The following is a 72,089-nucleotide window of genomic DNA, read 5'->3' as shown; positions in this document are numbered from 1 at the left end:
AATTTGGAAAAAAGAGGAAGGTTAAATCAAAAGAAAAAGAAATAAATTACATTTTTGCATTAACTTCAGAAAAAGAATGAAAATTTAAAGAGATTGAAAGAGCTGAAAAAAGGTTAAAGCAGAAAGTATGACAAATAGAAAAATAATACTTAAAAAGATTTAAAAAAAAGCTTCAAAAAATATGGGTAAAAGAGTAAACAAAAAAATAAACATTCATAATATAGAATAGACTATTAAACAGAGCGAAAAAAAAAGAAAAAAAAATTCTTTTAAATTATGTATTAAAACATATTTTACTTCCCATTCCATAACTGAAAAAAAGTAAAATTTTTCACGTTAATTGTGGTTATATGTTTTAATTTCAAGTAAAATCTTGTTTTTAGACACTTGTGTGGCCTATGGATTCCTAACGAGCATCAAACATTCTCAAAATTAAGTGTTCATTCACTGGAAAATTTAGTTTTTATTCACTGGTAAGAGCTGTTCCTTCATTTCGTTATCTTACTACTTATTATTTAAACCACCAAAAACTTAAAACAATATTATGCAATTTATCTATTTTTTTGTGCATAATTCTCATTTAATAACAAATATAGCGACACCATCTTTTAGCTAAAATTAAAAATTTTGAAATGTTTATGATTTTTTTTAAAGGCAAGCTAATTTTAAATGTTCCTTCATTGGTTAGTTTACCCTATAAGATGTTGAGAAATTTGTGATGTGAGAGATGCTTAAAAATGTTAACTACGTATTTTTATTAGTATTTATGAAATATATATTCAAGAAATTGGTAAATATATTATTCCAAATCTATGTATACGTATGAATATTATTGAAATTGTATCAGTTTTCGAAAAACAAAATCAAAAAATCAAAAATAATCACATTACATAAGCACAATCTGATGTAAAATCATATTCTATCGGATGTACACTTTTATAAACCTAGACATTCGTTGAATAAAGTGTTTTTTATTCAAAATGTCTTATTCAAATTGTAAATATATTATTTAACGACTAAAAAAGAAACATTATATCTTATGGTTTAAAAGTAATAAAAATAAAAATATTAGCAAACGATTATAAGGGAAAAAAATATGAATGAAATTTTACGCTACGCGCGCGAAGTCAAGTTCCTCGCAAGTTTATCACATTTTTATATTAATCGCCGCATTTAATCATTTGTTTATTGTCACCAAATTATTTTTTTAAAAATAATTAATTTTAATTTTTCGCAGCTTCTAATAAATGAAAACAGTTGAAACTTTAGATATTTCAATTTAAAAATATGTAGATTAATATGGCATAAAAAAATTCATACCTTATAATTCAAAATTTTATCTTCTTCAATTTAATTGAATAATAAAAAAAAAATTAATAATTATTAAAAATTATTTTTTTCATGAAATTATCTTTGGGTAAATGAGTTTTATGAGTGGGTGCAATTTTCCTTGAATTGCTTCTTTAGTTTTAAAAATATGATTAAAAACGTAAAATGTAAAATTAACATTAAGGGGTACGAACTTTGGATCGCTCTCCTGATCAAACTATGGTGACCATGTTTCCCAGATTGCGGCTACCCCCTATATTTCGAAGGTTAAGAATCAAATATGTAAAAAAATGTATGTTTATTCAGAGAAAGTACGTTTTTGTGTCTGATTTCGTAACTTAATTGATAGTTAGCACTAATTAATAAGCATATTTCAGGTCACCCCCAGGAACCTTTAAGATTGACACTTAGTTCGTGAAAATCCTATCATTAAACGAAAGTTACTCAGGGTGATTCGTTTTTTTTTGCGGACTGTACGTGACATCAATAATCACATTCTAAATGAAATTCCAGGTTCTGCAAGAACATATAAATCCATCGATACTGTAATACATCAAAACGAGGTTGTAAACTACGCAACTGAATTTCTGAATTCACTTGATTTGCCAGGTATGCCGCCGCACGTTTTAACATTGAAAACGGGAGTACCTATCATACTCCTCCAAAACATCAACCCACCCAGACTTTGTAACGGTACGCGTCTTTCAGTGAAAAGAATAATGACCAATATCCTCGAAACTAAAATTCTAAAAGGCAAATTTAAAGGAGAAGATGTTCTGCTACCGCGTATTCCAATGACCCCCACAGATATGCCATTTGAATTCAAACGTTTGCAGTTTCCGGCGCGACATGCTTTTGCCATGACCATCAACAAAGCCCAAGGACAGTCACTACAAGTATGTGGTCTGATTTGAAAAATCCATGCTTCTCCCACGGACAGCTCTATGTGGCCTGCTCACGTGTCGGAAGGCCTTCTAATTTATTCGTGTACGCTCCAAACGGTAAAACAAAAAACATTGCTTATTCAAAAGCACTTGAATAAACCTGATTATAACTAGCGGGGAAATTGCCAAATGCTTTTCACCAATTAAGTACATCTCTGACAACAATTAAATACAAAATCTGAAACATCTGAGCAACAGCAAGCAAAACTGGTTATCGATCAACTGCACTCCTCTCAAGCCCATTCGCCCATTCCTCTGAAACATCTTAGCAACGGTAAGCAAGACAAGTTACCGATTTAAAATACATTGCTCAAGCCGATTATCTGAAACATCAAAACAAGAATTAAGAATAGAAAACGATAGAAAACTCACTTCTCTATTCAAACGCCGCCAATATGCTGGTTTAAATCTTAGAGTATTTCACTATTATCCAATTGCTAATTATATTCCCTATCCAAGTTAGCATTAAAAAAATGGATAATTTATCTGTGTTTTGTAGTGCTCTCAAATTTAAGAATGAAACAGCTGGAATTTACTGTTCTGGTGGAAAAGTGAAACTACCAGATTTAACGTCGCCAACTGACGCATTATCAACGTTGTTATCGGGTCAATCAAATCAATTGAATCTTTTCTTGGCGAATATATGTCGGTAAATTCGTGTTTCCAAATGACTTAATTCGGTGCTACAAGTATCGGTGTGCATATGGGCAGCCAATGTTATTTATTACATTCACATGCTATCCTGCTTGAGCTGAAATTAAAGAGCTTTTGTAACCTAGGCAAACATTATCTGATCTTCATGATATTACCGCTCGTGAGTTGAAACAAATATTAATCTCGATACTTGGTTTCATTGCAAAGCGTCATGTTTTTGGAGAGACACGGTGTTTGGGGTATCCTATTGAATGGCGAAAATGAGGATTACCAGCTTATTGAAAAAATCACGCCAAGCCAAATTGGTCTGCTCATATCAGCAGAAATACCTGATGTCGCCATTGATCCAGTTTATGACCATCATTCAAAATATGTTTTATTGTCCATGTGCATCACCATACATGTCTGTTTGAAAATGCACTAACGATATCCTAGAGAATTAACTGCTTTGACTATCACGGATTTTTTGACCATTAAATAAAATTCTCATTTCAAATCATAATCGCAAAACTCTTTTAAACACCTAAATACATAATTCAAAATTCAAACTGAAAGCGTTGCAACGCACGTAGGGTACAGCTAGTTTAGTATAAATTTATTAAACTGCTTAATTTGAGAGCGCAGTTTTATATGAAGTTTATTTCAAAGGAATAAAGGAAAATATAACTTATTTATTAAAATGCGAATATATTTTATTTATCAGCTTTTGGTTGTTAATCGGTATTTATATTTTATCAAATAATTTTTATCAAGTAATATCTTGTGATTAATTTATATAATAAAGGAACTTCTTTTTTAATTTTAAGCCTTTAACTTAAAATTATTATAACCATAATAATAATAACAAAGAATAATGGTAAAAGTGGGTAATAAGCGTATTTTATTTGTAAATGCCATAAATAAAAGGACAAATAAATAACTTACAGAAGTATAACTTATTTCTAAGAAGTTCCTTAAAAACTATCTTTGATAAGCTTTATAATTTTCTTAACGTAGAAGTAAAATTATAAGAAAATTAATGTAACTCTTTCATTTCAGTTTGGAGGGTTCATAAAAAATATCATCATTTCTGTCGTAAAAATAAATTATAACATTTTCGACTAATAAGCTGAAGTGACAGTTTAAATATATTTTTCTAATCGATCATTTCGATGGATCAATTAAAAACAACAAAATAAAACAATTCTATGTCACATTTTAATATATAGATTTGTGAAGCTGCTTACTATAATTAATATAAATATTTATCTAAATAATCGAAATTAATTAATAAAAAAGTATGATATCGAAATTTTTGAAGGAAAAGGCATTTATTGATTTTCATAAAAACTTACAACATAACAACAGATTGAGACAAGTTTAATTTAAAAAATTTTATCAAATATGAAAATACAAAAAATTATGGTTAACTAGGAGATATATTCATATAGATGGTATGCTGGCTAACCCTGGGAGGTGTTCGTATTTTTCCTCTCCATGTAATGCTAATGCGGGTTAATTTTCTTATATTTTAATTAACTATAACTACACTAATTAAAGTTTGCAGTGCAGACATTTCTACTCAAAAAACTCTTCTCCATGAATGGCAAAGGAGGGTAAGGGAAGAGAAATTAAAATAACACATTGATTACATACATTGTTCTATCAATGTAAAAGAGCAAAAAATTGCGAATAAAAATTACATTACACACTTTTAATATGAATTCGAAAAATTTCTCGCCATTAAATACATAAGATATTGCATAATTACTACTTTTAATATATATATTTTTAGAATATTGCGAAAAAAAGTTTTAAAAAGTGTATTAATTAGGAATTACAGATTAATGTTAAAGCAATAAAAAAAGACTAATAGTTTCAAAATCTAGTGAATCAACTAAGGAATCAGGTCTGAAAACATCAAAACCAGTTTGACTGTCTAAAGTAACAAAGAGAAGCTTAACTCTAAGTATTAGAACTTATTTTTATTTTTTAATTTATCGTGATGAAATTTCGTGGTGTTTATAATGATCACATTTCTCATTTTTTCTATTTCATCTGGCAATTAACTGGTTTCAATATTTTCATATATATATATATATATATATATATATATATATATATATATATATATATATGTATGAATTAAAAAATAGCAAAAATTTTAAACTCAGCAAATTTAATAATAATATTGTCTTTAAAAAAATTTTAGCTTTATATAAGAGATTAATAATTCAAATTAACAAATATACAATTTCCTTACTTAATTATCTGTCCTAAGTTTCATAAAATTCCTGTAAAATTTAGAGCTATCACATGTGGATCTAATACTTATCTAACTAAACCTGGCACCATTTTCTTTAACTACTAACAATATTTCTGAAGAAGGTTTTTCTTGGATTATCACAAATAATCAACCGATTTTCGAATTCATTAAACATAATAAAATTAATTCTATTGCGACTTTTGATTTCCAGGATATTTTGAATAGCTAGACAGCGGATAATTTGCAATTGCGTATGTGCATATGCAGTTGCATCTGTGCATATGCAGTTGCATATTTTAGCCTTTTTGCCATTTGTGCATATAAATGCATAAAAAGTATATTTGCTCTTATAAATGCATATTTTCAGCATTTTATGGCTTTTCCCTCCTAAAACCATATCACTATTCTTTTTATGTTAGCATAAGGAACGCTTTAAATTTTGTTTTGTCGTTCTTTATCAACTGAAAGGGTCGGCTGGATTGATGTTGCTGGGGGTGATTGCAATCACCTGAAAAAGATGTAGATATGAGGTGTGTGTCGGGAAGGGGGGTACAAAGGGCCCACCCAAACAGACATTCGTCATAGAACCCTCAAAAAGGGATGGTCAGATATTCTATAAAGGGATGTCTTTTCCTGGAATAAATAATTGTCAATCTGTGTAGGAAAAATAAGGCTTCTGTGGTAGGTTGAAAATGACCTCCCTTTCCTGTGATTGATTAGTTAAAAGGTGGAGTGAATACATTTTCGGCGAGAGCTGCTATTCTAACATATTTCGATAGTCCATCCAATAGATCGATAGTTTCGACATCCATCAGTTGAATACGTAGTTAGTGAAGCTTCGAACGTGATTTTTGACTGCTGAATTTTATAATATACCAAAAATTAAGTCGTCTAAATCAAATTTAATGAAGACATGGATTTCGGACTGTGGGAAGGACTTTACGACCGATGGTGAAATAGTATTTTGTGTGATTTTGTGTGAAAACACATTTCCTGTGAAAAAAGTACCAAATCGATCAACATATAAAGACTAATGCTCTCTCCGCGAAGAAAAAGCAGAATGCAAAAGGATTTGTTCAAAGTTTATTAACTATTCCTGTTCAAGCAGCTAAAAAGGAAAGTGATTTTTCTAGTGATTTATGCAAAGCCTTAGTAAGCAGCAATATTCCTTTAAAAAAGTTAAATAATCCAAACTTAAGACAGTTTTTAAAAAAATATTGTACCAATCAGTACATTCCCGATGAATCGACTTTAAGAAAGAGCTACCTTCAACCGATATATAACGAAGTACTGGATTATATTCGACGAGATATTGGAGATGGCCCTATATGGATTGAAGTCGATGAGACGACAGATAAGTGCGGTCGCTATATTGCTAATTTTATTTGTGGAAAAATGGATAATATTCCTATTCGATCACATCTTCTAGCAAGTAAAGCCCTTGAAAAAGTCAATCATTCAGCCATAGAAAGGTTTGTCAATGATTCTATCAGATTATTATGGTCTGATAGAGATGGTTCTGAAGATGTTTTGACTTTTGCCAGTGATGCCGCTCCGTATATGATCAAATCTGCAGCAGCACTGGAAATTTTTTATCCCAGAATGCCTCATATTACATGTTTGGCTCATGCTGTTCGCAGACTGGCTGAGAGTGTTCGAGAAGTATTCTCCTCTATGAATGATTTAATTTCTAGTATCAAGAAAGTTTTTCTCAAGGCACCTGTGCGCATAAAATTGTATAAAGAAATGTATCCTAAATTGCACTTACCTCCACAGCCTGTGATAACTAGGTGGGGTACATGGATTGAAGCTGCACGTTTTTACGCTAATAATTTTGATGCAATAAAGTCAGTTGTCCTGTCCAATTGACAGTTCCTGTGCTTCTTCAGTTTATGTCACAAAAGAATTACTACAGGATATCTCTTTGCAGAAGTACTTGGCCATAATTGACACTCACTTTTCTTTCTTAAGTGGAGCAATAACAAAGCTCGAAACAAGAGGTCTTCCCCTGGCTGAGGCCATATTCGAAAATGAAAAAATTCAACAGTGCATCAATGCTCTTCCAGACTCAGTTGGGAAGAAAGTAAAAGAAAAATGGTGTTTCGTTCAAAACAAAAATTCGGGTTTTGCAGCAGTGAAGAATGGAAACGGAACTGAACTTCCAGAGGAAGTAAAACCAATGAGTACGAAATTGTACAAGTTTTGTCCAATAACATCGGTTGACGTGGAGAGGTCATTTTCTGCTTTCAAAATGATCTTTGATGACCGACGACATCAATTTACCCTTGAAAATTTGAATAAACACTTAGTTGTGTATTGCAACAAAAATTATTCAGTTTAATAAAATCTTTCCGGAAAATGCGATGATTTTTCTTCTCTCATTTATCATACTTCAGTTTTAGGCTTTTTCTTCAGAAATGTGTAGATTCAAGTAAGAAATATTTTGATTTTCTTCCTTTTAACAAAAAAATGTTTTAGCTGTGTTTGTTAGAAAAAGTAAGTAGTAGTACTTAAATAAGTTGAACTTTTAATTTCGATTTTAAATGCATATTTCTAGTTTTAAGAGCATATATTCAAGTTTTTTAGTGCATATTTGCATGCATATTTTGTCCGTTTTTTAGTGCATATAATCCGCTGTCTATTAATAGCATTCCCCTTTCTAAACAAAAAGATGTCCTTATGAAGTATTACATTATGATTATTGGGAAATTCTGATTATTTTTTGTCTTGTTAATAATTATCTTTACAATGGAAGAGATATTTTTCTTCAAATTGATGGAATACCACAAGGTACATCTAATCATTCATCTCTCTTAGCTATCTTATTTTTGCATTATTATGAAAAAAAATATACTCTTAGTATTAAATTTGTTTTTTGATATATTGATGACTCAATTATCTTTAAATTTCAAGATTATACTATTTTATTAAATGATATTTACCCCGAGGAATTAATCTTGCTCCGTAAGATGAAAAGATTTTATCTTTTATTTTTCGGATTTTTAAAATAAATTTTATCCTTTTTTTCGGATTTTTTTAATTGTTTTTTTAATAAATGTTTTTTTCTTCCTATACATGTATATATATATATATATATATATATATATATATATATATATAGTTTGGAGAAAAAGTTACAGTAGTTCTTTAAGGCCTTCTCCTAAAATGCCGTAGTTCAAGCAAGAATGCACCTTTAGCTGTTTCCTGCTATTATAAGAAGCTTCTATGGGTACACATTTTTACCATCTATTATAAGAATAATAAATTTTTTGGAATCATGCAGCATTAAAAATAAATAAGTCTTTTACTTAATGAAAAGCAAGAAGTCTTTATTTTTAAATGCATGTTTAATACAACAAATTAAAATTTTTATAAAAGCATAAAAAAATTTGAAAAAGGCGTTTTTCACTAAATTTAAGAATTGTTCTAGTTATAAGTTATTATCATTTTATTTTTAAATGCAATAGTTTTAAATTTCATCAAAAATATATACTTCGAAACAAAGAATATTTACAGATTTAAATATTATACTTAGAGAAATGATTTTTAGAATAGAAAATTCTTATACATATTTATATAAAAATTATAATAAGTTTCAAAATATTTATTTTTAATCAAATTATTTTTTAAATATATTTTATAAGTAATTCCAGGATTCATATTTCAGTTATGAGTAAATTAATAAAGTTCTAAATTTTTAATATTCTATGTAAAACATCTGCAAATTTTAAACAATAATGAAAGTGCATTTTTTAAATCTTAATATGCTGAATATTCTATGGATTGTACTCTTCTATCTTTTTACAAGTTAATAACAAGTATTTTGCCAACTCTACACTTATTCATTATTAATCGAACAATTCATTATAACCTTACGATTAATAATGGTATACAATGAAGGTCCTGTTACCAACTAATAACAAAGGGCCAAGTAACATTTTATGTTTCGGGCCTATAAAAGTGACGAATTATATCGCCGACTCTTTGTGCTAAAAGATAGAAGAAAAAGAAAATAGATGAAATATGCTTAGTATTTTATTCTTCTATTTTTTCCCTCCTTTTCGAGTTAGTAACCAATTATTTTTACCAACTCTACACTTACTCATTATTAATCAATCTATCCGTTGTAACCTTACAAATAACTAATGGTATACAATTATGGTCCTGTAACCAATTAAGTGTAAAAGGCCAAGCGACACTTTTATTTTTCGGGCCTACATAAGTGACGAGTTATACCGCCGTTACCGATCATGCCTCAAAACCGACGATAACGGACCCCATTGTATTTGTCTTTTGCCGTTAACGTTCCTAAAATGCCAGCTTAAGGCTTTACGCTTGCCGTGAGTTGTATGCTTACTGGGCTGTCAATGTTCTTTTAAAAAATTGCAACATATCTTGAGAGATTTCATTCTTTAGCTTCTGAAGAAACTGTGCATCGTTACTCTCGTAGTATGTGTTTTGTTGATAAGCTTTCTTGCTCATTAACTCCTTGTGTCTGTCTTGCAATCATTTGGAAATGTCAACGTTTTCAACATTAAATGGAAAAACACAACATTTACTAAAAGCATTTCAAATTTTAATTTCATAGGTTGATGCCTCAAAAGCTTATTTAATAATGGGTATAAAATTCCTTCTACAAATTGTCTTACAACTCTTTTTTTCAAGATCTAACGGAGGACTTCCATGAAACTTTCAAAGCTCGAAATACGCCTACATCACAAGGTTAGAGTGCATTTGTAAAATTAGATAGAAAGCTAAACCAGCGAATTTGTTTTGATGAACAAAACTTGCTCAGTTTCAAATTGATATGAGATTTACGCCCATCCAGAAGAAACAAAATGGGGAATTTGATAGTATTTTCAATTATCCATTTGTAGAAAGAAGCATTTGTAATATATTCGTAAAATGTTGCTGCTGTCATCGATTCACTTCATGAATAATTTTTTTCAATAAAATATGTAGCAGGAACTGATTCTGCATTACCTCGAGGAATTCTTCAGTATGGAAACGCTACTATAGCAGGTACTGCTTTTCCACTAGCTGAAATGTTTGCCAAAACTGTTTATCTTTCGTAGGAACTATATAATGTAACTCTTTATAATTTTTAGGGCCAAAGACTTTTCGTGCTTAAGGGCAGTATTCAACTCCTGTTTCTTTCGCATTATAGATGCAATCACTCTCTAAAAAGATGCCAGGGCTACTTTTCTCTTCAAGAAAGTTCTTCAAACAACTCTCGAATATTATTCTCTGTAAGGGAAACGTCTTTTGAAAATATCTTCGGATTGCTCTGAGTTATCAGTAGATGTCGTCATAATAAAAGCGTCATCCGTTTTTCACCTGGTCATTAAATGGATTTTTCTTATCTGTTTCCGTCATTACATTAAAGACCGCATTAGCTAATTATTGGCACAAAAAAATCAGCAAAGAAATGTTCTATTCAAGTTTTTATTAAAATATTTATTTAGTTTCCGATAAGTAAACATAGAGTTTGTTAAGCTATTTAACATATGATGGCACTAACCATTAGATTTATAAAGATAAATTCTAAATAAATTATAATTATAATTTTTTCCTAAATTTAGCAATTAAATTAGCATTTTGAAAGGAAATTATTTTAGGAATTATTTATTCAACTTTTGACAGAGTTTTAGGTGTCCTCTACATCGCAGAATTGCTAATTATCTTAGAGCCATGTAAAATCATATTTCACACATACTGTTCATTTACTAGGAAATCTATTCCCAGAGAAGAAACATGCCTGTTCCTTCATGGTTTGGTGAGAATCGGTTGTTGCGTGAGAATCGGGTGAGAATCATGGTTTGGTGAGAATCGGGTGTCGGAGAATGCGTGTATTATATTCTGAATTTTTAGTTAAGTCAGTCGCCAAAGATAAAAAAAGAGAAATGCGAAATTTAAACGTAACTTTAATAAAATTTTAACAACTGAAATTGGAAAAATCCAAGATTAATTGAACACGCAAAAGCTAAAGAATAGACGTAAAGCAAATCACAAAAAGAGAAAAGAATAAAGTTTTACTAAGGTATATCACATTTCATTTCTTGAAATTCAGTTCAGTTCATTAAGGAGATTACAAAAATATATTGATATTACTTTGAAGTTTACAGGTTCGCCATAACGTGAACTTCACTATTTGAACCAAGTACGCTGATTACTTCACAGAAACTCCCCCTCGAAATACCGGAGGTATGGAACTAGGGAACATATATGGCAACGTTACTTTTAAAAAGTAACGAGTAAAAGTACAAGTATTTTGAAAAAAAGTAACGAGTAAAAAGTAAAAAGTTCTTATTTTAAAAAGTAACGAGTAAAAAGTACAAGTAAAAGTACAAGTACTAAACAAAAAAAGTAACGATTTAAAAGTACATTTCTAGGAAATCGAAAATTCAAAGTAACCTAAAATTTTATTGAATAATATTCCTATGTTCTTTAATGTTTTTGCAAAATTGTTGTTATTTATTTAATTATTTTTAATTTTGAAAGTTATGGACATTAATTTATTTTTAAATTCGGAAGAATATTATAATATAATTTTATAATATAATCGTATAATATAATTTTAAAATCAAATATAATTTTAATATCAAACTTTTTATGGATTTGCACGAAAAAGAAATTTTATCTAAAATTTGAAAACTGGTTCAAAGAAAAGAAATAAACTGATTAAATATTTACGAGTAAGCAAGTCCCTCTAACTTTAAAATATCGTTGGCGCGACTTATAGATTATATTATAAATTATAATAATTAATATAACTTATAAATTATAATTAATAAACCTCAATATAGTTGATTAATGAGAAACGAATATCAAAATTTACGGAAACGACAGCTCTTTCTTCTTTCCCTAGTTTATATTAACTTAAAGAAAGTCTTTTTTTTATTTAAATAAAAATTTATATTTGCTAATTCAAAATAAATATTTGTTAACTTATTTAAATGAAAAGAAAAGATGAAAGTGGTAGAAATCATATTATTACGGAATAAAATCTAATTCGAATGTTAAAAAGCTCCTGCAATAGTGAGCATTTGAAATACCCAGGAGCCAAACCAGAAATCAAAATTATCTGTTTACTCATAAAAAGGAGCTTAGATTTATGTTAATATTAGAACTATAAATTTTCTTTTAATTTTGTTTTTATTTTCGGAAGCTTCATTTTATAAATAAATTACCTTGTTCGACAAATTTGATAAACATTACAACTTATGTTAGAAAATAAATTTTAAAAAAATACATTCATATACAGGAAACCCCTATAAATCCAATAAACTACAAATTATATTTTGTTTTAAATATAAATTTTTTTTATTTTAAAATATTTCATAATGGTAATTTTTGGATTTGTAATAACGATGTGCAATACTAAATCCACAAATTATGAACAAATGCTTTATTTTAAAATTTTATAAAATAAATAACTAATAACTAATAATCCACGATGTGCAATACTAAATCCAAAAATTATAAACAAATGTTTCATTTTGAAATTTTATGAAATGAATAACTAATACGTTTACGTAATTACGTATAATATATGTTACGTTTAATATAATTCAAAAAAAATATTTTGCTGCAAAATTAAAAAAATTATAATATTTTAGATTTTTTTAATGCATACTACATCTCCATTAAATAAAGCATTGTTTTTATAATTTAATACTTTAACGTTAAAAAATGTAAAACTTGTGCCAAAATTTTTTGTAATAGTAATATGAAATTAGTTATTTAAATTATTTAAAAAAGCATCCAATGCGCACACATTGTTAACAAAATTTTTAATTAACATATTTAAATGAATGAAAAATGTTTCAAATAAATATAAAATGCTATTTTATAAATAGAAACTAATTAGATATTAAAATTTATATGAAATATAAAATTTTTATGAATAATTAGATATTGAAATTTTTTAGAAAGCTTACCGAGTTTTAGAAAAAAGTAACGATTTCATTCGACATTTCCGTTACAAATACTTGTACTTTTTCCCTAAAAAAGTAACGAAAGTACAAGTAAAAGTACGTAATTTTTACTTGTACCGGAGGTACAAGTAACGAAAGTAAAAGTACTGCCATATATGCTAGGGAATTCTAAATGCTACACGTCTACCACTTCTGGTAAGCACATGAGGTTGAGATTCGGATTTTGAAAATTCAAAGGAATGAAAGTTTCCAAAGAGGCAGGCTTGAGACGATCTATACTAATTGTAGATGTGCGGGATCTAATTTTTAGAGTGAAATGCTTACTTTGTCAAGAGGGTACTTTGAAAGGTCCGTCATATGGAGGAGTTAACGGAGATTTGACCCAACCTTTTCGAAGGAAAAAGTGAGTAGAATCCTTTAAGGCAGGATACACAAAACAGGTTTGAGGAGAATGTTCAGAAGCAGGAACGGGTGCAAGCTTTTCCATTGTCTCCCGCAATTGTTCAATGAAAGTAGTCTCTTCAATGGGTTTTGTAGAAGTGCTAAAAAATGGTCAGGTAGGCGTAAACCTGTGCCGTAAACCATTTCTGAACAGGAGACTTCTAAGTCATTTTTGAATACTGATCTGTTTCCTAGTAAAACGATAGAAAGAGTTTCTGTCCATCGAAGTTTGTTGTGGCAAATAATACCTTGCTTCAAGGTTCTATGCAGGCTTTCCCAATTTTTCCCCAACACGGAAGATGAGATTGGCAAACAATTTCGACATGAAATGTCCTCCTTGATCCCTTGTTATTATAGCTGGTACTCCAAAAAGCTGGTACTCCAAACATTTTCATTACACCTAAAACATAAAACATGAGGCATATTTTTTTCAAAAAATTTAAATTACCGATTTAAAGTCTCCAATTTTACAAAAGTGATTCAATTCGCGTTTATTTTGTCAGACGTAACAATGGGAAACATTTCTATGAAAATAAAGATTTGTTTCTTACACCATTATTTATCCCATACGGAGGTGTTTTACGTGATGATCACTTCTAATAAATTTTTTAAAAATAAATTTCAGTGAATTTGAAATCGACAAAACTTAACATTCGAGCAAGTATAAAAAACACTTTTGAAATCAAATATATCACTGTTGAGGAAAGAGGAACAGAAAACGTCAAAAACTATTTGATCACTACGGAAAACAGCAAGGTAAATATTCAAAGATTGACTTAACGTCAATCAAACTGGTTCTGACAGTTTTCAGTTTCGTTTTCTAATCTAATGATTTGACAAATAATATTTTTTTTTCTTTATTTCTCGCTTAAATATCATTAAAAAATAAATTTTGCTTTAATTAAAAATAGAAAATAAGGGTAACTGCAATTTACGAAAACGATAATTGTTATCGTAATCACACGTATTATATAACTGTAGTTTCAAACAATACATATTTGTAATTAATTGGAATAGGATTGCATATTATCTTGATTACAATTGTAATTTTTGAGAATAAAAATTATAATTTATTCAAACCTGTTGCAAAAAAATTAAGTGCCATATTATATTGCACTTTTTTTATCTAATTTTCCCCCTAAACTACGTTGTTTCAAAAATAACAACGTAGTTTTAAATAACAACGTAACACTACGTTTCATTTTATTTTAATTAACTTGCTTTCGTGTTTTTCAATACGGAATCTTTTATTTAAATTTTAGACCACTTTTCGATTTGCCTGAGCAATTAAGTTCTCCAAAGGATAATTCCCCTGTCTGATAACTATACAAATTTCTCAATCGTTTCTAAATCACCGCAAGCATATTTTAATTCAAAAATTATCGCCAAAATAATTTTTTTATGCAAACACTTTCCGAATGTTATTCGAACACTCAAATTTTAATCATAGCTCTGTGCTGCATGAGAATGCAAGTTACAATTGCTTCTGAAAACTGGAATGAAAATTTCCCAGGAATCCAATTTTCGGTCACTTTCAAACATAAACAAACTTATAGACAAAAACTAAAAAGGAGGTCTAACAATTATAAAATCGAAAATTGACAATTATAAATTTATTTTAATTTGAATTAAAGTAAAAAATAGTTTGTCACAACCTTAACATATAACATCATCATTAGGATTCTTTTCGTTCATGTTTCAATTTAGTTTCGATTAAGTTAAGATTTTCAAACAAACGTGGATCACTTCGTAATACACCTACAAAGAGATTTGTCACTCACTTTTCTTTTTAGTTGGGGCAAAAGAGAAGAATTGTTTTCTTTTATTTTCTTTTTAGTCAACTTAGAAATTATTATTTTTAAAACTTGACAGATATCAGGAGAATTACTTTTTGTCCACTTGGTTTTTAATTTTGTTTTTAATATTTTATCAAGGAATGATAATCATCAATAGTTAATAAACACTGTCAGAAATTTTATTTCAAATTATGGTAAAATAATCGGCAGCTGTCTGCTTATCATATTAACCGTAAAGTTTACTGTAAAGAAAATTTTTTATCTGTACGGCTTTAAAGCAGTTTACCACTAGAGTGTTAAAAACCCACGAATCCAAAACTATACGGTTTTTTTACCATTTGCAACAAGCAAGAAAGTACTAGATTATTTTGTGGTTAGCAGCTTTCTGGTGCTACCATCAATGCGTGTATGAGAGTATCGTATTCAAAGGGCCCATGAGCACAAATTGGAGAGCACTAGAAACACTCCGTGTGTTGGAGGAGACTATTCTCGTGTCAACATTGGGACTCGAACAGCGGTTCTGTCGGACGTGAGATGTGTACTCAGCTGCAAAGAACTAAAAAGCTTGAGCCTAGTTGGTGCGATAGAATTCTGTTTGTGTAATTAGGTTAAAGTTGTTAACAAATTGCTCTTCTCGAAATTAGCAATCTGAGTATGCTTTGTCTTATGGCTTAAGGACAGTTTTTTTTTAAAATCTGGTGAAATAAAAATTAAATAAATTGTTATTTAAATATTTTCTCGAGACATTTTAAACAGTGAATGTAAAGTTTTATGTACCATAAGATTCAGCGCATGAAATGGGCCGGACACATTGTAAGAATGAATGATGACAGAACAACTAAAAGAATCTTTTTGGCAAGGCCAACTGGAGCTAGAAAGAGAGGCAGACCCCGACTGAGATGGGCGGATTGCCTCCAAAGGGACTTTGCCACAATCAAGGTCAGAGACTGGAAAGCCGTGGCATGCAGAAGAAAGGACTGGTGCAGTCTTCTTGAGAAAGCCAGGGTCCACCGAGGACTGTCGAGCTACTGATGATGAATGTAAAGTTTTAAGAAGATTATAGACAGTACAAAATAAAAGTGATACCAACTGCCTTTTCTTTAAAAAAAAAGTACTCTAATCACATCTTTGAAACTTATGCATGGTTTGATATTTCTGACAGGTACCAGATGGCATAAGTTATTGTCCCCCACCGAAATAAAAAGGCGATTGAACAAAAAGAGTGGCAAATCTGCAGATGAAGAAAATGATAAGAAATAAGAGGAGTCAAGAAAGGAATTCCTGCTTACTGGAAAATATTTACCACGCAATTAAAATAACGAACATTTTACATTCTAAAATTTTTACCAAGTTCTACTGATAAGTTCTACTCAAGTTAACCTTTTTTACTGAAAAAAAAACATTTTTCTAAACCAGACCCAATTTTCCCAACCTGATTTTTTTTATTATGCTATTGACATTCATCTTGTAAAATAATATTACTTTGTAAAGAAATAGAATAATGTCAAAATATTTTTTACCGCTTTTTATGTGTACCACTGTAAGTATAAAAAATTAACGCCATGATATATATAAATGAAAATACGTTTTTAATTTGTTTTATAATTCTGAACCATATTATTATTTAAAAAAAATTATATTGTTAATGTTGTTAAAATAAAATAAAATATTCATTCTGCTGTTGATAATGAAACATGTAATACAAAATTTTTAGAAAATTTTTTTCAAATGTTTTTACTGCAGCTAAGAAAAGCAAAATATTTTTACTGTTATTATTCCTGAAAGAAAAATTCAATTGTTCTAAGCTTAGTTATTCTTGGTAAACTGCACACTTTCTGTATAAAACCAAATAAATTGCTATAAGACACTGTCATATGAGTTGCAAATATCGAAGTATGAAAAATAATTATTGTAAATACCGGATACGAAGTATGAAAAGGTTTTACTGTTTTGCAAAGTGCGTAGCTTTTATTTTTACTGTTGCTGTTCTGAAAATAACGATTTAATTAATTTAAATTACTGAACAACAAAAGATATAAATTTATAATGAAAAATATTATTAACGCTGTTAAATGAAGCCATTTTGCTGCATTGATCCTAATAAAAACACAAATACTATTACTATTCTAAAAATTATGGGCATGAATAAGTATAATAAGAAGCAAGAATAGTTGCATTAATAGTTACACTGTAATTAATTTTCAGGAATATTATTTAAATATTCATATTAAAAGTAAATCTTAGTTTATATTTTTTATAAAATGATTCGAAATTATGTATTTACTTTAAGATAGATTAACTTGATTTAAATTACTGAAAAACTAAAGATAAGAATTTACAAAAATATGTATTATTAATAATGTTGTTAAAACAAGCTTATTATACTATTAATTCTAGTATAAACGTGCAATTAAAACACAAAAATGCTTAATTAAAGTGTAAAGACTTGTTTTTACGGTTTTGTAAAGTGAATAACTTATATTCTCTGTGTTACTGTTCTAGAAATTATAATTAATTTGAATTGCTGCATATGTTAATAAGCAAAACTAAGTACTTTGATATATAAATTTATAATATATGAATTACAAATATTATAAACAATATTTTAAGTTTGATATTGCATCAAAATTTATAAAATATTGCAATACTAAAATTAAATTTTAAATAAGTAATCTCTCACACACGCACACACACACGCACGCACACACACAGAGAGAGAGAGAGAGAGAGAGAGAGGGAAAATTCCGAAAATTCACTATCGTCAAAATGGCGTCATCTTTGGAGTGTATCAAAATCTCTACATATATGAACATATATATCCATTTGAATGACGTTTGATTAAATTAAGGATATTCTTGAAACCAATCCATTTTCAAAATCCCTGTTTAAGTAGCAGGAGCTATCAAAAATTCGTGGTCTTTTCTTATTGTAACTGCTAGCAAAAATTGGGGGGCTTGGAGTTTGGCCATTCGGCCCGAATGGCCAAACTCCAAGCCCCCGCCAAGAAACCCTGTTCCTTAAGAATTTATCATAAGATGCTGAATAAAACTTAAAAGAAACCAACTCGTGCCTCGTCTGTGGAAATGACTAGTGGTGTGTGGTGGATTTTCAACTAATGATAATACATTTATAGTCTTCTTTCCGTTGTAAAAAATAAAATTATTCTTCTGTTGATTGTGAGATAAAAAGCATGGTTTTTAGAATAATGATATTAATGCTGTTCAAAGTTCATAATAGTATTTACTATCTTTGAACTGATTAAAAAAAAACATCCGCGCTCTTTTCTTTACAGAACTGAAAACTTTCTAAAGGCTCACTTACATACGTATTGTATTATTAGGAGGAACGTTATTATGGTGATAAGTGTTCCTTGTTTTACATTGTAATAAATAACTTATTCTACGATAAAGCAATTTATTAACATAAGTTATCTTAAGGAAAAGCAATTCCTTTCCAATTACATTTCTAATACTTATAGGTCATAAAATTAAAATTAACATAGACAAGTTTTCCTTTCTTTAAGCAAATTATTGATGGTAGAGGCTGAAATTGAATAATTTTTCAAAAATATCAATAAGAAATCTTATTATATAAGATAAACTCAATTCGTCTTTTTTATAACATAATTAGATGAATATTTTACTCTGAGTAATGATTTTGCTCAATTTTTACGTCAAATAAAACGAATATATATTTTCATAACTATAAGAATGACATTCAGATTTATCAATCTAAGCGTATTGAAGTTGTCATTTTATATTAAGTGTCTTAAGATTTTTCAATGCAAAAAACTATTTTGGGATTATAAAAGCTGAAATTAATTATATTCCTAGTCTTGCTGGCTATATTTCTGCCAGAAAAGAGTTTCATTTTTTCCACATATGGTCAGAAAATCACAGAAAATATTTTTAAATTTAATATTAATTAGGCTGCACAAATAATTTTTTTATATTGTTATATTTTATTAATATAAATGACTTGTGTTTTATTATGTAATAAAGTTAAATGTTAAATGAACTCAGAAGAAAAACTTAAAATAAAAAAGAGAAAAGTTACTTTAAAAAAATAAAGAAATATTAATAATAACTATTATAAACCATACTGCAACAAAAATGTTTGTTTTTATCTAAGAGAAACTCTTCAAATTGTAGAGAGTCTAACTTTTGACTTAGTGATTGATAATAAGCACTGCAATAGAATAAAAATTAGAATTTAAAATAAAAGTTGATTAGGATCATTATTTTTTATAATTCTAAGAAACATTCAACCTTTAAAAGAAATTTAATTTACTTGTAAATAGCTTAGTCTAATTCGAATTTCATTGTTTTCTGTGAGAAATATTTAGAAGTGTATATCAAAATTTTTTGATTCTTGCAAATCGTAACGAAATAATATTTGAGAGTTTATGTTAATACTAAAGCAAACTTCCATTGATAGAATTCGTAGTATCAAAGCCAGACAATAATATTTCACGAAAACTATTATATGATTGTTCAGAAAATTGGTTACGTGTATGCATACCTCAATGTTTTTAGAGTTTAAAAAATAGAGAATTAAACAATTACCATTATATGTACAGTCGGCAAAAAAAAATATATCACCCTGAATAACTTTCGTTCTAATGATCGGATTTACACGAACTAAGTGTCAATCTTAATGGTTCCTGGGGGTGACCTCAATTAAGCTAATTAATTAGTGCTAACTATTAATTAATGTACGAAATTAGACACAAAAACGTACTTTCTCTGAATAAACATATATTTTCTTTGCATATTTGGATTCCTTATCTTCAAAATATGAGGGGTAGCCGCAATGTGCTCCCCTTAGTTTGGTCAGGACAGCGATTCAAAGTTTGGACCCCTTAATGCTAATTTCGCTTTTTGCGTTTTCAGTCATATTTTTAAGACTAATGAAGTCATTCAAAACAAAATTACACCCACTCATAAAACTCATTTGCCCAAAGATAATTTCATGAAAAAAATAATTTTTAATATTTATTTATTATTTTTTATTATTTAATTAAAGTGAGGATGAAAAAAAGTGAATGAACTTTTTTATACCATTTTAATCGACATATTTTTCAATTGAAAAATCTAAAGTTTCAACTGTTTTTATTTATTAGAAGAAGAGAAAAATTAAAATTAACTAGGAGGCTTCGACCCCTGCTCGCTGGTGCTCGCCAACCCCCGGAACTGCTTTCGCAGTTCATTTCGGATTGCTTCGCAATCCGATGCTCGCTTTACTCGCTCATTGGATACGTTCTTAACGTCTAGCTTTTGTATACTTTTTTGAACACTGAAGTTCCGAAAACTTTTCACTGTAGAAAATTCTAATCCTGTACATTTCAATATTAATTTGAAATTGCAAACAGTTCACATATTTTTCTTTATCACACTATTCTAAATTTCAGTTGTTGCGAAAAGTAACTGTTGTAAGTTTTGTTTTAAAGTCTTTCCCACCTAAGGGCTAAAGCCATTTTGTTGAGTACGGCAAGAATTGTAACACATTTCTTCCACTCCTAATTTTTATTAAACAAAAATTCTTAAAAGAAAATACAAAATTTCAACATATTTCTAAAACATAAACTCGAGTTCCATTGTATAAGTCAAAAGTTGTTTGGAGACAAATAAAACGCTTTCACCCAACTCTCCATTATACAAAACCTATCCAATTCTTATTTCAAAACGTAACAATCCTCCCACAGTTTTGATTGGAGATTTACTTTACTAATCAAAACTAATTATATTTCTATGAGTAAAATGAATGAAAATTATAATGTTAAAATACTGTTCCGAAAGTCCAAGTTTTTCAGCTCAAAAATTTAATTGGCACTTTAATAAGTCTTCCACTTCTCGTTCTTACTGTTTTTCCAACTACCTGCAAGTCCTTCTCTGGTTTATTCTTGCATGCGTCATTGTTCATTAGATTAGGTTCAGTGGGTGAGGAAATTTCGAGTGGGAAAATCTTCTGCGCAGGCCTGACGAGTTCACAGGATGAAGTTTTAAGGCGAACCACTCGTACTTGCCCATCTTTACCAGGAAAAACATCTATTATTTTAGCCATTGGCCATAAAGTTCTTTTTTTACCGTCAGTTTCGATTAAAACAATATCTCCTACTTTCAAAGGTTCAATCGGTTTACTCTTTGATGGTCGTTGTAATAATTGCCCAAGGTACTCACTTCTAAATCTTTCTCTTAAAGCATTGCGCAAATTTTGCTGGTACCTTAATCTTTTATTCAAATTTACTTGATCAAGTTGATCTAAATCTGGCACTCCGACATCATCTATTTCTTTCAAGAACATAGCTGGCGTCAATGGAATGAGTTCATCCCCTTGTTCTGAGACATAAGTGAGAGGTCTAGAATTTATTGTTGTCTCACAATCACAAAAGACGCTCGTCATTTCTTCATAATTTAAAGCTGATTGACCTAAAACCCTACGAAGAAGTTTTTTAACCATCAGCACCATTCTTTCCCAAAATCCTCCCCACCATTGAATCCTATTCACAGATGCTTCAATTTCGATCATTTTCCAATCTAACGATTTAAATAGGTTGTTAGCTCCTGTAAAATTGGTGCCATTATCGCTATAAATAACTTTCGGTCTTCCTCGTCTGGCTATAAATCGTCGTAAACCAAGCAAAAAACTTTGTGCTGATTGAGAAGTTATCAATTCCAAATGGATGGCTCTGTAGACAGCACATGTAAATATAATTATCCATGCTTTGCATTTTTCTCTAAGCATCAAAGGTCCCGCCAAATCTATTCCTGTTATTTCAAACACCAATGCATCTTTGACTCTGTTTTCAGGTAACACTCCTGGATTGCATTCGATCCTCGTAGTTTGGTGTCTTTTACATCTCACGCAACGAGCTAAAACTTTGCGAATCGTCTTACGAGATCTTATAATCCAGAATCGTTCTCTAAATTTAGACATCAATATCTGAATCCCCGCATGACACATACTTTTGTGCATGTAAAAAATCATTAATTCCACAAGTTTATGCGTGCTTGGCAGCAGTATAGGACTGATAAAGCTTTCAAGATCTTTTCTTTCAGTTAACTTGGTGCTTACTCTTAGGGCGCTTTTTCATTACACGACACGATAACGACAAAACGGATCCGATTGTCGGCGAACGACATAGAGTCAAGTAAAATACATGGTCAGCAACGGAGCGCTTTTTCACTCACCGATACGATAACGATTATGTCGTATCCGACAAGGCGATATCGTTTGTCGGAATCAAATGTCGGTTAGGCAAGCAAGTTTCTCCTCAAATCGTGGCGATTTTATTTGTTGTTACGTATCTTTCCTGTTTTATCTCCTCTTTTGATATCATTATTTTATTCTTTTAATCAATTTTAATCGTTTATTTGATCATGTCAGATGTAAAATTTGAAAATAAAGGTTTTATATAATTTATTCTCATATCTGGTTATAAATTTTTAATTTTATGATGTTGCATTTTTTATATTATAATGAGGTTGAAAGACTTAAACAATCATAAAAGTTTTATTGAAAATTTTTATAAATTCATTATATGCTTTAATGAAGAGATAATATTTTTCGTAATAGTAATGGTTTGATAAGAAGGCAAATAAAGACCCTTATGTATTTCAAACAGAACTCAATCTAACTACTGGTTTCTGCTTGATTGAATAATAAAAAGTCTGTTCCCGGATTCAACTGACACTTTTTTTTGAAACATGAAAGAGTGGCTTCATAAGATAAATTTGATAAAACTCATTTAAAAAATCATATAAAAAGATTGTTCTAAATAAAACTAATATTTTAATTCGATTTAAAAAAAACGTTAATACTTTAAAACATTTAAAGAATTTAAGTAATGTTAAGTGATTACAGACATAAATTAGCGAGCAGACGCTAATTCAAAAACCATATAAAAATTATTCCTAATTAACATCACTCTTGTTCTCGATTTCTTTCATTCGGACGTAATTAAAAAAAATTATTTGGGACTTTTTGTAGCTTATGGAAAAGCGCATAAAAATCTTCTTCAACATATCTTGCCTCATTTGTTTCGTGGGTACTTACGTTGTTGCAGAAGTTGTGCTAATGCGCCAATAAAGAGCAATCCTGTTGTTCGCACACAGCAACACCGTTTTTACACGCAGCTTTCTTTTGGATTCGTTGTTGCCTTGTTTTCTGATTTTTGACGCCATTTTTTAGTGCTACGAAAATGCATCTTTGGGATTTGCCAAAAACAAAATAAGATGCAATTTTATTTTTTCAAGAAATATTTTACCAAAAAAAAAAAAAAAATGTACCAATTTCCATGACATGAAACTTTATTTTGGTAAACGTATGTTTTGGAAATGTAATTTAAGACAGTGTGATCAGCAAGTGGGACTTAGATGGTAGCACAATTTATTCTGACAGTTGGAAAGGTTACCAAACAAAGAGAATAGAAGGATTCCTACTTGTAAAAGTTTATCATAAATACAACTTTATTGATCCTGATACAGGAGTTCATAATACACAAACAGTTGAGAGAATAAGGGGCAGTGCTAAATGGAGGAACAAAAGACATAGGGGAACAGCGAGACATCATTTGGAATCTTATTTATCAGAGTTCATATAGCGACAACATCTGGTGAAAGAAAAGACACTGTTTTGAATATATCTAAAACTCTATATCGGCCCATTTTCCACCGAAATCCGATTGATTACTTAGATTTTAAATAAAGTGCTTTGAATTTTTAAATTTTAAATTGAGTGTTTTATTTCATGATTTGTCGCAAAAATTTTAGGTGTAGATTGGCGGCACTTAAAAACCGCCAAATCTGTATCTGTTAATACGTAAGTACCATTTCGCGCACCCAAAAACTTTTCTACACTGCTAGCTTTCTTCTTCTAAAATAAAGTAAAAAGTTTGAGGAGACGATTATCATTCGGCATATTTAAAGTTTGCAGAAAAAAATCAAAACAGAACACAAGCAACTCAAGCTCAAAACATTGAATGAACAAGAATTTCTACTTCTCGGACGAACGATATCGGACAAGTGAAAAAACAATTGCTTGAACGATCCGGCAACGACATTGTCGTTCACATATTTGTCGTCCGATTTTGTCGGTATCGTGTCGTGTAATGAAAAAGCGCCCTTAAGATAACTTCTTCGTGTTTAAAGACGCATAAAGATTTTAACCTTGAGATATCTTCGTCATTAAATGACTTTTGCTGAATTTGCTTCATTAATATCTTTTCAGCCTCATTCAATTCGTACAATTTCAGCTCGCCAATCTCTCGTTCAGTTCTTGTTTTCTGAGCATTTTTGAGGAATCTTAGAATCCATGCCGTCATTCTTAAAATTTTTAAGTAACTCGAAAAATATGCTAGCATCCATGAATTTTCAGTGTTCTCGCAGGTAGGAGTTGCCACAACGGTTTTTCTCTGCTCTAAGTATATTTCCTCTTCATTTTCTATTGGGGTTTAATTAGGCCACTCTTCTTTAGACTTGGACAACCAAAGTGGGCCCTCCCACCATTTAGTTTCCAGAAGCTTTGAAACAGTGCATCCCCTAGATGGCAAGTCAGCAGGATTACTAATACCAGGAACATGTCTCCAATCCTTGGGATCACTACATTCACGTATTTTCTTCACTCTGTTACAAACGAATGTTCCCCAGGGTAGGTCATTCTTCTTAATCCAGAACAAGGCAGTTGTTGAATCCGTCCAATAATATGTTTCATTTATTTCCAGAGTTAAACTTTTCGTGACGAATTCAGATAACTTAGCGCCAATATAACAAGCTAATAATTCAATTCTTGGAATCGTAATTTTTCGCAGAGGAGAAACTCTTGACTTCGCCTGTAAGAGTTGCACTTTTATTTCATCTTGCGATTCATTTCTAAGAAAAATGGCAGTTGCGTACGAATATTTTGAAGCGTCAGCAAAAACATGCAAACTACTGGAAATTCTATTAACTGCTGTTGCTTGGCGAGGAATTCTCACTGATGATAATAAAGATAAATCCTCAAGCCAAACTAAGAATTCCTTTTTCAAATCTTTTGTTAATTCGGTATCCCAACTTAGTTTTTCTTGCCAACTTTTTTGCAGAATCAATTTTGGTATCAATGTGACTGGACAACTAAATCCAATTGGATCAAATATTCTCTGAGCCACAGATAACACTGTACGCCGTGTGATTGGCATATCTTTCATCTTCATTTTTGGTACATCACAAAACAAGGAATCTTCTCGTTTGTTCCACAGTAATCCAAGTACTTTAGTTACTTCCTCTTGTTCTTCATCTTCATCATTATGTATTTTCGTATGCTCCCAGCATCTTAAGTCAAATTTTCCTTTGCCCATTATTTCGGTCGATTTATTGGTGAAGTTCCGCAATTCCTCTTCAGTATTCACAGAAGTGACACAATTATCCACATAAGAAGATTATAATAACTTTTTGGCAATTTCAGAGTCAAACTGCCTCAAATGAAATTTGATAACTGCTCCAAGCAGAAACGGACTGCAGTTTACCCCGAACACTGCACGACAATGTCTGAAAAGTTTTATTTCCGTTTTATTATCATCCTTCCACCACAAGAAACGTAAGTAGTCACGATCTTTATAATTTACTGAAATTTGAAGAAAGGCACCTTTTATATCGGAAATTACCCCGATGCTGTTTTCTCTAAATTTTAGAATTATCACGGATATCAGTTCCAGCAAATTTGGCCCCTTGGCTAAGCAATCATTTAATGAAAAATATCCTTTCTGTTTGGCAGATGCATCAAAAACGGGTCTCACGGGAGTTGTCAAGCTGTTTTTAAAAACTGCTCGGTGAGGAAGGTAATGTGCACTATTGCCTTTAAGTTGTTCAGTGACTTCTTCTATAACACCTTCCTTACACCAATTTTCAAAAATTGCATTGTAGTCGAAAAATTTATTAGCTTCGTTAAGTTTTGTTGTAGTTGATAGTAATCTTTTTTCGGCTACTTTTCTATGGTCAGGCAAGATGTTGGCTTCTTTGATCCATGGCAAATAAATTTCATACCGTCTTTCAGAATTCAATTTAACTGTTCTTTCGAAGTACACTTGGACTGCGTCCTCTATTTCCTTTTAATCTTTTATTTCACATGCATCTGTTATACCTATTGCTTCAAGCTTCCAAAGGTTTTCTATGTCAGTGGTCTGAGTTAATAGAGAAATCAAAACATTCGAAAGATTGGCGTCAATTACTGAGGGTTTCATTTCCCCCATAATGACCCACCCTAAATAAGTCTCTACTGCAGTTAAACCACGCGCCAAATTGCACACTTTCCCAGTGTAAAGTTTTCCTGCTTCATCGGCTCCAACTAATAACTCAATAGGCTGTCGATGATTCCCAATATCACTAAGTGAGATGCCCTTCAGTACCATTTCCTGCATCCAAGGTCCATCATGAAGTCGTGGAACAAAACTGCAAATTTTATGTTGATCCAAAACATGCATATTACAACTATAACTATTTTTCAAATCGGTAACTTTAATAGAAAAAAGATTATGAATTTCGCTGCTTGATTTTGACCCTCCAAATAAGCTATGAATCAATGTTTGAGTATCAATTTGGCGAAATTTCAGTTCCTCAACAGTGCTCTTCAGAATATATGAGCGTTGAGAGCCAGTGTCAATTAATGCTCTTATAGCACGTTTTCCTTCTTTACTCTCAATATTTACCATTAAAGTTTGAAGGAATATCTCTCCAGAACAGCAAGAATTCGCAAGTATTACATTTTGGCATTCACTCGAATCAATTACTTTTTCATCTTTTACTTCGTGCTTGTTTGGCGATAATTCTGCACACATGATCGACCAATGTCTCTTAGCACAAATTAGACATTTAACACTTGATTTGCAATATTTTGCTTTATGTCCAAACTTAAGACATATAAAGCAAGCTTTCTTATTCTTAATTAGTTCTTGCTTCTGATGGTAAGCCAATTTGGCTGCCGTAAAACAATCTTTACTCTCGTGGTTTTTGTCGCAAAATACACACCTTCTATCTACCACAGTCCTCGAGCTTTTACTTCCAGAAAATAACTCATTTGCTGTTGGTATAAATATATCAGCTTCTGTCTTCTTTTCTTTCTTAGTGCCAGCAGCAATAAATTTGAATCCAGTTCTCACTAAAGAAATTCGTTGTTCTCCTTCCCCTTCGTTTCTCAGAAACAATAGCAGTTGCTTCAATTTTTCACAATACGTATTTTCTTGAACCTTTGTTGTTGAATAACTCCTTAACCAAACTCTTAAAATCTCTTCAGGAATGCACGATTCAACCAAAGGGAATAACATTGCTGCGTATTTGTCACTGGTCATACCTATTGACTCTAAAGAACGAAGGTAGGATTCCAATTTATCGTATAAATGAGTTACATTTATTCTTCTCGGTTGTTCTGTGGCATTTTTAATAACTAGACTCAATAATTCTCTGACATAAAATTCAATTAATAATTCTTCACCACCAAATCTATTTTTTAAGCATTCAATAACCTTATCATAATTGTCAGCAGTGGCGGGGAAACTCTCCACGATTTCTCTAGCTCTGGAACCAACTACGGTTGCTTGATATAAATAATGGAATTTATCTTCTTTTTCCATTTCTAGGTCATCGTGGATACGCTTAAACTGATTCCAGAATGTAAGCCAATCCTTAATGTCACCTCCGAATTGTTTCAATTCAATCTTGGGGAACTTTAATTTTCGTCTGCTTAGCTTTGGCGACGAACTAAAGGAAGCCAAGGAAGGTTCAACTTTTTTATTGAAATGGTCTGCAATTTTTACGCGAGCGAGATCCATTTTTTCATTATACTCTTCTGTACTTGTATGTTCCATTTCAAATTCTTCATCAGTTTCAAACTTTTTTTCTAGTACTTTTGAATCGAAATCATTTAATATTCCATAGAGTCGTTCTAACGTGGCACTTTTAAATTTTAATACTTCATCATCTGGTAACTCTTTATTTAATTCTTCAAATAAAGTATTAAACGTTTTGGTAAAGGAAGCTCTAGTAGCTCTGCGTTTTCTTAATATTGCATCCATTCCTTTATCACTACTCCGGGTCACCACAAATGTTGAGTACGGCAAGAATTGTAACACATTTCTTCCACTCCTAAATTTTATGAAACAAAAATTCTTAAAAGAAAATACAAAATTTCAACATATTTCTAAAACATAAACTCGAGTTCCATTGTATAAGTCAAAAGTTGTTTGGAGACAAATAAAACGCTTTCACCCAACTCTCCATTATACAAAACCTATCCAATTCTTATTTCAAAACGTAACAATCCTCCCACAGTTTTGATTGGAGATTTACTTTACTAATCAAAACTAATTATATTTCTATGAGTAAAATGAATGAAAATTATAATGTTAAAATACTGTTCCGAAAGTCCAAGTTTTTCAGCTCAAAAATTTAATTGGCACTTTAATAAGTCTTCCACTTCTCGTTCTTACTGTTTTTCCAACTACCTGCAAGTCCTTCTCTGGTTTATTCTTGCATGCGTCATTGTTCATTAGATTAGGTTCAGTGGGTGAGGAAATTTCGAGTGGGAAAATCTTCTGCGCAGGCCTGACGAGTTCACAGGATGAAGTTTTAAGGCGAACCACTCGTACTTGCCCATCTTTACCAGGAAAAACATCTATTATTTTAGCCATTGGCCATAAAGTTCTTTTTTTACCGTCAGTTTCGATTAAAACAATATCTCCTACTTTCAAAGGTTCAATCGGTTTACTCTTTGATGGTCGTTGTAATAATTGCCCAAGGTACTCACTTCTAAATCTTTCTCTTAAAGCATTGCGCAAATTTTGCTGGTACCTTAATCTTTTATTCAAATTTACTTGATCAAGTTGATCTAAATCTGGCACTCCGACATCATCTATTTCTTTCAAGAACATAGCTGGCGTCAATGGAATGAGTTCATCCCCTTGTTCTGAGACATAAGTGAGAGGTCTAGAATTTATTGTTGTCTCACAATCACAAAAGACGCTCGTCATTTCTTCATAATTTAAAGCTGATTGACCTAAAACCCTACGAAGAAGTTTTTTAACCATCAGCACCATTCTTTCCCAAAATCCTCCCCACCATTGAATCCTATTCACAGATGCTTCAATTTCGATCATTTTCCAATCTAACGATTTAAATAGGTTGTTAGCTCCTGTAAAATTGGTGCCATTATCGCTATAAATAACTTTCGGTCTTCCTCGTCTGGCTATAAATCGTCGTAAACCAAGCAAAAAACTTTGTGCTGATTGAGAAGTTATCAATTCCAAATGGATGGCTCTGTAGACAGCACATGTAAATATAATTATCCATGCTTTGCATTTTTCTCTAAGCATCAAAGGTCCCGCCAAATCTATTCCTGTTATTTCAAACATCAATGCATCTTTGACTCTGTTTTCAGGTAACACTCCTGGATTGCATTCGATCCTCGTAGTTTGGTGTCTTTTACATCTCACGCAACGAGCTAAAACTTTGCGAATCGTCTTACGAGATCTTATAATCCAGAATCGTTCTCTAAATTTAGACATCAATATCTGAATCCCCGCATGACACATACTTTTGTGCATGTAAAAAATCATTAATTCCACAAGTTTATGCGTGCTTGGCAGCAGTATAGGACTGATAAAGCTTTCAAGATCTTTTCTTTCAGTTAACTTGGTGCTTACTCTTAAGATAACTTCTTCGTGTTTAAAGACGCATAAAGATTTTAACCTTGAGATATCTTCGTCATTAAATGACTTTTGCTGAATTTGCTTCATTAATATCTTTTCAGCCTCATTCAATTCGTACAATTTCAGCTCGCCAATCTCTCGTTCAGTTCTTGTTTTCTGAGCATTTTTGAGGAATCTTAGAATCCATGCCGTCATTCTTAAAATTTTTAAGTAACTCGAAAAATATGCTAGCATCCATGAATTTTCAGTGTTCTCGCAGGTAGGAGTTGCCACAACGGTTTTTCTCTGCTCTAAGTATATTTCCTCTTCATTTTCTATTGGGGTTTAATTAGGCCACTCTTCTTTAGACTTGGACAACCAAAGTGGGCCCTCCCACCATTTAGTTTCCAGAAGCTTTGAAACAGTGCATCCCCTAGATGGCAAGTCAGCAGGATTACTAATACCAGGAACATGTCTCCAATCCTTGGGATCACTACATTCACGTATTTTCTTCACTCTGTTACAAACGAATGTTCCCCAGGGTAGGTCATTCTTCTTAATCCAGAACAAGGCAGTTGTTGAATCCGTCCAATAATATGTTTCATTTATTTCCAGAGTTAAACTTTTCGTGACGAATTCAGATAACTTAGCGCCAATATAACAAGCTAATAATTCAATTCTTGGAATCGTAATTTTTCGCAGAGGAGAAACTCTTGACTTCGCCTGTAAGAGTTGCACTTTTATTTCATCTTGCGATTCATTTCTAAGAAAAATGGCAGTTGCGTACGAATATTTTGAAGCGTCAGCAAAAACATGCAAACTACTGGAAATTCTATTAACTGCTGTTGCTTGGCGAGGAATTCTCACTGATGATAATAAAGATAAATCCTCAAGCCAAACTAAGAATTCCTTTTTCAAATCTTTTGTTAATTCGGTATCCCAACTTAGTTTTTCTTGCCAACTTTTTTGCAGAATCAATTTTGGTATCAATGTGACTGGACAACTAAATCCAATTGGATCAAATATTCTCTGAGCCACAGATAACACTGTACGCCGTGTGATTGGCATATCTTTCATCTTCATTTTTGGTACATCACAAAACAAGGAATCTTCTCGTTTGTTCCACAGTAATCCAAGTACTTTAGTTACTTCCTCTTGTTCTTCATCTTCATCATTATGTATTTTCGTATGCTCCCAGCATCTTAAGTCAAATTTTCCTTTGCCCATTATTTCGGTCGATTTATTGGTGAAGTTCCGCAATTCCTCTTCAGTATTCACAGAAGTGACACAATTATCCACATAAGAAGATTATAATAACTTTTTGGCAATTTCAGAGTCAAACTGCCTCAAATGAAATTTGATAACTGCTCCAAGCAGAAACGGACTGCAGTTTACCCCGAACACTGCACGACAATGTCTGAAAAGTTTTATTTCCGTTTTATTATCATCCTTCCACCACAAGAAACGTAAGTAGTCACGATCTTTATAATTTACTGAAATTTGAAGAAAGGCACCTTTTATATCGGAAATTACCCCGATGCTGTTTTCTCTAAATTTTAGAATTATCACGGATATCAGTTCCAGCAAATTTGGCCCCTTGGCTAAGCAATCATTTAATGAAAAATATCCTTTCTGTTTGGCAGATGCATCAAAAACGGGTCTCACGGGAGTTGTCAAGCTGTTTTTAAAAACTGCTCGGTGAGGAAGGTAATGTGCACTATTGCCTTTAAGTTGTTCAGTGACTTCTTCTATAACACCTTCCTTACACCAATTTTCAAAAATTGCATTGTAGTCGAAAAATTTATTAGCTTCGTTAAGTTTTGTTGTAGTTGATAGTAATCTTTTTTCGGCTACTTTTCTATGGTCAGGCAAGATGTTGGCTTCTTTGATCCATGGCAAATAAATTTCATACCGTCTTTCAGAATTCAATTTAACTGTTCTTTCGAAGTACACTTGGACTGCGTCCTCTATTTCCTTTTAATCTTTTATTTCACATGCATCTGTTATACCTATTGCTTCAAGCTTCCAAAGGTTTTCTATGTCAGTGGTCTGAGTTAATAGAGAAATCAAAACATTCGAAAGATTGGCGTCAATTACTGAGGGTTTCATTTCCCCCATAATGACCCACCCTAAATAAGTCTCTACTGCAGTTAAACCACGCGCCAAATTGCACACTTTCCCAGTGTAAAGTTTTCCTGCTTCATCGGCTCCAACTAATAACTCAATAGGCTGTCGATGATTCCCAATATCACTAAGTGAGATGCCCTTCAGTACCATTTCCTGCATCCAAGGTCCATCATGAAGTCGTGGAACAAAACTGCAAATTTTATGTTGATCCAAAACATGCATATTACAACTATAACTATTTTTCAAATCGGTAACTTTAATAGAAAAAAGATTATGAATTTCGCTGCTTGATTTTGACCCTCCAAATAAGCTATGAATCAATGTTTGAGTATCAATTTGGCGAAATTTCAGTTCCTCAACAGTGCTCTTCAGAATATATGAGCGTTGAGAGCCAGTGTCAATTAATGCTCTTATAGCACGTTTTCCTTCTTTACTCTCAATATTTACCATTAAAGTTTGAAGGAATATCTCTCCAGAACAGCAAGAATTCGCAAGTATTACATTTTGGCATTCACTCGAATCAATTACTTTTTCATCTTTTACTTCGTGCTTGTTTGGCGATAATTCTGCACACATGATCGACCAATGTCTCTTAGCACAAATTAGACATTTAACACTTGATTTGCAATATTTTGCTTTATGTCCAAACTTAAGACATATAAAGCAAGCTTTCTTATTCTTAATTAGTTCTTGCTTCTGATGGTAAGCCAATTTGGCTGCCGTAAAACAATCTTTACTCTCGTGGTTTTTGTCGCAAAATACACACCTTCTATCTACCACAGTCCTCGAGCTTTTACTTCCAGAAAATAACTCATTTGCTGTTGGTATAAATATATCAGCTTCTGTCTTCTTTTCTTTCTTAGTGCCAGCAGCAATAAATTTGAATCCAGTTCTCACTAAAGAAATTCGTTGTTCTCCTTCCCCTTCGTTTCTCAGAAACAATAGCAGTTGCTTCAATTTTTCACAATACGTATTTTCTTGAACCTTTGTTGTTGAATAACTCCTTAACCAAACTCTTAAAATCTCTTCAGGAATGCACGATTCAACCAAAGGGAATAACATTGCTGCGTATTTGTCACTGGTCATACCTATTGACTCTAAAGAACGAAGGTAGGATTCCAATTTATCGTATAAATGAGTTACATTTATTCTTCTCGGTTGTTCTGTGGCATTTTTAATAACTAGACTCAATAATTCTCTGACATAAAATTCAATTAATAATTCTTCACCACCAAATCTATTTTTTAAGCATTCAATAACCTTATCATAATTGTCAGCAGTGGCGGGGAAACTCTCCACGATTTCTCTAGCTCTGGAACCAACTACGGTTGCTTGATATAAATAATGGAATTTATCTTCTTTTTCCATTTCTAGGTCATCGTGGATACGCTTAAACTGATTCCAGAATGTAAGCCAATCCTTAATGTCACCTCCGAATTGTTTCAATTCAATCTTGGGGAACTTTAATTTTCGTCTGCTTAGCTTTGGCGACGAACTAAAGGAAGCCAAGGAAGGTTCAACTTTTTTATTGAAATGGTCTGCAATTTTTACGCGAGCGAGATCCATTTTTTCATTATACTCTTCTGTACTTGTATGTTCCATTTCAAATTCTTCATCAGTTTCAAACTTTTTTTCTAGTACTTTTGAATCGAAATCATTTAATATTCCATAGAGTCGTTCTAACGTGGCACTTTTAAATTTTAATACTTCATCATCTGGTAACTCTTTATTTAATTCTTCAAATAAAGTATTAAACGTTTTGGTAAAGGAAGCTCTAGTAGCTCTGCGTTTTCTTAATATTGCATCCATTCCTTTATCACTACTCCGGGTCACCACAAATGTTGAGTACGGCAAGAATTGTAACACATTTCTTCCACTCCTAAATTTTATGAAACAAAAATTCTTAAAAGAAAATACAAAATTTCAACATATTTCTAAAACATAAACTCGAGTTCCATTGTATAAGTCAAAAGTTGTTTGGAGACAAATAAAACGCTTTCACCCAACTCTCCATTATACAAAACCTATCCAATTCTTATTTCAAAACGTAACACATGTGTTGTAAAACAATATGAAATAGTAGTCTGTCACTGAACGCCGGATGTAAAGATAATATAACAAAACGTGGAATAGTAAAGCGCTGAATTCAAAATAATTCAAAATAAAATAGCAATAGTATAACACTTCTCATTTCTGCCAATGAAAAGGAACTATTTCAGTACTCATAACCAACCAACCGTTTTTTTCTCGGTGACAATCGGAGATAGATAGACATATGATGCTCACTACGTGCTCTTGCGCGCCGAAGCCTATCAATTAAAACTTATTAGCGTTTTATATAACATGGATTAGTCATATGATGCTCACTACGTGCTCTTGCGCGCCGAAGCATATCAATTAAAAATGAAAACTGTTGCCAGCGCGAGAAAATAAATATCATCGGTTTTATTGATACATACATACGTACGTATTAGCATTTTATATAATATAGATTATTTAAAAAAATAATTTGGCGACAATGAGGAAATGATTAAATGGGGCGATTAATATTAAAATGTGATAAACTTACGAGGAACTTAACTTAGCGCACGCGTAGCGAAAATTTCATTCATATTTTTTTCGCTAATAATCGTTTGCTAATCTTCTTATTTTCATTTCTTTCAAGCTATAAAATACGATGTTTCGGAATTCAATGTTAGAAATCTATCGAAGTGTTATCCGATCAAAACTTGATTATGACTGTATTGTTTACGGTTCTGCTAGAAAATCATCTCTAAAATAGTATCTTGACACAATTCACAACGCAGGCATACGTATAGCCACTGGAGCATTCCGAACCTCTCCAATATAGAGTTTAAATGTACTCTATCATGAACCATCCCTCTCTACGCGGCGAAACACGTTATCATTAAATTACTATTTTCATATCAAGAGCCATCCTTACCATCCTATTTATCATAACGTTTTAATGCCCAATTACGAAAGACTTTTTATGAACCGACCATCTTCAGTACCAACTTTCGGTTTGAGGATAAAAAAACTTTTAGCTGATCTTAATCTAGAGGATTTTAGTATCTTACCGACTTTTCCGACATAACCTCCTTGGAAATTGACCCTGGTTCAAACCCTTGATGTTTTTAACAATTTGACAAAAGGACAAACTACAGATGTCATTTATCAACAGACTTTTGAATCTCATAGAGAAGAATATTCTGACTATAAATCTATCTATACCGATGGGTCTAAAAGTGAAGGTCACACGGTAAGCGGAGTTAAATTTCCTGATTGTACCATTTCAGAAAAACTTCATCCAAACTGCTCAGTATTTACTGCTGAATCTCATGCCATACTCTTAGCACTTCAGTACATATTAACCCAGAAACACACAAAATGGTTTATATATTCCGATTCCATTTCAGCTCTACATAATCGATCTCCTATTCCTCACTCCATTTTCAATAATAAAATTTTAGACACTTATGATAATTTGTTACAGGATGGACATAAAGTAACTTTTTGCTGCATCCCAGGTCATACAAATATAACAGGAAACGAAGTTGCTGACTCAATAGCAAAATCAACAAACAATCTATCGAACAATCCGCTGACTCATTCTGACGTAAAAAAATCAATTCAAAATATTCTCTAATCACAATGGCAAAACAGTTGGAAGAATGAAACTAATAACGAACTACACGCCATTAAAACTTACAAACAGCCTTATAAACAGTTAAACATCTGTCGAAGACTTGAAGTGCTTTTAAACCGCTTGCGTAATGGCCACACACGAATAACTCACAAACACCTTTTTCTAAACGAACCAGAATGCACCAATTGTAAAGAACCCTTAACTGTTATACATTTTTTGATAGAATGCAGTAAATTTGAAAACCAGAGATTGCGTCATTTTGGTACCTTCCATCCGTCATTGTTTTCACTAATTGAAGATGATGTAATAAATGTAATAAAATGTGTACATTGTGATGAAAACTTTCAACAACTTATTCAAATAAAATACTTTTACATTGATAAGTTCTGTTTAAAATTTTCTAGCCGAACTGAATGCATGACAAGACTCTTATTTGGGTTACATGGAGAAGAAAACCACGCAAACATGTCACGGATAGTCTGGCGTCATGATCCGTCTACCACAAAGGATATTTTACGTCAGCACTGTGGTCAGTGCAAACTTTCTATTCCTTGAGCCATTGCGACATTTCTGGAAATAATGAAGCTGATCACTTCACAAATACTGCTGTTAATTTCCTCCACTTGTTTTTACTCTCCCCTACAGCCAAATCTTCTCCACCATTGTAAGAATGATAGACTAAAATATAAAGAATCTGCCTGATGTGGATGCTGCAGGAAAGATTTGGTTAGGCCTCCTCTGCAATGCTTTGCCAAAGTCATCCAGCAAGTTTTTTAACTGTGTTAAGTAGTGAAAATTGAAAAAGAGTGTGATTCGGTTTTTTGAAACTTGAAATATGTTTTAATTTACAAGTTCTGTGCGAAACATGTGAACTTTTTTTATAAATACCTACATTACACAAGTCTTACCAGCTCTTCCTTGAGCCATTAAAATGAACTTAAAGTCGTTTCACTCTGTATAGCAAATTTATCTGTATATTATTACCTTTTACTATGATGTTTTATTATTTTCTCATAATAATGCTAATTTTATTTAACTTTAAACTATAATTTTGTAAATTTGGTTTAGGTTATTTTTACTGGTTAATTTCCCATTGTATTAAGTATGATTTTCCATTATAATTTTACTGCTGTTGTTGTGTTTTCTTTGTTTACTTGCTCTTTTTAATTACTGACCTTTAATTATGATATTACTATCTATATATACATAACCCATGCTAAGGATTTAAAATTATTAGCCAGTTTTTAAAATTCTAAGCCAAAGGCAAATCGTAACAATTTTTTATGATTGATTTTTTCAGTAGGAAAATGCATATTTATTATAAATTGAATTATTTTATAAAAATGCAACTACAAATTAAGAATCATTTTGCAGTTGGGGAGGAGTAAATGAACAATGAATGGATAAACTTTTCTTTTTGTTCGAAAACAGCATTCGCCACTACTTTCCCCAAAATAACATTTTTGTTTTGCCAAATTTCAAGTTTAATATATATGGTAAGATGACAAATGCTTAGCACAAGCTTTGCATAGATAAAAATCAAATAAATGGTATATCATTTGTGTGTATAAGGATTTAAAGCTTATGGTATACTTTAAGATTGTTCTGTCATTTTTTTCTTTCTTAAATATTGAAACTTTTTACTCTTAAAATGCTATGTCAAACACAATGAGGGGGGGGGGGTCTTGAAATGACAATAAATTGACTATATTTTAGTCAGGTTTTTGGCTATCAATAAAGTAACATCCAACTAATCCCCATTCCATTTTCATAAAATCTGAAGAATCCATTTGTACTTTTATAATGTTGCTCCAAAACATTATTTTGTGTAGTATTGTAGATTCCAATATTATTCACAATAATTTTCTAACATTTTAATTTATTGTTTAAAAAAAATTTAATTAACTATAAAGAAGCTTAAAAAAAGTTGATTTGTTTTTATAAACATAATGCTATAGCTTTTGATAAAGTGTTAATTGATGTCAGTGTTTTATTTCTCGGTATAAATCAGGTGACTTAACTTATTTACCCAATTGTGTATCAATGTTTTATTTTCCATTCAGAGCTGTTCGTGTATCAAACTGTAGTAACACACTATGCTTGTTTTAAGAATAAACCGGTTTTTAAAACACTATTCCAGTATGCTGAGCACAGTACACTAGTACCAGTATATGCTGGCTCTAGCATGATACTAGATAATGAAACTACAATTTAGGTATTATACCGGAGCCAGTATCCTGCTAACTTGTGAAACACCAGCTTCGGTATGATACCGGCGGATGAAACGCTGGGTCTGGTATAATTCCCGATCTAGTATCATACCAGAACCGGTATTTCATACGCCGGCATGATTTTTTTTATACCAGGAATTTTTTCCAATAAGGTACCCTCTTGAACTCACATTTTAAGTTTCTTTTTATAGTTATATTAAACAATAAAATATAATTTAGTAATAAATTATATTTAAAATTAAATTGGAAATATGAAAAGGAAATTAAAGTTAACTTTAAAACTAGCATAGTGTAGGTATAAAGAAGTATGTTTTTTTAGAATATAATTCTTTTATCCTTCCTCATAAGCAGTGTTTAACTTTAAATATTCAAAACATTTTTAGATGCTTTAGATAAGTATTTTTTTATACTGTCCTGTAATATTTTATTAATTTATATTAAATTTTCCGCTGGCTGCAGCTAGTAGAAAATTTACTATGGTGCATACAAAGCAGGTGACCAATTCAGCTAAATCTTGCATATTAAAAAAGATAAACAATGATGCATTTTCCTGTTTAAACCTATCTAATATGCTTACATTAATATTGTTTTCCCTAACTTAGACCAGTCTATATTTCTGATGGGACCATGATGTCTCATTTCCTTGTACAGACCAGTAAATTCGACTGATATCAGTGTTCCAATTCCCCGTAGAGACCAGTTCATTCTACTGATATCAATGTTCCATTTCCCCGTAGAGACCAGTCCATTCTACTGATATCAGTGTTCCATTTCCCCGTAGAGACCAGTCCATTCTACTGATATCAATGTTCCATTTCCCCGTACAGACCAGTACACTCTACTGATATCAATGTTCCATTTCCCCGTACAGACCAGTACACTCTACTGATATCAATGTTCCATTTCCCCGTACAGACCAGTACACTCTACTGATATCAATGTTCCATTTCCCCGTACAGACCAGTACACTCTACTGATATCAGTCCATTCTACTGATATAGACCAATACATTGTATTGACCTACTCTACTGATATCAATATATCATGACCAGTCCATTGTACTGATCTACTCTATTGATATCAGTGTTCCATTTCCCCGTACAGATCAATACATTTTTTTTTTATTGATTTCTATTGGTCATTTTTTGCAGGGAAGTGTCTTGCAGAAAGATATTAGTACAAAGAGAATTTTGTGGCAGATAGCTCGAAAAAATTCTGCCTCGAGGATTCAAAGTATAACATCTTTGGTTATACCTATAATTTCAATTAATGTTATTATAATTCTTTTTTAAATTAATTGCTGTGTTTTTGTCGGAGAAACTAGTAACTTCGGAAAATCATGAAAAACTCTTGGAATTATTTATGGAAAGTCAGGGATTTGAAAATCTAAAATGTATCAGATACCCTGTACCTATCAAAATGAAAGCAATCCATAGCTGAATATGTCCCAACTTTGCAGCATATTTTAACTTGTGAGAATCTTGAGTAAAATATGACAGTGATAAGTGTTTTGGTGGCATAGGTATTTCTCCGCACAAAATTTATACGTAGAATTCGTGATAATTGGATAATTGGATATTGCAATGTTCAATATATTTATGCGAAAGCCATTGCTTTGGAAGCTTCTCATATACAAAGAACTAATGCAAGAACTCTTTCAGTGAGTAAAGTGACTGAAATCTATATATATAAAAGTGAATATGTGTATGTCTGTCTGTCCTCTATAGACTCCTAAACCATCCGACAGAAAGCTATGAAACTTGGCATACAGATAGTTCAAAGCTCGAGGACGGTTTCTGTCGACATTAGAACATTCTGCGATAAACCGTTCCAGCGATATCAGCGAAAGTCGAAATGGAATTTTCTGATTGGTTAAAAGCTAGCCATTGTTTTAAATTTTGCTATAAACGATTCAATTTTCAAATATCTTGAAGATAACAACAGTGATATTTTCTATCTTATAACTCTATTCATTTAGAAAAGTAAATTAAAGTAAATTGCATATACTTTAATTTTTAATTCGCGCGTTTCCTTATGTCAGGTGAGCACAAGCAAGTAAAATCAACGAGAATAGATTTCTTAATTGTTGGTCGTATCACGGATTCAGTACTGTGAAAACTGTTTAATAAATATAAAGACAAAAGCAAATTTCATTCAAATTGCACGTTTTCAGAAATATTTATATTTAGTACGTAATTTTAGGTTAGCACAATAAAATATACTTTTCGATGATTTCAGTGCTGTGACAGTTGTCATTTGAAAACTATTAGTTTGTTTGTTTATTTATGCAAAGTTTTCGAATTCATCCATTTTATTTCTTTCATTTAGAAAATTGATTTTTGTTTTAAATCTTATAATTTTCATATTTCTTATTCATCTCATTTTTATTGCTCTTTTTATTATTTAAAATATGTATGTGGTCTTTCAATTTAGCAAATTTGCGACCACTGTCAACTTTTACATTTCTTTTTCTTTGTCAGAAAGAATATTTGCAAAAATATGCCGCCTAAGCAAATCTCTCTTAGACGGTCGACATCTCAAGCGCGCAAAAAGAGAACTACCCGTGTTTCAGAAACATCGGAGCAATGGGAAAAAGACTTGAAACTAATCGAGAACAGAATGCTTTTGCCCGTTCCTTAGAAACGTCTGAGCAACAGGAAAGAAGACTGTCAACAAATCAACTACGAACTACACAAGCCCGTTCGTCGGAAACATCAGAGCAACGGGAAGCAAGAATGAAAACCGACCGAGAACGCATTTCGCTATTCAGACGCTGCCAATACTCTGATTTGAATTTAAGTGCATTTCACTATGATCCGACAACAAACTATAGTCTTCCCCCAACTGTCATCATCGGAGAAATACACTGGTTATCATAAATTAAGGAAAATTCACAAAAATCGCGATAACTCAAGAAATTACACATGGAATTTTATGAAACTTACCCACAATATACAACACATAGTAAGGTATTAAACAACATAAAAAGAAATTATCAGACATTAATAGTAGTATAGAAATTAGCACATGTATAAAATAAACAAATTGGAAGTATCGGTTTGCAATAGAAAAAGTACCTTTAATATGGAATATGATTGCCTCTAGAAGCAATACAGCACAAACAGCGATGTGTGATGCTTTCAATTATGCGGTCTATCAGTTCAATAGGAAGTGAGAGCCATTGCTCTTGTAAAGCAGTTGCAAGCGTGGCAAGGGTCTGAGGGGGCGGATTGATGGCAGATACACGCCTCCCTAGAGCATCCCAAACGTGCTCGATAGGATTCAAGTCCGGGGATCGAGCTGGCCACTCCATGCGAGTAATTGTTTCCTGTTGAAGATAATCATCAACAATGCGAGCTCTGTGTGGTCTTGCATTATCGTCCTGTAACAGGAAGCAATCACCAATTGCCCCGGCATATGGGCGCACATAAGCATCAAGGATGTTGTCTCGATAAACCTGAGCATTCACGGTTCCCCTTGGAAAGACATGGAGGTATGTGCGCCCTCCTAAGGATATGCCTCCCCAAACACAGACACTGCCTCTTCCGTATGCATCTCTTTCACGGATGTTTGATGGATGATAACGGGTCCCAGGTTCTCTCCATATCAAATAACGTCTACTGTCACTTTCTAGACTAAACCTGGACTCATCCGTAAAGAGAACAGGCCTCCATTGATCTGACGTCCAGTGGACATGTTGTCGGGCCCACTGCAAACGGTCTCTCCTATGGCGTGATGTGAGCGGCACGCAAATGGCTGGTCGTCTCGCATACAGACCACCTTCGTGGAGCCTTCTGCGCACAGTTGACGTTGACACCAACCTTCCGGTGGCTGCAGCAAGAGAGGATCTAAGATGTGTCGGAGTAGCGGTTCTATTCCTGCGTGCACTTAATGTCAAATATCGGTCATCGGCACTGGTCGTAACAGTTGGCCGTCCTTGACTGAACCTCCTAGATGCCGAATCTGTGGTTTGAAATTGCCTCCAAAGTCTATGAACCACAGATGGACTCACATTTAGCCATCTGGCCACTTCTGATTGACTCTGCCCTGCCTCTAGTCTCCCGATGGCTCTCCATCGTAGTTCTTCAGGCAAATGATGCCTAGAGGTCATTATTACGAATTGGCTATCTCAGATTTTCAATGTCGCAATCACAGTAAAATTTGTGTGCTTTCTCTCAAACTTGGACTTTTATGCTCCAGGCAGATGACGTAAGCCGAGTGCAGCGCCACTAATTTGCATATTGCAATTTTACTCAGCTACTCTTAGTGGACAACATATGCAAATTTTGCACGGTTTGGCTTACTTTTGAAAGAGTTATCGCTATTTTTGTGATTTTTCCTTAATTTATGATAACCAGTGTATATCAATTATGTATGTTTTGTAATGCTCTCAAATTTAAAAATGAAACAGCTGAAATTTGCTGTTCTAGAGGCATACTGAAACTACAAGATTTTACGTCGCCTGCCGAGACATTATCAACCTTCGTATCATTTTTCGATCAACATAATCAGTTAATTAGGCTGTTCACAATTGCCCTTGACTAAATGTCATCCGATATTAACAAAGTTGTTATTAGAGCTGAAAAAACACCTGAAAGGCCACCACAAAGAAAAATACAATGCGCCAACATTGGATGAAGTGGCTATTGTTATAGTTGGCGAATAATTTACCTCCCGCGATACAGTTCTTCATCGCAGAAATCGTGACGTTCAAAGAGTTCTCAGAAACTTATCGATCATATGATGCATTGCAATATCCTATTTTATTTTGGTGAGGAGAGGAGGGATATTATTTTAACATAAAATTAAGAAGTCCGCAAACAGGCGAGAAAACCAATAAGAAAGCAAGTGCAATAAGTTTTTATGCATATAGATTAATGATTGCCAAAACGCTGATAATCATACTTTAAAATGTCGACAATTAGTTCATCAATACATTATCGATATGTATGCGAAAATTGAAACTGAACGCCTACTGTATATTAAATTAAATCAAACCAAATTACGTTCAGAAGAATGCATTCATTTACGGGATGCAATAATTAATGATGGTAACGTTAATCCTAATGATGTGGGGAAAATGATTATATTGCCGACTACATTTGCAGGGAGAAAAACTTGGACTCCCTGCAAATGTAGTATTCATACATGTCTGAGTATTCATACATGTGCCTTGGACTCCAAGGCACATGTATGAATACTCACAGGTTGCAATGACATATGTTCTCGCATATGGGCTCCTAGATTTATTTATTACATTTACGTGCAATTCTGCTTGGGTTGAAATTAGAGATATTTTGTTACCAGGACAATCATCATCGGATCGTCATGATATTACAGCACGTGTGTTCAAACAAAAATGATAATCTTTACTTGATTTCATTGTGAAGTGTCATGTTTTTAGAGAGACACGGTGTTGGGTGTACTCTATTGAATGGCAAAAACGAGGATTGCCTAAGGCACGCATTCTAATTTGGCTTATTGAAAAAAAACCACCTTGCCAAACTGATCAGATATCAGCAGAAATTCTTGATGTCACCATAGATCCAGTCTTATTTTAGATCATTGTCCAAAATATGTTTCATGCTCCGTGTGCATCATCATACATGTCTGTTTGAAAATGCACTAATGATATCCTAGAGAATTAACTGCTGAAACTATCACTGGTTTTTTTCACCATTAAATAAAATTTGCATTTCAAATCATAATCTCAAATGTCATTTACACACTTAAATACAAAATTCAAATTCAAATTGAAAGCGTTGCAACGCACGCAGGGTACAGCTAGTCTCTATATATAAAAGTGAATGTGTGTTTGTTTGTCTTCTATAGACTCTTAAACCAACCGACAGAAAGTTATGAAACTTGGAATGCAGATAGTTCAAAGCACGAGGAAGGTTTCAGTTGACATTAGAACATTCTACAAAAAGCCGTTCCTGCGGTATCAGCGAAAATCGAAATGGAATTTTCTGATTGGTTAAAAACTGGCCATTGTTTTAAATTTTGCTATAAGCGATTTTCTATCTCATAACTCTATTCATTTAGAAAAGTAAATTGCATATACTACTTTAATATTTAATTATAATTCGAGCGTTTCTTTGTGTCAGGTGAGCACAAGCAAGTAAAATCAACGAGAATAGATTTCTTAGTTATTGGTCGTATCACGGATTCAGTATTCACTATCGCAACGCTCGAGTACGCCCTCTAGCGGGTGACTGAAAATATCGGACATTAATTCCATCATAACCATTGTCCATGACGGACGTCATTTTCTTAGCAGCAAATAAGAAGCAAAATTTCCTTAAGGAAAAGGTAAAAGAACTTGAAAAAACTAACCAGAACATGCTAAACATGGAAGCAGAACACGCCAAGCATTTGAAGAACAATTTCTCAATAATTTTTACCTTTCTATTACCAATAACATAGCTTCCAATTTCATGATCACCTGCTGATACTGATGTGCATATTACGGTAAAATAATTTTTTCTGTCTTCAATTCATTACAAATTAAAGTGAAGTTAACATTGCTTTCGTCATTCCAATGAATAAAGTGAATTCAGAACTGTAATAGTTAGAGAATATTCTTCTTCCTTATAGAATAGTATATATTTCTGTATCTATATAATTGGGAAAACAACAATAAAGAATCATCCCAACTATTTGAAATAGTTTCATTTGTGCTGATTATTAACAATTTTTTATCGTTTTCTCGGTAAGCATTTTTTAGTTTCGAAAGAATAATTTCAACCAGAATTCAGCTATTCTGCTTTTAAGCTACATATTCAAATTCATATCGAGATCTCACAATTATAAAATTTTGATGTGTGATATGTTATCTAAAAGTAATGAACAGATAATCTGTGAATATATTATTTGAAAATAAAATTTTCAAACGAAGAACATTTCATTTGGAATTCTGAGGATTTATAAAACAGGTGAGCGTTATGATTTTTATAATAAAAAATTTGCTTGTAAATATTTTTTTTTCTTATTTGATGATAGTTTTCCACAGAATGGTTTTTTACGTCTGATTAAGAACTATAAGAATAAAAAAAGAAACAATATGAAAGTTTTTATTTCAATATAAAGAATTTTTAAAATCGTTTTTTTTTTCGTAGAATTCTTTATTTTGCATTTTTTAGTTAATAATGTTTTGATAAAAATTGTTGTCAAAATACTTTTTTTGAAAAATTAAATGGTATTGCATTGTGTGTTTATGTATACTTCTTGAATATTCTAATGTTTGAAGTAATATGATTCAGAAAAGTGTGGAATAAAAAATCGGTATTTACGTACTAACGCCACCGCCGCTGCAGATTTGGCGGTTCTTAAGTGCCGCCAATCTGAAATTACACTTAAAATTTTTGCGACAAATCATAATATAAAACACTTTATTTAAAATCAAAGTAGTCAATCGGATTTTGGTGGAAAATGGGCCAATATAGAGTTTAGCATGGATTCAAAACAATCATATCGCTGTATGAAGTCTAACAAATAAGATTCCAAAAGAAATAACATTTCTAAAACGTACGTTTACTAAGATAAAGTTTCATGTCGTGGGAATTGGTACATTTTCGTTTTTTCGGTAAAATATCTCGCTCCTGAAAAAATAAAATTGCATCTTGTTTCGCTTTTGGCTTATCCCAAAGACGAATTTTTGTAGCACTAAAAAATGGCGACAAGAAAGAATTGTTTTTTTGTTTTTGTTTCGGCAGCATTCTTTATTTTACGTTTTTTAATTTCTAAGTAATGATTTTTATTGAAACTTTTTGATAAAAATTGTTTTCAAAAAACTTTTTTTACAAAATTAAATTTCATAAAATTATGAGGCTTATGTATACATTTTGTTTATTTTAATTTTTGAAGTAATATGATTCTTGAAACTATGGAATGTAAAGTTTAAGTAGGCCTTTCATGTTATATCATTAAATTTAGTAAAACTATTTCTCAGGCATTAGGTTTTAACTCTTACAAAAATATACATATTTTTTTCTGTTTATGTAAAAATATTTTTCCGATGTAATTTGAATGTTCCTTCTCTAAAAAAAAGAAATTCCATTTTGTTTTCGCTTGCATAAGGAAGAATATCAAAAATTTTCTTTTTCAAATTTAATTAGCCACAATAAAGAAGGAGCGTTACAATGCAACACGCTACATTAAAGACATCTCCAGAGTAACTGAATGATTGTTCATATAGAAATCGCAGGTATTCGTCTCATACAACAACGCCCTCTATAGTTCGCTGCTACAGCGAATTGTGAAAACTGTTTAATAAATATAAAGACAAAAGCAAACTTCCTTCAAATTGCACGTTTTCAAAAATATTTATATTTATGGCTATATCACACGAGAGAAAATATGTGCAACTGCAAGTGTAAGTGCAACTGTAAGTGTAATTTCTTCAAAAATATCCTCGCGTGATATAGAAATCACGGTTGCACGAAATATCTGCAACCGTTCAGGCAATTTCTTTCATGAAAAAATCAGATCGTTTGCTTTTATGACGTTTCAATTTTATGTGATGACGTATACAAATGTAAATAAAAATGGCGGCGACGTTGATGAAGAGGATGATCGGATGAAAATTTTTTTATAGACGAAACGGAACAGTTTTTTAGTTTAATAATAACATTTTCTTTAAAATCAAAGCATTAAAAATACTTTCACACGATGAAATAACCATCTCAATGCAGTTGATTTACTACCATAACAAGAACCTGCACATCATTTTAGTATCGGTGAGTATAGTACACTATTTTCTAAATAAATTTTCTTTTAAAATATTTATTTATTTTAAGCTAATAAAATTAAAACTTATTATAATTTGTTCCGATCAAAGTTTTAATTACTTTAAATAGAAATAATTTCTATTTTCATATATGTAAAGATTTAAAAAAAGACAACTGGAGGACCCCGAAATGGGAGACTCCCTGTTTATACCAACTATAACTCCTGCCCTGGCTTTACAGAACAAGATTCATTCTGTTCTGCTTAAGGAAAATTGTAGAGTCCCTAAGTGTGATAGAGATCTGTTCTTGAATACTTTAACAGAATTAATGGCATTGGTAGCCACCCAAGACACCCAGATTGCACTCTTGAGGGCTAAATTGGATACTTATCGTGAATTGAATGAAACAGTGCTAGATCCACTTATTGAGGACAACAGCAGAAGTAACGAGATTGCTAGTAAATCCTACGCAGAGATTGTTAAGAGAGGTCAGAGACAACCACCTTTCATCAGAAGCCGGGGCAAGAAACATATTGCAATCATTAGGCCGATCGCAGATGGAGGAACGTCAGACAGAACTAGATCCGAATTATTGCATGGGTTGAATCCAGCCAACATGCGTATTGGCATAAAACGCATTACTAATATTAACCATGGTGGGGTGTTAATTCAGACAGACACTGCCGAACATTTGGAGATTTTCTGCGAAGAGATGAAGCACCAGAAATTAACTGACCAATTCACCGTGGAGCCACCGAAGTTAAAGAACCCAACCATAATTGTTTTTAATGTTGAAGAGGATATTGAGGGACAGGAGCTAATTGATTGCATAACCAAACAAAACGTCGAAATTGAGGATGAAGACTTGAAGATTAGAACTTTCCATAAACCCAGAGGAGGAAGGAGGAACTGGCTGTTGGAGGTCACACCTTCGACTTTTGCCAAGTTAAAGTACAAAGACAAGTTAAATATTAGGTGGAAGAGGTATGGCTTCGAGGAGTCTCTCAATGTTAAACAATGTTACAAGTGTGCTGCCATTGGCCATTTAGCAAAATTCTGCAAATCAAATAGGATTTGCAGGAACTGCTCCTCGACTGATCATGCTGGTAGTGATTGTGGTGAGGACCTTTTTTGTATACATTGTGACAGAGCAAACCAGAAGTATCGACTCAACTTGACAATTAACCATTCCCCCTTCGACAGAGTGTGTAACCAGTACTCAAGGGCCCAACAAAAAGAAATGCAAAGAACCGATTATGGATTCTAGTGTAAAAAGCAAATTAATACTGGGCCACATTAACTTACACCACTCTGTCGTAGCCCATCATCAGTTAAGTGAAGACATCACAAATCTTGATATCCACCTCATAAGCATTAGCGAACCATACTACAATAGCCAAAATATAATTATAGGTTTTCCCGCTGAGTGGAGAATTCACTCCTCGAGACAAAGACCTAGATCAGCAATTCTTGCTGCACAAAAAGTGAAAAACGTTCTTTCCATCTTGAGTGGGAGAGACATAGTTGCTATCTCATTCGTTATGGACGGACTGACGTACATTTTCGTTGCCGTTTATCTCTCACCAAACGAAGACTACTCAGATAATTTAGCGATCTTAAACGCCCTGCTCACAAAATACTCTGGTAATAGAATAATTATTGCAGGTGACTTTAACGCAAAGTCCACCGCCTGGGGACCAAGGTCGAACCCCAGGGGTGAGGCGATGCTGGACTTCTTTAACACACACAATTTAGACGTTTTGAATGATCCCAGTGGTCTTCCCACATTCAGCTCTGTCCTTGGACAGAGTTGGATAGATCTATTCGTGAGTAATATAGAGGAGCTTAAACACTACAGGGTACATGATGACATTTCATGCTCCGACCATGCGCTTATTACCGTCGAGATAATAGAGAATGAGCCCAGATTTAATTCTCGAAATGTTAATTTTAAATTTAATCGTCTGGACTGGTTAGATCTCAGAATCAGGTTACATAAAATTACTAAGAGACATGATCTTGATCAAATTACTACCCCTGAACAGCTTGAAGCCAGAATAACAGATATCACTGGTGATATTGTAGCAGCATGTAAGGCTAGTGAGCTGAAACAGAGATCAAGAAAGCTCCAGCACTGCTCATGGTGGTCACCGGGATTAGGACAGAAGCGTAGAGAGGTCAGAGCAATTAGGAGACGATTCCAAAAATCGACTGACGAACAGGAGCGAATGGATTTTAAGATTAAGTTCAAAAAACACTTGGCGGACTATAAGAGGGACATCAGAAGAGCCAAAATGAGTGACTTGAAAAACTTTTTGGACAGAGTAAACGATGATGGGGCGTTCTCTGCTCCATACAAGATTGCTAGAGGCGACAATTTAAGACTCACCAGTCACAGCCCCGTGTTCAAGGAGAACGGAACACTCACTACAAGTTTTGATGAAACTATTTCTGTAATTATGTCACATCATTTTCCAAATACTTGTGATATTCCATGTGAACCACTGATCAGAGGTAATAATGATCCCCCTTTCTCTGAAATTGAATTAGAATCAGTGATCGGAGACCTAAAATCTAATAAAGCACCGGGCCCTGATGGCCTCCCCAACGAGGTTTTTAGGGAAATTTTCATTATTGATAGGGCCTGGCTATTGCGTGTTTTTAATATATGCCTTGAGTTAAACTCTTTCCCAGTGGCTTGGAAATGTGCCAGAGTCACCCTGATTCCAAAATTCGACAGAGACAAAAGTTTGCCCGCTTCATATAGACCCATTTCTCTACTCCCGGTCTGGGGTAAAATATTAGACAAATTACTAACTAGGAGACTTGCTTACTTTCTTGAAAACAATCAACACTTAAGTCCTAATCAATTTGGCTTCCGGACCGGGAGAGGGACTGATGACGCTCTTTTGGAGGTTGTCAAATTTATTGAAGAAGCGCGGCTGGATAATAAACATAGTGTTGGGGTGACTCTGGACATTGACAATGCATTTAATAGCGCTAACTGGGCAACCTTGAAATCTGAAATTAACAGTTTAGGACTTCCAGATAATTTGGTTAAAATTATTTTTGGCTTCCTTAGCCAGAGAGTGGTCACTTTTATTGACGAGGAGGGCAAGTGCATTTTTAGGCAATCCATCTTTATGGGAGTGCCACAGGGCTCATCACTTGGATCGGTGCTGTGGCTGATATACATTAACTCGGTTTTTAGCTATTTTAATTGTATTGATTTTAATGTTTTCCACGATTTTAATCTAAATGATTGCCGCATAATAGCATTCGCGGATGATTTATTGCTTTTACTGAGACACCCAATTTTATATCGCTTCGATCAGGTGGCCACCTACTGTCTTGCTGAACTCTCAGCCTGGGCAGAGAGTAATAATCTTAAATTTAGCGATACCAAAACGAAATGCCTAACTTTTCCAAAAAATAGAAAAAGAATTGGCAGACAACCAATTATTAAAATGAGTCCAAATCATAAATATTCAGTTAAAAAAGTACAAGAACTTAAATATCTCGGTGTTGTACTCGACCCAGGTTTGACCTGGATCTCACATCTCAACCAGGTCAAAGAGAGAGTCAGCAACTTTAATAACTTAATTAAAAGGGTGGCCAGGGCAACTTGGGGCCTAAAACCCTCTATCCTTAAGTTGATCTACCTGCGGGCTACGGAGCGAATCATTTTATACGCCGCCAGTGTCTGGTACCACAATACTGTTAAAATCAACGAAAAACTTAAATCCATACAGAGAATCTCACTCATTAACATCACTAAGGCCTATTCTACAACCAGCACGGAGGCCCTCCAGATACGGGCGGGGGTGAAACCTATCCATCTTAAGATTTTGGAGGACACTTGCATTAAAAGACTTAAGTGGAATTGGACACTTAACGATTTTGACTTAGAGATGCAGCAGATTCTCCTCACAGTACATATGGATGATCCACCAACTAGGATTCACCCATCAAAACTTATTTCCGTTCCCTACGGTAGATCACTCCCAACAAACAGCGGCCTTGAAATTTTTACTGATGGATCAAGGATGGAGGTTGCCGACTCCGCTACTGATACCACAGAATATAGAACTGGCTTCGGCATTGTTACTAAAATGCACGGTACTTTAATCGAGGCAACCTCCACCAGGATCTCAAACAATAGTAGTGTTTACATGGCAGAATTGGTGGCAATTAATAATGCTTTTCTCTGGCTCTCTAAAAAAGAATATCCAAACGCCACTATCTATACTGATTCGCTTTCCTCGTTGCAAGCCTTACAAAACCCAGTATCAAGCTCAAAAATTGTTGAAAACACTAAACAATTATGGCGATCCAATATACTCTGCAATTGGGTTAAAGCTCATATAGGTACTCAAGGCAACGAGGAGGCGGATCGAGCAGCTAAGAAAGCCACCGATCTCTGCCAGGTTGCCCTTGAGGTTCCAAGCTCCATCGCCCAAATTAAAACTCAGGTTAAATTATATAGCATGAAGCGCTGGGGGCTGAAATGGCGTAGTTCCGAGAAAGGGAGACAGACATTCAAATTTTTTAAAGACCCGAAATTAAATAGACTACAAGCAAACTTCTATCTCAATCAATTTTTAACAGGCCACGGAGTGTTTGGAGAACACCAATATAAATTATTCCACAAAACTCCAGAATGCAATTACTGTGGTGAATATCAATCTATTGATCACTTGTTAATAAATTGTTCTCAATTCCAGACAATCCGGGGCAATAACTTTAATAATATTGGCCAACATCAATGCTATGATAACCTGACTTGTAGAAATATCATAAAAAAGATTATTAAACAAACTTTAGAGGATGTATTGGGGGACGGTCTTTAATGTCTCGGAACTTGTTCCTTCCAGCTTGGGTGTCTCTTTTTTTTTTACTATGTCTTTTATAAACTATTCTTCTTTTACTTGCTCCAATTTTATTGTTATTTACTTTTGTACCATTTAATTGGTTTTAATAGTAATGCTTTTAATTGTTTTACAATATTGTTCTCTTGTAATTTTTGCACGTTTATCTTTTAAATTGCTCTTTTAAGTTATTCTTTTAATTGACACTTTTAATATATTGCTGTTTTAATGTTTAGCACCTTACATGATTTTAGCTGTTCTACGCCCGCCATGTTCATGGGCTGTTGCCATGTCTGATGTGTATTTTATGTAATTTATGTTTCTACTGTTCTCTGGATATTTTTTTTTGATTTTAATAAACATTTACCCGTATGCCCTAAATAAGGGCGGGTCGGGGTAAATTCTTCCATATGTAAAGATTTATACTGGCGAAAAGCTTTATTTTGAAATATTCGCCAAGCAACTCGCCAAACTTTGTTACATTATTATAACATAAAATATAATAATGATTATATTTCTTTATTTTCAAATTTTAAACTTTATTACTGTTGATTGTCAAAGCATGTGTCCGATTATTTGAAATTTTTTTATTATTATAATTATTTGTGAATTAATTATTTTATTCTTCCCTAAGAATTCTTTTAATTTTTGAAAGTCTAAAATGCAAATTTCCAATCTCCTTGTCTGTTTCTACATTCATCCCCTTAATTCTTTTTTTTTTGTGTGTGTGATGATTTACTAATGATACTTTACTTTTTATTTATACTTCACATTTATATTGTGATACTTAGCTTTTCTACAATGACAGTAAGTATGTAAGTGTACCTTACTAATTTTTCAATATACATAAATTTTTAATAGTCTTCGATCATAAATACAATCTATTTTTCTTAAAACAAATTTCAATCCAAACATAAGAACTACAAAACCAAATATACCTGCCATCTTTCATTAGTGTATAGAATAATCTTAGAACTCTAATCAAAATATCTGTCAAACTTAAAATGAGTTTAAAGGGGATACCTAAGGACTTAAATGATTTCAAATTAATGGTATTTAATCTCTCTTATTCTAATAATGTGTTGGTAAAATTTTATCATGAAAGTGATTTCTTGCTTTTATTTCAGATATTTCGTATAATCCTGTAAGGTTTGTCTGGTGAAGAAGGAAAGAGATGCAATACTGTTTTTATGAAAGAAATTAAAAAATAAGAAATGAAAATGAATAATGTTCTAAATGTTTCACTTGACAATAAATGTTTTGCATTTTAAATTGATTCTTGTATTATTTAAAATGCAAAACAAAACATGTAAAAGTCTGTAACAAAATAATATCATACATAAAAAGCATGTTCTTAATAAAATATTGTTTTTTTTTCATAGTTATAATTTTAATTTAATAAATTTTAAATTAAAATAAATTTTAATTTATATACTGTATATTACAATAAATTTGTCCTAAAATAAATCCTATAATTTTTAATTAAATTATCTCATATCAATAAAGAATGTTTTAAATTTTACAATAATAAATTGTAAGTATGACATTGAAAATCCTCTTATATTTAAAAAACAATTTTAGTAAGAAATTGGAAAAAATAATTTTCATAAAAGTGATACTCCTGATATGCAATGTGTAAATGAATAAAATTGATGATCCCTTAAAAACTAAACTAAACTCAGCGGCACAGCCCACAGAGGGCCAAGGCCTTCTGTGCCCATCTCAGTTTTCGTGACCTTTGGGCTCTGGGATGCAGGAGCATTTGTTCCGGTTAGGTAGTCAGCCATACGTGAAACCCCCAGTGTTTAGCTCCCAAGTATGCTTGGTACTCATTTATCGACCCACTGAAGGAATGAAAGGCTTAGTCAACCTTGCTCGGCCCGACGATCGAACCAGGGACCTGTGGCACGACAGCGCGAAGAGCTACCGCTCAGCCACCGGGCGTGATGATTCCTTAATGCAATGTAAATTAATTTGATGACAATAAAATTCTGACACATTGTAGTATAGACAAGTATAGATATTAGTAGTATAGACATTATTTAGTATGTATTTTTTAGACTAAATTAAAAAAACAGAATTGATTTGATAGAACTACTAGTTTTGATGTTATAAATATTTTATGAGCAAAAGGAAAGTCAAAAATTGTATATTTCATACATTAAATCCTCATTTCTTCTAAAGAATTATTTCAAGGGACTATGTTTTTTAATTAAGCTTAAAAAATTAAATTTGAAGAAATGCCTTACTTGTTTAGATAGCAATGTCAGTTGCATAAAATGGTATAAGTCATAAAATTGTCCTTTCTACACATGAAACTTTTATAAATTTTCGAGTAGCTAAACTATTAAATCAGACAGCTTGTTTTTATTCTGATTTGATTTAGCGTATACATAGATAACGATACCGCACTTGCCTAGCTAGCATGTTAGATAGTAAATATATATAAATAAACTATGCTTTTACAGGGTGCGGAGCCAAATTCAACAAAAAATAAGCAACTTTTAAGAACATTTTAGGCGCTCAAAAAATATTTTTAAGCACTATGTAAATTGACAAAATGCAAAATAAATCTCAGACTTCACATGATCATGATAAAATAACTAGAATTTGACAAAGAACTCTTTTCTTGATTATATTAGCCATTAAAAAATGATCAAGAGATTTTTCGGTTCGATTTCAGAGGGTGAAAAATAAAGCCTGAAATTGAGAATATCTTGCAAAATGCAGCAGAGTTGCACATGAGAAAGCAAGGATCTCACCGAACCCAGCTCACTAGACGCACATGCGGACTCGCAAGTACTTCACCAAACCTGTAAAATGATTGGCGCTTTCATACGCTATGGACTGACGGTACGCTGAAATTGATCGTGGTTGAATGAATTCTGAAAACGTGAAATAGAAAAATGTGAAAAACACGTTTTTACATAATACGTGGCGAAAATCAACATTCCCTTTCATAAATTTCATTTTCGAAAAGGGAAAATAAAGCACCTTTTAAAAACACCCATTAAGAAAAGCACCTTTAAGGGCCTTTAAAAAATGAAAATCGAAAATAAGCACCTTTAAGCACTTTTCAAAAACGCTACGCACCATGTTTTATACCTTAGTCACTCAAATCAAGATAAAAAAAATTGTCAAAATTCTAGATAGTATTTAAGTCCATCCCCCTTTCACCCCCTTATCCTTTTAGAGACGCAGCATGTATTTAAGTCCATCTCCCTTTCACCCCCTTATCCTTTCAGGGACGCAGCATGAAATTCAATGATATCTTAATATCATCTCATATTATGAGGTAGAAATCATAATACTTTTTATACTATGCTACTTCACTATTGGGGAAATAAAGTTTTTTAGAATTTTAATTTGCTGCTGAAAAAAAGACTTAACACAAATACAAATGCAAAAAATTAAATCAAAATCAATCAATATTCTACAGCGTCTGTGATTTCTTTTTCCCCCCTTTACGAACATCGTTCAGAAACTATGATATAATAAAATATAATAAAATAAAATATGAGCCAAAAGTAAAGATAAATAACAAAATATGGTAACCCAATTACATGCAACCGTTCAGGCAATTAAGCAACCCTTTCGGCAACTCCGAACGGAGGAATTGCGCTTAGAGTTTCACTTACACTTGCAGTTGCACATATTTTTCTCTCGTGTGATAGAGGCATTAGAATGCAATTTTTGGTTAGCACAATTAAATACAGTTTTCGAAGATTTCATTGCTGTGACAGTTGTCATTTGAAAACTATTAGATTGTTTATTCATGCAAAGTTTTCGAATTCATCCATTTTATTTCTTTCATTTTTTGTTTTAAATTTTATAATTTTTATATTTCTTATTCATTTCATTTTTGTTGCTCTTTTTATTATTTTAAATATATACGTGAATTTTCGGTTTAACAAATTTGCGACCACTGTCAACTTTTACATTTCTTTTTGTTAGCCAGAGAGAATATTTGCAAAAATATGCCACCTAAGCAAATCGCTCTTAGTCGATCGACATCTCAAGCGCTCAAAAAGAGAACTACCCGTGTTTCAGAAACATCGAAGCAACGGGAAGCAAGAATGAAAACCGATCGAGAACGCACAACTCAAGCCCGTTCGTCGGAAGCATCAGAGCAACGGGAAGCAAGAATGAAAACCAATCGATAACACACTTCGCTGCTCAGACGCTGCCAATACTCTGATTTGAATCTCAGTGCATTTCACTATGATCCGACAACCAACTATAGTCTTCCCCTAAGTGTCATCATCAGAAAAATAGATCAATTATGTATGTTTTGTAATGCTCTCAAATTTAAAAATGAAACAGCTGGAATTTGCTGTTCCATAGGCATTCTGAAACTACAAGATTTAACGTCTCCTGCCGAGCCACTATCAACCTTCTTATCAGGTCAAACAAACTAATCGAAACATTTTTTGACGAATAGACGCCGGTACAATTTGTGTTTCTAAATGACTTCATTCGGTGCTACATGTATCGTGAACGAGAATTACATGCCAGCATTCGAAGTGCAAGGCCAAATTTATCATCGTGCAGGATCACTTCTTCCATTGCCTGGCACAGATCATAAATTTCTACAGATTTATTTCACGGGCTACACAAATGATCGAGTCAATCAATGCTGTCAGTTAAACAATGGCACTAAACGACATATGTTCAGGTCCGGACGGGCAGGACTTCATGATATGGAGAAGGGTCTTTGATGCCGATCCAACAGTCTTAACTAACTGGGTCAATAAATGTCAGGAGCTTAACCATTTTCAGAACAACATCAAATCAGCAACAGTAGTTTATTTCGCAAAACCAAACAAAGATCTAACACAACCAGATGCCTACAGGTCCATATGTCTTCTATCAACAATAGGGAAACTCTTGGAAAAAATTATTTATCAGAGACTGATCCATCACCTGGAAAAAACAACAAACTCAGCGACTGCCAATTTGGCTTCAGAGAAAGCAGATCGACTGAGTCGGCTCTAAAAACTGTAATTAGCGAAGCCAAAACAGCCAAAAAGAATAAAAATTGTAAACGGCAATACTATAAATCCCTAATATCGGTCGACATCAAGGGCGCCTTTGACTCCATAGAGTGGACACACATAATACACAGATTAAATTCTATAAACTGTCCAACTCAGCTCACAAACATAATCAACAGTTACCTCTCACACAGGTCAGTTGAGTTCAACGGTGGTACTGATATAACTAAAATCGATATCTGCAAAGGTTGTCTACAGGGCTCCTGCCTAGGATCCCTACTATGGCTTATCATTGCGGATATCTTTTTACAACAGTTCAAACACGACTATGTTAAAACACAAGCCTTTGTAGATGACTACAGCTTCATTGTCTCAGGCAGAACAAGGAAAGACCTGGAATCTAATGCTAATGAGGCAATGACACAATTCAGCAACTTTTGTAAGGCACAAAGCAAAAAACTGTCAATTAACAAGTGCAACTACATCACTTTTAATAATCCTTTCAAGCAGAGACAACCAATAATCAAAATAGACGGAAACACAATAAAATCAGTAAATCACATCAAATACCTAGGTATAGTATTGGATCATCATCTAAACTACCTAGAACACATTAAATCACTAATAACAAGAGCCACAACAATCTCATAAAGCTAGCCCCAAGGATCGGGGGCATTAATACTAAAATGCTCAAGCATTGGTACAAGACTGTGGCAGAAAAGGCCTTTACGTACGCTGCAGCAGCATGGGGTACAGAGCTAAATATAACCGCGATCAAAGAGCTGCACAAGGTGCAGCGGCCCCTACTAGTCAGAATAACAAGATCATTCAAAACGGCACCCACACCAGGTCTGAATGTTCTGGCAGGTTTACCGCCATTGCACCTGCAAATCCAAAAAGAAGTACTACTAGCTAACACACTAAGATTCAATCAAGAAAACGCACAATATGACATAAAAGCGGGTGATTATCAGCAAAAGATAAAAACACATATGGTCCACCCGGCCCATAAGACTAGTCATAAATACACTAACCTACCAACAAGAACTAGAACTAGCAAGACAACGACGGTACAAATCTACACCAATGGCTCCAAAACAGACGATGGCGTGGGAGCTGCATTCTGTGCTTACCACAACAACCGACGTACAGATACAAACAAATTTACGCTGAAACAAGAAAACACAGTGTATCAAGCAGAGGTTTTAGCCATCAAAGAAGCCTTCAATTGGTTAGAGACACACAGCTGCAGAGATGCAACAATTTTCACAGACAGTCTGGCTAGTATACACGCTATTAGAAAAACGAAACAAAAAGACCCACACGTGGCAACAACATAAAGATAACTAGAACACCTAGTCAGAAAATGCAACACACAAATTCACAGGGTGGCAGCGCACGCAGGTAACATAGGTAATGAAGCAGCGGATCTAGCGGCTAAAGACGCAGCAGCAGGTCACTGGATTCCCAGCGGTGTTCTGCTTCCACCATCGAGCCTAAGAAATAAACTTAAAAACATCACACAAAAACTTTGGCAAGCATACTGGGACGAAAATGAAAAAGGCTATACAACAAAATCATATTATCCTAAAGTAGACACAGACCGACTCATAGGCCATCCAGCAGCAATACAATTCCCTACAGGACATGGCTTCTTCCCCTCATTCTTACACAGGATGCAGCGAATAAACACAGACACATGCCCATGCAATGACACAGGTACCCCAAGTCACTACCTACATGACTGCCCACTAACTGAATCGTACCACCTCAAAAAACCCAATGAACAAGGCAGAACGATATTTGCAGACAGTTTCAAAAACAAGCATATTATGCAAAAACTAATAAATATTCTAGCCATAACCAGGAACATCACTGACAATATGTCATAAACCTAATAATGACTTTGTAAAAATACTGGAAGCAAATACAATCATAATGTGTCAGGGCTCCAGGCAAACCATTGCTTTAACATAAAAACGCACTCTGGCCCCACCCCTGACCAGCAAACAATTGGCAGGGAGTCAGTCAACACTAGCTGTTGTCCGTGAGGCTAATAATAATAAAAATAAAAAAGCCCACATGCTCGATCCACACAAACAAGAGATGGCTTAACTGTCGATAAACACACACAATAATACACTAATCTATATCATGATCCACGAAAAGACTGCCTCAACTACTACTCATAATAAAATTATTTGAAACACACAACACAACATAAACAAAACATACATATCACACAATCAACCACGGACTGGCTCACAATAGCAGCCAACGTGATTGATCACCACACACGCCTCACCACTGACCCTACTCCCAGTCCCTGGGGACAGGCAGTGAGTCCGGAGCTTTTCAGCTACCCGTGAAGGCTATTTATGTTAAATGTAAATAAATAAATAAAAAAATAAATACCTGCGACTTGACTAGCTGTTTTATATTGTACTGTTATTGTCGATGTCCATTCTTTGAGTCTGTAATGTAACGCTGCTAGTTAATCTATGTAAAATTAATTTGTTGCTACTAGGCCGGGATAGCCTAGTCAGTGGGGTGCCGGGCCGTGACCTTCGAGACTAGAGGAGGCCAGCTTACTCGTTCAATGAGTCATCACGGGGAGGGAAGAGCTTCTCTAGTCGGCGATTTTTCGCAAAATAAGATTCTTTTCATGTTATCATTTCAGCAACTATATTATACAGTGGTAGTAAAAACATACTAATATAGGCGATTCTTCAAATTTTAACCAAATTTTTGTAATATTCTTTATTTTACAAATTATGTTCGAGACAAAAGTAGAGCCTAATTTTGTGTTTCATAATAGTTATCACTAGAGCCCGTATTTTGATGACCTAAAAAATCTCAATTAATGCCCTTAAAAAGTGCAAAAAATGCCCTTACAAACTGCAAAAAATGCCCTTAAAAGTGCAAAAAATGCCCTTAAAATGCGAAAATGAGCTAAAAATGCTTTATAACATAACTTAAATAGAAGTAAAAATATTGAACTAAAACAATGTTTTACTCCTTAAAATTATTATGAGTCGTTTCAAAAAATATAAAGCAATGCAATACTTGTTCGACGTTCATTAAAAATTAAAAAATATGTTATATCCTAAAATAACAAAAAAAAGAAAAATATATTGACTCCAAAACATTTTCATTTTGCATAGAAACTTAAATGAATATAACAACTTCCATCTCATAATATTACTAAATATCAGAATTACAGTGGATCATTAATTTTTTTTTTAATATTTTGAAATGTAAACGAGCGTCTCTTGTCTGAAAACAAATTTTTATACCAGGAGAAGCTTTTTTCAACGTCTACTGATGTTATTGGTGCGTACTTGAAGTCTGAAATCGATAAAATAAACAAGATGAAAACAAATATGGAATCAGTCGTAATGTATATTAGTACAGAAAAAGATAAAGTAGCTTTGATTCAAGCGCAAGATGAGGAATTTCAAAATATCATCAAGTGTTTGAAAAATTGTAAGCGTCGGACAAAAACCAAGAACTTTGAAAGCAAATACCTACTCATAAATGACATACTTTATCGCCTAGAAATAATAAATGGGAAGTATATAAAATTATTTGTAATACCGAAATCGATGAGAAAATATCTTGCTGTTTGATTTCATGAACACTCTGGTCATTTTGGGGTTCATGGTTCATAAAGTAATCTCACTTATCAAGCAACAATTCTATTTTCCTCGAATGAAAGAGTATATAAAGCAGCATATACAGCAATGTGTTAGTGGTGCCTTTTCGAAAGTACCAGCAGGAAAAGTTCAGGGTAAACTGAATCCAATACCACCAGGTAAACGACCATTTAATATAATTCATTTATATTTTGTAGGACCTTTCAATAATATTACTGTAAATCGTATCACAGAGCTGCTGGTTTTCGTAGACAATTTAACGAAATTTGTTTGCCTTCATCCCTTTTCTAGTTGTTCAACAAGATGCTTATTAAGGTGTTTTGAAAATTTTATTAATGATTTTGGAAGCCTCAACAGGATAATAACGGATCGTGGAACTTGTTTTACGTCTTCTAATTTTAAAGAATTCTGCATGAAGCATGGAATAAAGCATACTTTAAACTGTAGTCAAAGACCAGCAGCTAATGGGCAAGTAGAGCGAATAAACCTTATTTTAATACCTATGATTTCGTCAAGCTCACAATCCGACACTCACAGAGATAGGGACAAATTGCTTCCAGAAATTCAGAGCTGAATTAATCGGACTCCAAGCAAATCGACAGGAAAAGCTCCTTTTGAACTATTGTATGAACTTAAAAATAATAAATTTGATAATTTTCCCAAGGAGTTACTCCCGACCTCTGATGAGTATACGTCTCCCGAGTTGCTACACCAAGAAGCACGAGACAATATTTGGAAATCACAAGAAAAAATGAAATTATCTTTCGATAAAAGACATTACGATGCACATAAATATTCTGTCGGAGAAGTAGTTGTTGTAAAAAGACTTCCGGAGAAAATTGGATTGCGTACAAAAACTCAATCTCGCTGTAGAGACCCTCTTGTAGTAATGAAGGTCTTGCCTTCCGACGTATATCAAGTCACAGATTTTAGAAAATCTGCACAAGGCCGCACAAGACGGGCTTACCCTACAAATGCTCATGCATCTCAAATGAAATTATTTCATATTGTGAATTATGATGACGTATCACAAAATGATGACTCATTGTTTTACGAAGATGACGATGATAATGAACCATCGATCATCACCGGCTCGCTAGTTCTGTTTCTAATTTCTGAAGACACATCTACAGAAGAATTAAATGTTCAACAGAAAAGACCAAAAAAATTGCCTTCATTTTTAAAGAACTATGCACTTTAGTTGACTTTTGATTTTTGTTGTTTTCATGGAAGGGGTCATCATTTATAGGATTGCCGGATGTAAGCAGCTAAACGTTCCAAAGGCGAGCATAAGTATAACTTGTTGCAACGTGAGCAAATATTGTTTTGGAATTATTATGTTTCTATGTCTAGTTTGGATAAGAATACGATTAAATAAAGATATATTTAAAATATACGTTAAACATCTCTCTTACAATATGTTGTAAGCAAATGAAAAGTCATTCTTCTTCGCCAATGTCTACGCAAGATATAGCACAATTTTTCGGTTATATCGTTAGAATTATTTTGTTTGAAGATAGAACCAAATAACAAAGGCTATAATTCATTACTAAAAAAATTTTATTGTAATTGTATGTTATAAAAATATTTTGAATAATAATGGATTGGAGTTGGAAAAATATTTTTCTCTAAAACATAAAAAAAATTAGTCTAAATCCAATTTTCATTGTCGGTGCATTGTTATTGCAAAAAAAATATTTGATAGAATCTTAAATTAGCAAAGAAGATGTGAAATTCTTAGCATTCGTAAATATAAATTTATTAAAAGTGACAACGGTATTTATCCGTAAATAGAAAATTATTCATTACATTCTTATTTAGCATTATTTGTCTGTGGTTTTTATTTATTATCTCTTCTAATCATTCTTCTCTGTTATTAATACGTTTAGATTCTTGTTATTATTAAAAAAATAATTCCTTAAATCTAAACGTTTTTATTTCACAAACAAATGAAAACATGATATTTACGTATAAACGAAAATTTAATATCATCATATTAAATTTCAGTTTATATGTAAATATCACGCTTTTACTTTTTCAAATTATATTATTAATTAAAAATTATTAATAATATATTGTTATAAAATTAATGAAGATGAAATATTTGACTATAAAAATATTTAGCTTTTGTTTCACATGTATCGAATGGCAAATAAGTAATACTTACTTTCCCAATAAATTTAAAAAAAACTATGTTCATTCAACGACAATTAAAATAATGCAAAATAGCTATTTAAAATTCGAAATGAATATTAAAAATTAACTTTTCGTACAATTGATAAATAATCCTTTCTAGAAAATTCTATAGCGTGCTTTGTATGAGACAAAAAATTAAATATTAGTTTACAATGCAAGTGTGAGGATGAAGTTGCAATGGTAATCTATAGAAGTGATAAGGTTATAAATATAAGATATATAATCCTCATAGAATTATAAATTAAATCCTCCTTACAGCAATATGAAGTTATGGCACCTTTTAAATGGTTGCTTTTTAGTTTTAATGAAAAAATCTGCTTATAGTTAATATTTCAAATCTTCTAAATTTTCAGACATCAAATAGCTTGAAATTAAAAAAATATTCTTTCTAAAATTCAGATATGTTGTGAACTCTTTTAGCAAATTTAATCTAATTTTCTTTTCAATTTTTATCAAGGTTTCAGTGCAAATAATAGCACAGGAAGTTAAATAAAATCCACTAAAATTAATATTATCCATACAAATACTAAATACAATAATTATTCTAAACAGCTAAAATATTGAAAGTTTATGAATTTTACATTTTTCATTGCGGTATTAGGATGAAATTCACATTTTTTATTAAAAATTAATAATTTATTTCAGTATGAAATGGAATTTTTTTTAAATAAAGGAAAATAATGTTGATTAAATTTAGAGACTGAGATAAGAAAAAATTATGAGGTGCAAAGTTTTATTTCATTCTATTCAGTGATTTTTAATAAATTTCGCAAGCAATCATAAAAAAATATAGTTTTATGAAAAATCAGTAAAAATTTAAGTTACAAAAAAGTACACAATGCATTAGAAAATTGAATATTTTATTCGTAGGTTAAAGTTTTCTTTATTTTATTTGTGAGACGTTAAAATTAGTGAATGAGATATTAAACGATCTTTAAAATTTTAAAATATATGGAGAAAACTTGATCAATAAGAAAATGCCATTTTCAAACGTTTTCCGTCTCCTATCTAGGAAATTAGAATCAAATTAATTATTTCATTTGATTTACAAAAAAAATTTTATTTTCAACAGAAATATGTAAATCTTAACGAAATTTTTCAAATTATTTCCCAAATAAAAACGCTTAAATCATTAAAATAATTACATAATTGATGCAAGCTTCAAATAAACGTAGTGTATTTTTCCAAAAAAAATGTCTCGAAACAATAGTTCTCGGGGGAAAATTATTCAACAACTGATTTGTGAGAGAAGAATTTGTTTTGTTTCTGTCATTTCAAATATATTCGTATTTCAAACATAAAGAATTAAGAGCTAATAAACAAGGCAATTGTCGATCACTTGTTTGTTTTTACTTTTTTTTTCTTCCACAAGGGTAATTTTTAGCCGCGATGGCTCAAGGGATAGAGCGTTCACCTTCCAATCAGGCGAACCGGGTTCGAATCCCAGTCGATAAGAATTCCGCACCTGGTTCGCACCGATCACAGTACTGACGTGAAATATCCTCGGTGGTAGACGGATCATGGGTCAGAGTCCCCTTGCCATCTGGCTAAAGGTGGGAGGTTCTCCTGATCTTCCTCTTCGTGTAAAGCTAATGCGGGTCAGCTCCATCAAAAAGTCCTCCACGAAGGCAAATTTCTCCCAATACTTGATCCAGGAGTTCCCTTGTTGTATGAATTGGGCTCAAAATTACAATACTGCGGAGTTGAACATTAGTGGTCAATAAATTCATAAAAATACAAATAATATAATTTTGCCTTGAGCTTTTAGTCTTTACATTAAATAATATCCCAAGAGCTAATATAACTAAAAATATGCAAAATAAGATTGATTTAATTATAATTAAGCATCACAAAATATAAAAGTAAATAGATTGTGATTTTATTAACTTTGTGCTAATAAAATGCTTTTTATTTTTTATTGAGTACCGTCATGTGGGGATACTTAGTGCAGGATTTCGCAGTTTTTGAACTTTGACATGCAAAAAAACTATGTTAATTCAAACTTTAGAAAAAATTTATCGATATTATATTCATAACTGGACTCAGACGAGTGAATTTGATCAATATTGGCATTATTTGTATGTAATATTTACAAAGATTAAGTCAAAACATACCTTGCACAAAGTAGCCCCCAAGTGGGGCTACTTTGTGCAGCGATAGGAATTCAGTTTAATAATCATGTTTTTAGTAAAACATTGATATAAAATTGTTAAAAAAGTTAATTGTTGATATTTTTAATAACAAAAACATCAATATATGTAAAGATATTAGCTTTAAAATAATTTTCAGAGTTAAAAAAAAGCATTTTTTATGAAGAATTTTTCTTAAAAAGAAAGTTTATTTCAAAACATTTGAGTTTAAACAAAAGGAAACCATATACATTTTTGAACATTGAAATAGATGAAATTTCAAAAATAATAATTATTTCATATTCATTACCATTTTTAATATTGATAATTTGAACATTACATGTTTGAATGAACATGACAGAACTTGCTCTTCAGTTTCTGTCAAAATCACCTGATGTCCTATAAAATATATTTTTATGTGTTAAATCGTTTGATTAATTCATTGAAAAATCTTTGTAGAAGAAAAATAATAGTTTATCAGCACGTTTCACGTGTTTCTTTTGAATTTTATTAGAGATAGTATATTTCTGTGGATTTTGTACTTCCGAGAAGCTTCTGCAATCGACATACCACCAGCATCTGCTTGCAGACATTGTTGCAGCTTTTCTAAAGTGTAATCACGGTAGTTTCTCGTTCCAGGTATTTTTTTTATAACGTCTGACCATTTTTCTGACGAAAAAAAAAACGAATGAAACTTTGCACAAAATAGCCCCACGGCCAAGTATGAATGAAGTTACAATTATGCTTCACTTATGTTTTGAAGGTTTATTTTTGAAAAACATTATCTCAAAGTTCCAAAAAAAAAATTTAATAAAGCATGTGAATATCTCACCCAAAACGATTTTTTTTATAATTAATAATGAATTAAAAGAAAGTCTAGACATTAGGACTCACCAAGTAATTTTAAAATAAGAAAAATATGAAAACTAGTTTAATTGCATGATGAAACTTGGAGACATTTCAAATCATGGCCTATCATCCACGGGAGTTGGAACCTTGGGGTTCCGTGGTGTTCGGACCTCCCCTCAGCCAGCGTCTATTATTTTAGGAAAATATTCTTGTTTTGCTTCCGTCTCTTTTTTCTCCTTTTTTACGTAGTACAACTTATTTTATAATTGAAAGAAAATTTATTAAAAATAAAATACACCAAAAAAAACACTACATAAAAAATAATACATGTGTTTAAAGAAAACTAAAAGAATTGTCACTCAGTTATCCTTTCCTTCAAAATAAGAAAATAACGCTCTTTTCTCCATTATTTTTTTCCACACGATCTTAACTGATAAAGATTGATTCTAAAGCAACCTTAACTTTCAACCATCCACACAAAATTATTTAATATCTCAATAATGTCCTTTGTATTTTGAAATTGCTTTTATCATATTTATAACCCTGGTCTCTTTTTGAAAAATTGTAATCTCTCTGTATGATATTTATTCATAAATTGCCTCAAACAGACATTTTTCTAAAATTTCTGCGAAAACGGACATACTAAAATTCTTAGGAATTTCGGTCGGAAAAGACTATTGTTGACATTTTTTATTTTTTAGTGATTTTGTCAAGAGAAAGTCTCTTGAGTCTCTGGCATACAATCACTCTAAATCTTTTCCTACAAAGTGCTACGAAGTTCTATTTCATTATTTAAATTAGCAATTTCCAGTTCGAAATTTTGATGAATGTAAAGATTCCGTTTACTTTTATTTTGTTTAGTTAATTGTTTTAAGGTATAATTTGTACATTTTCCTCAGTTTGAATATTTGTTGAAAATTTTTTATTTATTCTATTTATTTATTTATTATTTTTCATTTTGTCATTTTCTTAATAAATTGCGCCATCCTAGTTCTCCAGTTCTTGATAAAATTTATCTTTGGATAACAAGAATTCCTCAAATAAATCTGTTTCTTTGGAGGAAAGGAAACGTTTGTATTAAATCACTTGAAACACTTATAATTTTATGTTTATGTACTGTAAGAATTGTTTTTATGTTTTATAGTTAATGTTTCCGATTCATTTATGTAGCACATTACTTCACGATTTTACCGTTCATTGCTTGCATATGAATTTTATTTTTAACACACGGAGTTTGTTTTTATTTTATATTTATGAAATAAATGAAAATTTTTAAAGTTATAAATCAAAATTTTTAATTTTTATGATTTTCCAACAGATTAGTTTTCATTTATAAAGGGAATGTCACATTTAATTTTAAAAAAAATCATATCTACTTAAATAAACAAATTAAAATAAGTTAAAATAAGGCTTATCCAAGTATAAAAAATTAACATCAGCTTATACTTCAGTTAATTAAGAGATCAAAGAAATATGAATAATTTAAATGTATAAGTTTCGTTTGAAAAATCCATAAAATTTTATTCTGCCTAGTAATGAAAACTTTGAAAAAAAAGTATGTTTTAAAGAATAGGATAGTTTGTTAAACTTAATGTTTTGTATGATTGTGTTAAGCGCACTTAATGTAGTTTTATTTAATTCGTTTTTACCATTTTTTACCCATTAACAAAATGGGTCTTGGTATGGATTTCACGGCATCCTCCCTTTTCATAATAGTAAACAGTGCGCATGCGTTGCTATTTTTACCACTGATAATTTTTTTTAGAATTTCTCTTTTTTTTCATTTTTAATTTTGTTATGCATCTAGTTGGTGAGTTTATTTTTGAGATGTGGGACAAGAGTGATCTCATAAATACTTCTTGAGTTATGAATCAAAAAGAATTTCATCATTTGAATGTTATTTTTGTTTTTATTGTTTTAATTAAGAAGCAGAAATTCTAACCTACAGTTTAAACTGGATCGTTTTCAATACTAATTCAGATGAATATCACAAATAAAGAGAGTGATTGACTGATTGACATGGTCCCAAAAGTTAGAGTTGAAGCTAGAAAAAAATGATGCCAAGGCTTAAGCTTACCGAGGGTTAAAAAGCCAAAGAACATAGACTAGAATGCCTTAAGCGTTACACACAAACGGAAAAACGAAAAGATTCCGTTCGCAAACGCAAGCATGAAGTCCGTCCCTCACAAAAGTACTAAAGTGCTTGAGAGAATTGAACCCGACCAAAAAGCGAATGGTGACTCTTCGAACGCCTTTCCTGCAAATACGAGAACTGGGTATTGATCACCAATTAGGAATAAAAGGATCCATTGTCAATGTACCTAATAATTTGTACAAGACCGTAGACTGCCTTCCACGCAATATAAATGATTCATTCATTATTCATGTAAAATTGAAAAAAAGCCTTGCTTTCAAATAATATTTCATGCATGAACTTATGAATGCGAAATTGGTGTATGATGGAGCTTACAATCTCCATCAAACACCATTGTACCAATCCGAAATGTTAATATTGGTCTCGATTGGCTGCTCAATGTCTATTCAGTCATCGAAAGAATTTACACAGAATATGTCTGAGCTACATTTAAATATGTCTGCGAAATTGTGTACTGAGCAGTTCAGGATTAACAGTTAAAGATGTCCAAGATGAAAACACAATGAAATTTCCTTTCCAAAAAAAAAAAAAAAATAAAAAATAAAAAAAATCGACAACAATTATTTTGCCGAAGGGCAACCTGTAATCGCATTGCGGAGATCACAATTTTCTTCATTTTGTAGTGAATCGTATTTTTTTTTTAATTTTAATTTCTGTTAAAAGTTAGATGCAATTTTTATTTTATTTTGTCTTATAATACAAAATAATGTTCGTGGAAAACCCCTTATCATTTTGAGCTCTTTTTAAAAAGTACAAAAACTATTTAGAAAATTGCTTGAAACTTTTTAAATTTTAAAAGTATTGAAATCGAACTTTTTTCATTAGTTGCCAAATAAGATTCACTACAAAATTATGAATTTTTTTTTTTAACTTTTTAAACGCATAAGCAATATAAAAGAACTGCTTTAATAATTTTTTATATAGCACAATTGCTTGCGATTTTTTTCTTCAAATTTTAAATTGCTCTTAAAATTTTGTATAATTTTATATAATATTTATATTTCAAAAAATTGTAAGACAAAAAAAAAACAGAATTAAAAAGATTTTTGCAAACTTTTATTAAATATTTAAGCTAGGCTTGCAAAGTTTTGCGTAAACTTTATATATAATAACCAAAGTAATTGCTACAAGTTACAAATTTGTTGCTACATTCTTTTTGTTTTATTACTACATAAGTAAAAGTTGTAATACCCAAAAGTTCTAACGACTTGGTACCCTTGTCTTCCTGAGTTGGGTTAAATATAAGAGGATGAAAGGAATATCAAGAACGGAAACTTTTTCAATAATATCGTTTTCGAATTATTATAAAGTTGGTGATAAATTTCGATGCATTATTAAATAACCTTTTTTATTTTCTTAATTATTCTGCCCCCCCCCCCATAATTTTTCTGTTCTAAATATTCTATGATAGAAATATATTTTACTCTTGAACTATAATATCTATATATACTCGAAGATTTGTTTTATTTTTTAAATTATATCTATATTTTTTTAGGAATAAAATTTTACAAAATTAACATTACAGAATTTCTAAATTCATATATTTTTGAAAAAAGTTTGTTAGAAATTTTTAAAAAAACGTTTCACTAAAAAACCTTTCTAGCTATTTTTTAAACTGTTGTTCGACATTTGAAATTTTAAGTATATTTATTGTAAGTAAAATGATAAATTACAAATTTTAGAGAGAAAAAAAATGAAGCATGAATTTTTCTCTGTTTTGAGATTCTTTTTAAATATTAGCTAAGTATTTCTAATTATATTCTATTTTATTCATTTGTATTTATTATACTTTAATACTTTAGATTTATTCAAATAATATTTTAGATTATCCTGATTGATGCAATTAATTCTAATTCTTAAATCGAAGTTCTAAAATTCTTTTACAAATTTGTGTCGCACGGGAAAAAAAATTTCTTGAAAATAAGAAAATAAAAATCCAACGTCAAATATGAAAACAATATTTTATAATTGAAAATTTGTTTAATTAAAAGTACTAAAAATAACTTTATCAAGTTAAACTTCAAACACGAATTTTGTAATTTTAAAAAAAAAATCACAAATAATTTTTATGGTTAGAACGACAGCATTGAAATTGCATAACTAAAAACTCTAAAATGAATTCTTTAAATGACGATTAAAGTGCGGCTACTTGGCACCCTTGTCTTCCAAGATTAGTTAAATGAAAGAGAATAATAAAAGACAAAAAATTAATTGCAGAGAATTTTTTTCCAAATCTGCTTCAAAAAGACACAATGATTAAAAATACAATTTTCAAGAAAGAAAAAAAAATATTGTTTGTGTTTGAAAATTGTAATGAATTATAAAAATTATTATTAAAAAAATTATAAGAGAGAAGAAGAGATCATTTTACTAATTTATTACTACATTATTGTCTTGGACCAATTTTTTATTTTTTATTTATTAAAATGTATAACTTTGTGATTGCGAAAAAAAAAGAAAGTCATAACAAACAGGAAAGGGAAAAATGTAAAAAGTAGTAGTTTTTATTGTAATGCAATTTTTTTTCCGAATATTTAAACTAACAATTATAAAAATAAGTGTCACTGCATAAATTAACAACAACCTAACAAAAAAAATCTGAGTTAGCAAGCTTAATTTTAATTCACGCATTCACCATTTTATTAAAGCTTATTTATTACACATTATTTTGATACTTAAAGTATCTCAAAAAGTAAAAGATTTTTGTTTATCAATTGCAAATATAAAACAATAGGCGTTTAATCAATTGCAAATATTAAAAAAAATTATAAATATGAGAAAATTCGTAGTTCTTTGAATGACCATTTTCCAGAAAGATGGATAGGGCGAGGAGGTCCAATTCCTTGGCCACCAGATCACCTGATACAATGATTACAGGAGGATCGCGTCGAACATTGATGACCTAAAAGCCAGAATTACAGCCGCAGTAGCCTCTGTGGATGCCGACATGCTTGCCGCTACCAGGAGTGAAATTGACTATCGACTTGATATATATATATATATATATATATATATATATATATATATGTATATTTGATAGTTCAGTTCTTTATTTAAAATCAGTATTTAACATATATTTAATTTTACCTTTCCATATTTTTAAATCTTTGTTTAGATTCCATTTTATTACAAGAAAAAAAAAACTCTAATTGTAATTTCTTATGCTTGAGTTTTAAATATTTTCCTATTCGTAAGCTTTTTAAAATTTATAACAGGAAAAGTAATTATAATGGAGAGCAAAAACTTAAATATTTTCAAGTGAAAAACAATTATTTTAATCAGTCCTTTTCTTTAAAATAACAAAATATCTTAACAAAGCATAATTCTTTTCCGAATCTAAAAATATTCTCTAAGAGATGTTAAGAGTGTAACATTAAAAATAGTAATACATCCTATGAAAAATGAGCTGTTTTTTTCAGATTTCAGCACCGAAATCGACTTTAAAAAGAAAGACATGCTTTTTATTCTGCGAAATTATTCGTATTTTGTAATATTTGGTAAAAGTAAACAATATTTACCTATCTTTCTTTCTTCTCTCTCTCTGTATATATATATATATATATATATATATATATATATATATATATATATATATATATATATATATATATATATATATATATATATATATACACATACACAAATTAACATGAAAAACATGAATAAAATAAAAAACTAAATGGTAGAGAAACAAGAATGGTAAAAGCAAATAGTCGTTATCAAGACGCATCTAATTGCTATAAATGCGATATTTCTGAATAAAGAATAATTATCCTAAGATAAAAATTATTCTTTATATGTGTCGATATCGCAAAAAAACCTTATGTTGTAAAAATCATGAAATAAAAGAAAAATGTAAAAAGAAATCGAACTTACCGGCGGGAATTAAAGCGCGGTTTAGGTTTAAAAGTACAATAATAAAACAGTTAACAAAAAATCGCGAAGATGTAAAATATTGGAAGTTGTGCTTATAGCTTGAATCGAATAAAATAAAATTAAAAAAACCATATATATTTGATCGAAGAAGAAGAAAAATTTTTTAGTAAAATATTAGTGCTGCCATCTATGAGAAAAAATTAAAAATTGAAATAATAATAAAAATGTTTAACGGATTGATTAAATTAGCAGACTAAAAAAAATATCATTCATAGGGAAATTAATTTAAAAGTCAGTCTGTACAATTGGATAGAAAGCCGTTTATAGACTTTATCCTTCATTCATAAAACCTTACACAATTTTACAGATTACACATATCCATCTTTCATAGGGTGACTTATTTAAAAATCAGAGCCTGCATACAGGAATAGAAAACCGTTATATATATATATATATATATATATATATATATATATATATATATATATATATATATATATATATATATATATATATATATATATATATATATATATATATATAATATTACTATTAATGTATTTATGAAGAGAATTAACGATTTTTTTCTTTCTCATTTCATATTATTGAATTTATGATGTACATTGTACAAG

At 31.8% G+C, this 72,089-nt stretch overlaps 7 protein-coding genes across 7 annotated transcripts; 1 reads left to right on the top strand and 6 right to left on the bottom strand.

The window, feature by feature from the left end:
* Positions 1-21,154: 21,154 nt before the first annotated feature.
* On the bottom strand, positions 21,155-22,309 carry LOC147814185 (uncharacterized). Its single transcript, XM_087160251.1, has one exon. It carries the CDS (start codon positions 22,307-22,309, stop codon positions 21,155-21,157), a length of 1,155 nt encoding a protein of 384 aa, XP_087016377.1.
* A 2,488-nt stretch (positions 22,310-24,797) lies between these two features.
* LOC147814184 (uncharacterized) lies at positions 24,798-25,679 on the bottom strand. Its single transcript, XM_087160250.1, has one exon. It carries the CDS (start codon positions 25,677-25,679, stop codon positions 24,798-24,800), a length of 882 nt encoding a protein of 293 aa, XP_087016376.1.
* A 750-nt stretch (positions 25,680-26,429) lies between these two features.
* LOC147814183 (uncharacterized) lies at positions 26,430-28,388 on the bottom strand. The gene is made up of 2 exons (XM_087160249.1): positions 27,872-28,388; positions 26,430-27,760 (listed from the first exon to the last, which is right to left on the bottom strand). The coding sequence occupies exons 1-2, from the start codon at positions 28,386-28,388 to the stop codon at positions 26,430-26,432; spliced, it is 1,848 nt and encodes a 615-aa protein (XP_087016375.1).
* A 360-nt stretch (positions 28,389-28,748) lies between these two features.
* Positions 28,749-30,215, bottom strand: LOC147814182 (uncharacterized). Its single transcript, XM_087160248.1, has one exon. The coding sequence runs from the start codon at positions 30,213-30,215 to the stop codon at positions 28,749-28,751; it is 1,467 nt and encodes a 488-aa protein (XP_087016374.1).
* A 129-nt stretch (positions 30,216-30,344) lies between these two features.
* On the bottom strand, positions 30,345-31,226 carry LOC147814181 (uncharacterized). Its single transcript, XM_087160247.1, has one exon. It carries the CDS (start codon positions 31,224-31,226, stop codon positions 30,345-30,347), a length of 882 nt encoding a protein of 293 aa, XP_087016373.1.
* A 750-nt stretch (positions 31,227-31,976) lies between these two features.
* Positions 31,977-33,935, bottom strand: LOC147814180 (uncharacterized). Its single transcript, XM_087160246.1, has 2 exons — positions 33,419-33,935; positions 31,977-33,307 (listed from the first exon to the last, which is right to left on the bottom strand). The coding sequence occupies exons 1-2, from the start codon at positions 33,933-33,935 to the stop codon at positions 31,977-31,979; spliced, it is 1,848 nt and encodes a 615-aa protein (XP_087016372.1).
* Positions 33,936-57,282: 23,347 nt separating this feature from the next.
* On the top strand, positions 57,283-58,488 carry LOC147814179 (uncharacterized). The gene is made up of 2 exons (XM_087160245.1): positions 57,283-57,827; positions 57,984-58,488. Exons 1-2 carry the CDS (start codon positions 57,283-57,285, stop codon positions 58,486-58,488), a joined length of 1,050 nt encoding a protein of 349 aa, XP_087016371.1.
* The last annotated feature ends 13,601 nt before the right edge of the window (positions 58,489-72,089 follow it).

This window comes from Parasteatoda tepidariorum, chromosome 3 (genome assembly GCF_982258835.1).
Source record: "Parasteatoda tepidariorum strain Cologne lab strain chromosome 3, Ptep-v5.0, whole genome shotgun sequence".
Classification (NCBI taxonomy): domain Eukaryota; kingdom Metazoa; phylum Arthropoda; class Arachnida; order Araneae; family Theridiidae; genus Parasteatoda; species Parasteatoda tepidariorum.
The sequence above is the reverse complement of the archived record's forward strand: the minus strand, read 5'-3'. Positions and strand labels throughout refer to the sequence as shown.

Bases quoted from the DNA above. Each gene is read 5' to 3' on its own strand.
- LOC147814185 (XM_087160251.1), bottom strand. From the start codon at position 22,309: ATGTGTCATGCGGGGATTCAGATATTGATGTCTAAATTTAGAGAACGA.
- LOC147814184 (XM_087160250.1), bottom strand. From the start codon at position 25,679: ATGGGCAAAGGAAAATTTGACTTAAGATGCTGGGAGCATACGAAAATA.
- LOC147814183 (XM_087160249.1), bottom strand. From the start codon at position 28,388: ATGGATGCAATATTAAGAAAACGCAGAGCTACTAGAGCTTCCTTTACC. The intron at 27,761-27,871 runs GTTTCCCCGCCA...TATTGAGTCTAG, and splicing joins AGCTAGAGAAATCGTGGAGA to TTATTAAAAATGCCACAGAA.
- LOC147814182 (XM_087160248.1), bottom strand. From the start codon at position 30,215: ATGACGGCATGGATTCTAAGATTCCTCAAAAATGCTCAGAAAACAAGA.
- LOC147814181 (XM_087160247.1), bottom strand. From the start codon at position 31,226: ATGGGCAAAGGAAAATTTGACTTAAGATGCTGGGAGCATACGAAAATA.
- LOC147814180 (XM_087160246.1), bottom strand. From the start codon at position 33,935: ATGGATGCAATATTAAGAAAACGCAGAGCTACTAGAGCTTCCTTTACC. The intron at 33,308-33,418 runs GTTTCCCCGCCA...TATTGAGTCTAG, and splicing joins AGCTAGAGAAATCGTGGAGA to TTATTAAAAATGCCACAGAA.
- LOC147814179 (XM_087160245.1), top strand. From the start codon at position 57,283: ATGCTCAAGCATTGGTACAAGACTGTGGCAGAAAAGGCCTTTACGTAC. The intron at 57,828-57,983 runs GTTAGAGACACA...ACAAATTCACAG, and splicing joins ATCAAAGAAGCCTTCAATTG to GGTGGCAGCGCACGCAGGTA.